The 71,779-nt window shown below is 41.7% G+C and overlaps 2 protein-coding genes across 7 annotated transcripts; one reads left to right on the forward strand and one right to left on the reverse strand.

Annotated features, from left to right (window-relative positions):
- Nucleotides 1–779: 779 nt before the first annotated feature.
- On the reverse strand, nt 780–4,850 carry LOC309362727 (UDP-glucuronosyltransferase 1A6-like). Of its 3 annotated transcripts, none has more exons than XM_081898448.1 (2): nt 2,816–4,845; nt 780–1,080 (listed from the first exon to the last, which is right to left on the reverse strand). In XM_081898448.1, exons 1-2 carry the CDS (start codon nt 3,677–3,679, stop codon nt 916–918), a joined length of 1,029 nt encoding a protein of 342 aa, XP_081754574.1. In that variant the 5' UTR covers nt 3,680–4,845; the 3' UTR covers nt 780–915. The 3 variants fall into 3 exon arrangements, with proteins under 3 accessions (XP_081754574.1, XP_081754576.1, XP_081754575.1); XM_081898450.1 differs by having other exon boundaries at nt 974–1,104; nt 2,816–4,848; XM_081898449.1 differs by having other exon boundaries at nt 976–1,098; nt 2,816–4,850.
- An 8,641-nt stretch (nt 4,851–13,491) lies between these two features.
- USP40 (ubiquitin specific peptidase 40) lies at nt 13,492–52,568 on the forward strand. 4 transcript variants are annotated; one of them, XM_081905296.1, is made up of 31 exons: nt 13,492–13,707; nt 14,781–14,848; nt 17,437–17,550; nt 18,785–18,949; nt 19,632–19,778; nt 20,621–20,764; nt 21,708–21,836; nt 22,477–22,578; nt 23,140–23,247; nt 24,725–25,031; nt 25,480–25,561; nt 26,155–26,326; nt 26,606–26,690; nt 28,680–28,750; nt 29,759–30,078; nt 32,835–32,961; nt 34,112–34,169; nt 35,560–35,613; nt 37,528–37,616; nt 39,293–39,379; nt 41,123–41,159; nt 42,011–42,075; nt 43,977–44,051; nt 44,428–44,554; nt 44,955–45,049; nt 46,721–46,839; nt 47,355–47,420; nt 47,622–47,832; nt 50,206–50,301; nt 51,058–51,149; nt 52,383–52,568. In XM_081905296.1, the coding sequence occupies exons 1-31, from the start codon at nt 13,512–13,514 to the stop codon at nt 52,489–52,491; spliced, it is 3,717 nt and encodes a 1,238-aa protein (XP_081761422.1). In that variant the 5' UTR covers nt 13,492–13,511; the 3' UTR covers nt 52,492–52,568. The 4 variants fall into 4 exon arrangements, with proteins under 4 accessions (XP_081761422.1, XP_081761424.1, XP_081761423.1 ...); XM_081905298.1 differs by having other exon boundaries at nt 52,386–52,568; XM_081905297.1 differs by having other exon boundaries at nt 22,480–22,578.
- The last annotated feature ends 19,211 nt before the right edge of the window (nt 52,569–71,779 follow it).

Genomic DNA, 71,779 nt, shown 5'->3' on the forward strand with positions numbered 1-71,779 from the left:
TGTGGGTCATTTCGACTGGGAAAACGGCATGTTAGTATGGCCATCTTTTAACTCCAAGTAGCCGCATATCTATGGCTGCTTTGCACAAAAATCAAAAACCATTATGGAATTCCAACTGTCAGGTAATTTAACCTTAAGGCTGTACATTTCACTGTACTGGGCAGAGGTGGGAGAAAAGTGAGAATGAAAATTTGCCATCAGGACCTTGGAGCCTTTGCAAAGGAGCAGCTGTCGGAGGAACTGGCCATTCAAAACAGTTTCTTGTTTTCCCCCCAAACTAAATTTCATCTAATTCTGGGGGGGGGGGGAAGTCATAGCCTTAAAAAAGAAGACCATAGAAAAGAGGGAAGTGTGGTGCTTCAGTTTTCCCAAATCAAGAATCAGAATCTGACCCAAGCTGAACTCAGAACTTCTGAATCGGGCCAGGTCAAATTGGGCTATTTCAGAAGTGCAGAATCAATCAGGGTCAAACTGAATAATAAACTCGTAATTTATTTATAAATTCATCAAAACTGGCTTAGGATATATTTCATCCGTCGGCAGTAAAATACCAACAATCCTCTATTATTTTTTAATTTATTAAATTTGTATACTACTCTCAATCAGGGCAGTTCACAGCATTTACAAATGCAATAGTCATCTTTTGATGTCAGACTATGGATTACATCAGTTTTTAACCTGAATATGAAATACAGTGGTACCTCAGGTTACATACACTTCAGGTTACATACGCTTCAGGTTACACACTCCGCTAAACTAGAAATAGTGCTTCAGGTTAAGAACTTTGCTTCAGGATAAGAACAGAAATTGGGCTCTGGCGACACGGCGGCAGCAGGAGGCCCCATTAGCTAAAGTGGTGCTTCAGGTTAAGAACAGTTTCAAGTTAAGAACGGACCTCCGGAACGAATTAAGTACTTAACCCGAGGTACCACTGTAAAGGTTGTCTTCTTCAGTTAAAAATGCTGAAGTATGTGGTTTTATTTTTTGTGCCCACAACTCCAGCCTAGGTAGAATAAGAAATCCATGTAGAATGAGAACGAAGCCCACTGAGTCATCAAGTCCAACTGCTGAACGCCTGACCTACAGTAGGAATCCAACCTATACCTTATCAAAGGAAAAAGTACCACAAAGGAATACAGGGCATACAACTGGAATCATTTTAGCATTTTTAAGTCAATCATATTTATTTATTTCACGTTTATTAGTTCAGAATGTCACTGCTGTTTAAATAGGCTGTATTTCCCCTGGGGCCAAAAACTCAGTTTGCACCACCCCAAGCATTTGTGTACACACACACACACAGGCTGGGAGCCTCAGTGGTGCCCCTCTGGAGGCTTCACCTGGGGCAAAACACCTGTCTAACCCTGCCCCCCCCCCGAGCTATGGCTTTAGGTACCTTTAGCATTACCATGCTTATCACAAGACAAAAAAAATTCCTTCCAGTAGCACCTTAAAGACCAACTAAGTTAGTTCTTGGTATGAGCTTTCGTGTGCATGCACACTTCTTCAGATACACAGAAGTGTGCATGCACACAAAAGCTCATACCAAGAACTAACTTAGTTGGTCTTTAAGGTGCTACTGGAAGGATTTTTTTTTTTGTTTTGACTATGGCAGACCAACACGGCTACCTATCTGTAACTTATCACAAGAGATCAGGATTGGCGTGCTCCACCTAAAAAACCCTCAAGCCCCATTAGCTAATTTAATTAAGATATTTATATTTGATCACTTTGACTGTAATTGGAGAAGGGAGCCAGAGGTAACTGCAAAGTGGATAGATCAAGAAGTATTAGATCCTCTGTCCGTAACAAAGGAAATGGGTCCTTTAAAATGTGTGTTTGCAATGGAATTTGTATGTCAGTATACGGTAATTTGTATCTTCTTCATGGGAACCCTGTAGATGTATCTAATGCACATTAGACCTGCAGTTTATTAGGAATTCCAGATGTTCACCGTTGTCAGAAACAGACTGGTAGCCAGTGGAGCTGCTGTAACAAGGGAGTCATATGCTCCTTACTACCAGCCCGTCAACAGTTTGTCTGCACCTTTTAGGGCCAGTTGAAGTTTCTGGCTACATTTCAAAGGCAACCCCACAGTAATCCAAACAGGATGTAACTAAGATGTGTCATTGTGGCCAGATCAGACTACAGGAATGGGCACAGATTGTGCACAAATTTTAACTGTGCAAATGCATTTCTGGCCACCACAGAAACCTGGGTATGCAGACCCAGGGCTGAATCTACTCATACATCTGGGTCCACATGCTCAAGTCCAACCGGCTGCAACACATCCAACAAAACATACTCCAACAGCACAATATGTCTATTCAGAAGTAAGTTCCATTGACCTCTCCCAGCAAATACGCAGCAATCTCCTAGCAGCTCTGATATAGTTTCTATGCAGCCAGTCACCCATGAAACTATAAACCAGACTTTTACCTAGTTCACAAAGTGTAATCAGAACATTCTTTTATAATATACCCCTAGCATCCTATGTGTGTTTACTTGGAAGTAAGTTCCACTGAATTAAATGTAACTTGCTCTTGAGTAGGTGTGCATAAGACTGCAACATTAGTTTTGGAGCCATGTCTTAAATTCTATCACTTGGTGTATTCTAAACGGTTTGATTTCATTTGCAATGTTATCTGGATGATGTTCCATTCATTATGGAAATATCGCAAATGTAACCCTCATGATTGACGTTCACAATGTGCAATTCATACCCTTTACGTGTACTATTACATGCACAAGCACTTCTTACTTAAATGCAATTTTTATCCTTAAAGAATTTGTGAATAAAAAGTAATGGACGTACCTGTGGCAGGATTTTGCCTTCTTCACAATTTATCCCACCAATGAAGACCATACCTGGCATCACAGGTCTGGGATACTCAAATACAAAGTCGTACCGTAAAAGCCAGATAGAGCTATTTCTGTAAAGTGTTGGCAAGTGAACATCTCTTTGTAGAAATTCTGAAGCAATATCTTCATACTTATTATACAGAGTTTTAAAAAGTGATGTTTCTACAGAATTGACAAACAGATTAATCACACGTTGGATGAAAGTCATTTGGTCTGTGTACCTGGTATAGCATCTTGGGATATAGGAAGTAGGGTTTGGAGATTTACAAATTGCATGCTCTAAACTGCATGGGAATCCACGAAAGAAGTACACGGAAGGGATGGAGAGATGTTCAGCGAGGATGACTCCACATGGCAAAGCTGGATCTGTGAAAAGCGCATCAAAGTGAGTCTCTTCCAGGTACTTGATGATTTCTTTGTTCCTCAGGAGGCTGTCACAGTTGTAGAAAAACATATTTATTATATACATGTTGTTCTGATATTCTTGAAGAATTGTGTAAGGAAAAGAAACCTTACGGAAAAGGTTGGAAGCAAACTTTCGAAATCCAGCATCAAGATCTGCCTTTTTGTATGGCACTGGGTAGGTTTTCTGTTTATAATGCTTTGATTCTTTTAAGAGCAAATTAATTTCTGGTGCCACCACTGTTACCTCATGTCCCCTTTCACTGAGCTTCTTGACAACAGCATTCATGCTGAGCCAGTGGCTTCCATCTTGAGGTATGACTAGCAGCTTCCCAGCTTCAGTAAAGTTAATGATAGCAATCAAAAACAGAAGCCATGCAGTCAAGTGGATAGGCCGATGAGAAAGATAAGCCATCTCTTCATCCAGAAAAAGTCTGTCAGTAAGAGGAAACCCGTGTGTATTTCTGTATTGTGTACTTGTTTAGCGCAGGAATAAAAAACTAATCTTGCTTTAGTCTATAAGCCAGATATTCTACCTGTCTGCATTAATCATTAGTCCAACATGATCTGATGAAAGTTCATGGCCATGAAAGCCCTCCTGTTTGCCCTGAGAATGAAGCACCATAAGCAATGGTGCAATGCCACAGCTCATTTATGAACTAACAAAAGGCCCTGACTAGGAAGGATCAGGAAAGAAAGTGATAGACTAATCTGAAGTGCAAAGTAGTAAAAACAGGTTTTGTAACAGCTAGGGAAAGCTGCTGATAAGAGACATGACAGTTCAGAGACCAGATCAAAATGTGATTATAAACTGTGGTTTTGTGAGAAGTCTGTAAAGGAAGGGGGGCTGGATGAGAGCCAACAACCTGAAGCTCAGTCTGGATAAGATTGAGGCGCTGTTAGTGGGTGATTCCCTAAACCAGATGGATAGGAGGCTGCCTGCTATAGATGGGGTGCCTTCCATCAGCTTCAGCTGGGAGCCCAGCTGTGCCCCTATCTGGACAGAGATAGCCTAACTCCTGTCGCCTGTACTCTAGTTAGTGTCTTCTTCATTAGATTATTACATGTTATACGTAGGGCTGCCTCTGAAGATGGTTCAGAAACTTCAGAATTTGGCAGCTAGGTTGCTCACCAGGGCAAGATAGCTTGAGCATATTACGCCAATCCTGGTCCGACTGCACTGGCTGCCAATTAGTTTCCAGGCCTAATTCAAAGTGCAGCTTTTGGCCTATAAAGCCTTAAACAACTCAGGACTCCAATTCCTCAAGGACCACGGCTCCCCATATGAACCAACCCAGACCCTGAAATCCTCATTTGAGGCCCATTTTTGTGTGCCCCCTCCATGAGATTTGTGGAATCTTTAGGCACCAGCCAAAAACGCCACTCATTAACCAGGCCTTTGGCTGCTTAACATTCTATGCCCTTTTAAGTGTGGGATGGGAGTTATTGGTTTGTTTTATGTATTTTATGCTCTCATTTTGTATTTCTATGTTCTGAATCGCCCTGTGATCTTCTGATAAAGGACGGTATACAAATTTAATAAATAATAATTAAAACATAGCTTATGATCATCAGTAGCAGAAACTGTGGTTTTGAATGCGGGTTTAAACCATGTTTTGTGCTTACTTTGGTCGGGTGAAATATCAGAGTCATAGCTGTCAACTTTCAGATTTGAAAATAAGGGATCAGCAGCCTCACCTGTCCCGGAGACAGTGTACAGGATTTCTAACAATCCGGAATAGCAGCGGAAAATGGCGCTGAAATAAGGGAATTTCCCGCAAAGAAAGGGAAGGTTGACAGCTATGATCAGAGTTGATAAGCCATAGTTTCGTCTGTTGGTCTGCCTCTGTGCTAAGAAACTGGAGTAATGCACAGAGAAAAAGCTGTTAACTATGGACATGCTCAGAGGTTAGCTTAAACTAAGTTCTGCTGCAAAATCAGCTCAGCCCAAGGGCCAAACTACACATGACAATGGGAGATTTGACACACTGGAGATGAGATGTGTGTGTGTGTGTGTGTGTGTGTGTAAAACCTAAGCTATACTTCTCAAAGTTTAGTAATCTAAACTGGATTTTGAGGGCTACTTCAGAGTAGTTGATTGGGCTTGGTGTGCTTATGTAAAAGGAAGTAGCTCCCCAGAATAAATTAGATTACCAGTATGGAGCACCTATACACATACTGCTAACTTGTCACTGAATGTGTATGTGTTATATATGAGCAGTGGAGGCAGCAGGGCACATAATCTCAGGGGCTATATCTTTTTTCATGTGTAGTAAACACGTGGAAGCAAAGCTTAAAAAGATCTATATAAAAGTTAAGCAGTCTTCAATTTGAGTTAATGAAATTTCATGGAGTCTAGTGTGTTTTGTGTGCCATGAAAGTAGAGAGATTTCTGACTCCTGCCTTTTCGCTGTTAAAATGGATCTTCTGCATGATATTAGAGGGGAACTACCTACCAATTATACTAGCTAATAGGGCTGTGCATAAATAATAAAATAAAGATATTCACCTTCGAACTCACTTTTGTTTGCTCAGATAACAGGTTGCTGAGATGACAGGTTGCCTCAGCATGATTTGACATTATGTGGTTTGCATCTGAGGTGAAATGTCACCTCATTTTCTGAAGCTGATTACTGATTACTTCCTCCTGGACTATAATTGGAAAATTAATAAATATTTATAAACTTACAACATTTCTGATGAAATTTGGAGCATAGTACCCATTCAGACAGAATGAAGCCTGTCAAATTTCATATTAATAGGTGGGTTTTTGTTGCTGTACAGGGCATCTTTAACATTTGTGTGTTACTTAAAGGGAAAAAGCAATTAATTCCTATAACATTTTTATTTCTTGACAAAATTATTAGAAATAAATAGAAGTTTTTGTGCTGGGTTAGTTGCCTTTAACATTTAAAAAACATTTTAAACTCCCCCCCCCCCCCCGTGGTCAATGTTATGTGACTGCTACATCAACATGCAGTGTTTTAGTGTACACAATAAAAATTAAAAATAACCCTCCTCACTTCTAAGCCTGAAAGCCCCATCTACCTACTCTTCATGATAAAGGTGTTTTGGTCTTCATTTCTTAGCCAAGATGGCTGGCTCATCACTTTGGCTTTATTTCAAAAGCAGGTTATTTTTGAGCTATTTCTAGTACGCTAGCAGGTGTCTTTCTCTCTTACGATCCCACTTTCTGCCCTTATCTGCCTGACAGGTCCAGAGGTACTGAACACAAGATTAATGCATTCAAGCTTACCTCTGGAACATCATAGTGCATCAATTACTACAGGACAGTATTTTGTTTTTCCCATTACCATCATCTACTCCCTCTTTTCTGCATTTACTGTCCATGCACACAAGTAGTACAAGTGATACTTCCCAGTATAATTGCATTCCTAGTCATTGCTTTCCAATGTCTTCTTTCCAAGTAAATATGCACAGGATTGGGCTACCATGTTTTAAATACTGTCAAGCAGATAAAGAACAATACAACTTTTAGAAAACATCTGAAGGCAGCCCTGTGTTGGGAAGTTTTTAATGTTGGATGTTTTATTTTGTTTTATATATTCTGTAAGCCTCCCAGAGTGGGGAAACCACTCTTGGGCAGGATATTGTTGTTGCTGTTGTTGTTGTCTTTCTAATCCTGTCTGTCTTCTCTTGGCCAGCAATGATGAAGAGGACATGTCTTAAAAATAAAGCAACTTAAAACAAACAGTGCATTAGGTAAGACTAAATTCTTGAAGTGACTATTTTGCAAATGAAGCCAGCAGTTTCTGTATCTGATTAATTAATATCAATCGTTCGTAGAAATGGGAGCACATGGCTGGTCCAGAACATTTTGCTGCCTGGACTGAAGGGCAAAACGGCACTCTCTTCTTTTAAAAATTTTTTATTCATTTTTCAAGCAGATAATAAAAAACAAACACAACACAAAACAAAAACATACACAACATTAAACATATACCGACTTCCCCATACCTCCCTTTCGCTGCATCCTTATTCCACAATTCCACAATTCTTTAGCAACCCTATTAGTTCCCTTTCATTAAATTTCCTTAAAATGGCACTCTCTTCATTCATGCTGCAGAATAGGCACAAAAGTTATAGTTCTTTTAAGGTGAGCATATTTCAAAGGAGCGGATTAAGATAAAAGGTACAAGAGTCCTGTCCTCTATTTACCTCTAACTGTACTAATATCTGACTAGCAATTAAACATTGGTTAGATATCACACTGTTGCCTTGCATCAGGACTTTAGTAGATATCTCCCTGAAATTGGTTCAAATGTTAAAACAACAGACTTTGAACTGATTACCTCCCTATGGATAGGAAGAAATGCATTTGAAATTCAAGCTGATTGTGTTGATTCATGCTAGGTTAATCTGTTAACTCAATTTTATAGTGGCTGTTCTCAAGCTATATTAACTAGAACTTGTTCTTTCATCATCCTGTTCTTTATTGTTTTAAACAGCTTTTGTAAAATGTGCTAAAGTACCGGTACCTTCACCTCTAAACTGGATAAACAAGCTAGCTCCAGAGCTATCTTTTATATCCAACACCCCCCAAGTGGAGATTGTTAATCAGTAAGAAATTGTACCAGAGTTCTGAGAAAAATAAAAAAGGTTGCTGAATATTTTATATTCTGTATAGAAAAAGAGATGTCCAAGTCTCAATGCTATCTAGAAACAATGTGTTCTGATCTGAAAGTCCTGGATGACTTCACTGCCATGCAATAAGTACAGCCAAGAGCACCAAGTAGGGTGCTCCCCATCATATTTTCAATGAAGGGGCTAGGCCCTTTCAAATTTATGCGGTGACAGAACAAGGCAGCATGCATGGGTACAGCCAGGGTTTTTTGGGGGGGCCATAACTTGCCAGATCTCAGTTCCAGCACTTCTCAGCTGAGCGCCATTGCCATTATAATTACTTTACAGTAATTACTTTTTACATTTTTTTATATTAAAGATTTCTGGGTTTACAAAGGTATGCCTAATGTCTCTTTTTTCAAGTTACATTTAGAACAAGGGTGAGTTCATGGTGAGTTCTGTCACCTCTTTTTCTAGAAAAATTGTTATGTACTGAAGTTCTCACCCTGGGCCAGCAGGGGGGTACTGTAGATTGTTTTCACTCAGGTCCACATATGCAAATAAAGGATTGAAAGTGACGTTCAGTGATTGGCTAGTTACAGAAAGTGGTTACTGTTGCGTTGTAGTGGAGCTCTATATAAGCAGGCTGGCTGAACCCTTCAGTTCAGTTCTGGCCTGTGAATAAACAAGAGCTGTTTGAAGAATCACTGTGTCGTCTGATATGTTCACCCACAACTTAACAAAAATAGCACTGGATACAGCTATATGATCTAGTGTGTCTGAACAGCTTCACACGGAGTCTTTCACTTGTGCTCTAGCTTTAAATCAAGCATCACTCAAGCAGAATGTAAAATGCTGGTTCTACCCCGTGTCTTTTTGCACATGAAAAATGTGTTTTTAATTTGAAAGGGAAGAAACAGTATCCTACTATGACAACCTTGTAATGTAATCCACTACTAATACTGCAGGTAGGAAGTGGTCTGGGGTTAAGAGGGAGAGGTTTTCATCTACCCTGTAATGTGTTTCAGGGTTATTTTGTACCTTCAAACACACAGCTACACTTTCCCACAACAGAGTTGTCCTCCATTTACCCACTCATGGGAAACATGTGTGTGAGGGGTGGAGTAAGGTAACATGCAGTCTTGTACTGGCCAATTCAAGGTAGCCTCTTCATGGATATTGAAGTGTCAGCCCCATACCCATCTCCAACCTGCAGTATTTACATTACAAGGTAGTCTCTCTTTCAAAATAAAAGTACATTTTTTCATGTGCAAAAAGACATTAATTAGAAACAGCATTTTAAATACTGCTTCTTAGTCGAAACGCTACCCCAAACTCTTTCTATAATGTTGTGAGTTTGTGGGTTCTAGACTCCCCATAGAAGTTAATCAATGCTTGGAGTGTTAAAAACTGGCTGCTAGACACTGGATTTAGCAGTGTTCAAAGACAGCCCAAACCAGCTTCCCATGTGCAGAAAATCTCCTGAGGTGATGGGCCATTAGATAGAAGACAAAGAAAGGTGAGGAGCCCTTAGGAAAGACAAAAAGAAGGGACTCTGGGCCAGAAGACAAATGGGAACTAACTCAGAGTTAGTTTGAAAGACAAAGAGCAGAGTTTGAAGCAGAATTGAGTTTAGGATTGGAGTTTGCAGGGTGTGTGACGTAGGGGGAAAATGCCACAAGCTGGAGAGAGGGTCAGAGTCCTGTTTTTGGAGCATGTTTGATTTCTGTTTGAACCCAGGGCTGCAGCTATAGGAGAATCAAGATCCTCTTGGAGTTTTCATGCTGTGAACCTCTCCATCATAGGCTCAGGTTGCATATACAGTGGTACCTTGGGTTACATACGCTTCAGGTTACATACTCCGCTAACCCAGAAACAGTGCTTCAGGTTAAGAACTTTGCTTCAGGATGAGAACAGAAATCGTGCTCCGGTGGCGCGGCACCAGCAGGAGGCCCCATTAGCTAAAGTGGTGCTTCAGGTTAAGAACAGTTTCAGGTTAAGAACGGACCTCCGGAACGAATTAAGTACTTAATCCGATGTACCACTGCATGTGTAAATAAACCATGAATCATGAAGACAACATATTTTCTGCTGCTTCATTCCCCCCCAAAGAAACCTGGACTCTGGGTAAACATGCCTGGAATCTTGCACCACTTGGAAATTTGGGTTCTGTATAACAATATGATATGGCATCTCTTTATTATTTACACAAGCAACCTCAACATTCTCAAGAATAGTGTGTGTGTGTGTGTGTGTGTGTGTGTTTGTACACACACACACACATTTATTTTTCTGAATCTGGACTCTGACACTCAATCCATGGACAAATGTACTTATTTTACATACCTAGATATTTGTTTTGTTTTTCTGTTCTGTTTTTGATACTCTCTTCCAGCTGTTTCTCTAATTTTTAGATCCACTATTTTTTGCAAACCAATAACGTGCAAGTCTTGATAACCAATGCAGTAACCAAAATTGTTCAGCAATAAAAGTAAAATATATCAGAGACAGCTAGTATCAATATAACATCCTTTGTCAGGTAAACATCATACATCCATTACAAAATTGTTCTCTCCCCCGCCCCCCACTTTATTTGCACACAAACACACACCATGTTTAGCTATACCTGGAATAGCTGGAGAAAAGAAAAATAACGAGCGAAATTTTTTGGGGGGGGGGAGGAAGGAAGCATCCTTACCCCACCAGAAACCTGAACTAGCTTCGTGCCACTTACTAATTTTTTTGCTTCTAGAAATTTATACACCGCTTGATTGTAAAAATAAAACCCTCAAAGCGGCTTGCAAAAAAGCAAAGCAAGGAAGTCGAGAAAAATTCACAGCCATTCTTTGAAACACACAAAAGTTAAAATACTGAAACAGATAGAATGACGTGAACCGGCTAAGAACTTTGGAGAACTACAACTCCCACAAGCCATTGCGGCCGGCCGGCTCGGCGGCGCTCGGGCTAGAAGCCGGGTGGAGACTACAGTTCCCAGCAACCTCTGCTGCAGGGTAGAGGAAGCCCAGCGGCCTTGGGGCGGCTTTCGGGCTTCTTCCTCAAGGCGCCGTCGGCTCCGCGGGCGAGAGGGAAGCGGCCGGGCCGGGCTGGGCTGGCGCTGCTGCTGCTGAGGTGCGCGGCTGCTTTGTGCAGGGGGGAGCCGTGCCTCCGCCGCCGCCCCGTGAAACGGCCCTTCGGAGGCTGGCGTTGCAGGCCTCGCCACGGGCCTAGTCCTCAGTGAGGTACTTGCGCCGGGGGCCTGGGCCCCCCTTCTTCGGGCGGTGTGCTGCTTACTTGTCGCTTTTCACGTGACCGAGCATTCGCACGGAGAGGAAACGCGTCAGGGAGAAGAGTCCCGCCGGATCCTTCGCACCCTCCTCCTCCCGGCCCCTTTGACTAGCTTGCTCCCACAGGCAGCCGGGAATCGGGGCCCTGGCGTCGCCTCTTGCGTCGACCGGGGAGAGGAGGCCGCCTCGGTTTCGGACCGAGGACCGTTTCCCCGTGTGAACGCGCAGGGCAGGAGCGCGAGGGGGGTCGGAGGCAGGTTTCTTCTCCGGTGTTTTTGGGCCTGATACTTGCACGGGGGCCCAAACTGACTTGTTGCCCGTGTGAGTAACCCACCCGCTTTCCCCTCCAGGCCGCATAGGGCAGCTGGGCTGGGCTCTAGGCGGGTCCCGATGTGGGGCGTGGAGTGTTTTCACAGGCAGGTGCTGCCCTGGCTTCTCCTTTCCTTCTACAGTGGTGCCTCGCAAGACGAAATTAATTCGTTCCGCAAGTTTTTTCTCCTTGCAAGTTTTTCGTCTTGTGAAGCACGGTTTCCCATAGGAATGCATTGCAAATCAATTAATGCGTTCCTATGGAGACCACTTGCCAGGCTGGCGGTGCGGAGAAGGGCTTTTCTCCCCACCGCAAGCCTTCAGCACAGGTACGGGAACAGAGGGGAAGGCGCGCAGCGGGGCTTGCGGTGGGAGGAGGGTTTTTCCTCCCCACCGCCAACATTCAGAACAGAAAACCTGCCTCCCGCCGCCAGGCTTCGGAGCAGCCTTCCAAAGCCTGGCAGGGGGAGGAGGGCTCTCCGCCCCATTGCCAGCCTTTGGAGGAGCCTTCCGAAGCCTGGCGGGGGGAGAAGGGCTCTCCGCCCCACCGCCAGCCTTCGGAGGAGGTCCGAGGACAGTGGGGAAGATGCACTGCGCTTCCCCGCTGTCCCGGAGATTTCCCTATGGGCTTTCGTCTTGCGAAGGAAGCCCATAGGGAAATTCGTTTTGCGAAGCGCCTCCAAAACGGAAAACCCTTTTGTCTAGCGGGTTTTCCGTCTTGCGAGGCGTTCATCTTGCGGGGCACCACTGTACCTAGTTGCCCTTGGGCTATGCTGCCTCCCCCCTGCCTCTCTTTCCTGATGGAAATCTCCAAAACATGTCTTCCCCCACTTGGAGCTGCTTGAGTTGCTTCACTGTGTGGGTATAAAGGACTTTCCAGGTACAGTGGACGCTCGGGTTGCGAACGTGATCCAGGCGGGAGGCACGTTCGCAACCCACAGTGTTCGCAACCCGCAGCGCTGCGTCTGTGCACACACGGGTCGCAATTCAGTGCATATGCGCAAAGCACGATTTAGCACATCTGCACATGTGTGCGTGCCGAAACCCGGAAGGAACCCGTTTTGGTACTTCTGGGTTCGGCATGGTGTGCAACCCGAAAACGCGCAACCTGAAGCGTCTGTAACCCGAGGTATGACTGTACTTGATAACTCTGTCCTAAGTGGCATATGTAATGGCCTGACAGTATATATGCTGGAGGAACCACAGCCAGTTCCCATAGTGGCTCCTCTCTCCTCCCTACAGCTGCCACCAAGGGGGCAAATCTAAATAGCCACCATGTCCTGAGGGGGAATGAAAAAGATGCAGTAACAGCTTTTTCTAAACAAGTTAATCCCACCCTGCCATTTCTCTTATAACCTTTTTAAAGCAATGCTTATCATTGTAATCACTTTTTGAGGTCTGCCTGAAAAGTATATGAAATAAGTAAATAAAATAAATGGATTTGGATAAATCTGCACTTTAAGTAAAAATAGGCTGGTTAGTGGAGCAGTAAACTTCCTCTTGCCATATGTCAAGATATTGCAGATCATCAGTTTACCAGGTATTTCCATATATGCCTTGATAAGTTACTGCTTAGTAAAAATACCAATACATTTATTTCCATACGGGGTGGGGCTCTATACAGGGCCCATCATATGTAACAAGAGATATGTTGTGTAAACTGGACTAACCACTTTCCTTGACCAGTCATTCTGTCCACTGTTTCTTGATTTTCATTCCATACTTATATCTTTGAAATCTATGAATAGTTGCAATTTATTCCCCCCCCCCCCAATGTTGGGAATGGAGTCATGTCAGAACGAAAGGCGTCTGAAGACTTCCAGCCATGTAAATGGCAATAATTTCCTTCAGTCATTAGCAAACCTCAACAAAGACATTCATTCAGTGTTATCGTTGGCTATTTCAAAGGACAAATATTATCTAAGCATCTTTCTCATGGTTTTAATTGCACTTTAAAATATGGATATTTTTTCAGATAACACCAGTGTAACATAATTGATGAAAATAGAAAGTTCTGTAGTAAAAGATTATTTTATCTTCTTCTTTAAAGGTCTGTGTTATAATTTCACAATGTTTGGAAACTTATTTGATGAAGACTTCTCCTTTTTGTCAAACAATCAATGTGGGAAGCAAAAATCAAAACACAAAGACGCTGAGCTGCTTGTTCCTAGAGAAAGCACCAATTTAAGTGGAATAAAAAATCAGGGTGGAACCTGTTACCTTAATTCACTTCTTCAGACTCTACTATTCACACCAGAATTTAGAGGTACTGTACAGTATTTTTACATTTTAAAATAATTTTTCCTGAATGCCGTATTTTGTGTTATTTCACACAAAGTACCTTACTTTTCTTACTATATAACCTAGGAATGAATGAATAAAAAACTTCCTAAATGTATTTCTAAATGTTGTATTGGATTATAGACCAGAGTATCTAAGGACTGAGTAAAATTCACAATGAAAGATACAAAGGTTGAAAGTAACAAAACAGGCTTGTGTGGCATAATGAAAGTTAACAAATGTACACTCTGAAAAAGTATACAGTAGTACCTTGGGTTACATACACTTCAGGTTACAGACTCCGCTAACCCAGAAATAGAACTTTGCTTCAGGATAAGAACAGAAATCGGTCAGCAGCAGGAGGCCCCATTAGCTAAAGTGGTGCTTCAGGTTAAGAACAGTTTCAGGTTAACAATGGACCTCCGGAATGAATTACATAAGTACTTAACCCGAGGTACCACTGTATTTGGGTAAGACTGTTGATATTTTTCCAGCATCAAATATTAGGCTAGATGGCTAATTGTTGATCCAGAGCTGTAGCATAGGCTTATTTTATTCAGAATTGATTTGAGGTTTTGCCTGTTATTGTAAGTTGGTCATCACCACAGTGCCTGATCCTGAATCCGAATAATATTTCTGTTTCATGTCTGTGTGCCTCAGACTTAGCTTTTCCTTATTAGATCATCTCATCTCTCTGGATGAATGGGCAGGGCTCGCTTGCTTCCCACTGTATTAAAATGGTCCTTTTTGTCTGCTTTCTTTGAACAGACATTAAATTCTGCAAGCTCACTATTTTTTTGAAAAGCCAAATTGTGCAAGGACCAACACTGACAACTTCCTCAGAATAAATAAACCTTTTGTCCCATGGGGAATGGACAAAAGCAAAATGATCATGCTAGCTGGTGCCTATGGAAATTGTGATACAAACCCATTTGGAGGGCAAAGGAGCAAAATAAAGACTGATTTAGAAAGTTAACATTTCTATTTGCACACTTCTTTATAATTGTGGTGTTGGTAGGAGATTTGTTCTCATACTGGTATTTTTCATTTTTGTTGTAGAAGCACTGTTTTCTATAGGCCCTGAAGAACTTGGTTCTTTGGAAGACAACAGTAAGCCTGAATCAAAGGTATTCAAATCTATACTTCAATCAGCTCAAAGGTTTATGATGTTCACTAGGTTAGCTTGGGCCACTCATTCGCAGCCTAAACTACATCACAGGATCATCATGAGGATGAAATGGGGAGAAGTCTGTATGCCACCTTGATCTCTTTGGAGGAAAGGTGGGGTATAAATGCAATAAATAAATAAAATATTTATGAAGATGACGAATAATGTATTTATAATGCAAAGCTGGGGATGCACACATTACTTCATGTGCTCATATAATCTACAAAGCAGGGATTTTCCTGCATAGGTTCTGGTGCAGTGCTTTCAGAATACACACAGGTCCCGTTGTGCAAACACTCATTACACAAACCTTTAGTTATTTGCACATGAAGAATTTCTACCCTAACATCACTACATGAACATCTACTTTAGATATCTGAGCATGTTAAACAGTGAGCAGTTGTTCAGTGTCTAAAAAGATTCTCTGACCAAGTGCATTCTCTGTAGTTGGAGTGACTAATCAATATAAATAATATCAAATCTGTCTTAGCTCTGTGCACTTAAAAGCTGTGAGGCATTATTACCATGCACAGGGGAAAGCCTGGACTGTCCCTTGATATATTCTTAAGAAAAGTAATTAGGTGAAATTGGGTTTAAGCAAAATTATTTTTATATAGTTGTTTCACACGGAAGAGAGAGCAAGTTTTTTTTCTCATGCTCTGGAGGGTAGGACTTGAACCAATGGCTTCAAGTTACAAGAAAGGAAATTACATTAGGAAGAACTTTCTGGTGGTAAGAGCTGATCAACAGTGGAACAGAGTCCCTCATGAGGACTCTCCTTCCTTTTAAAGCAGAGGTTGGATGGCTGTCTGTCATGGGTTCTTTGGTTGAGATTCCTGCATTGCAGGGGGTGGACTAGATGACTCTTGAGGGCCCTTCCAACTCTACAATTCTGTAGTAATGACTTGTAATTGGATACCTCATTTATATTTGTTTAGTTATGTTTGTTACAGGTTATAACAAGTTCTTTACTGATTAGCCAAACCTTTTCTTCATTGAAATGAAAACATTTAAAAAGCACTTTGGGACTAAATGTTTTCATATGGCTATTGAATAGAGATGGGGAATCTGTGGCGCTCCATATATTAGGCTTCAACTCCCATCATACCTGATCACTGTCCAGACTGATGGAAGTTGTAATCCTAACATCTGGAGGACTACAGGTTTCTCACCCTACTACAGTGGTGCCTCGCAAGACGAAATTAATTCGTTCTGCGAGTTTTTTCGTCTAGCGAATTTTTCGTCTTGCGAAGCACGAAATCCCATAGGAATGCATTGAAAATCAATTAATGCGTTCCTATGGTCAAAAAAAGTCCAAACAAAGCCAAATTTGGTACAACAAGAGTTTATTAACTGCTCTTTAAAGTCACACATACTGTAAAGAGCATTTCAAAAATTGAAGGAACAATAAATTAAGTTTCTAAACATGACAGAAAAACATTTAAAAATCAACAAAGTGTACAGTACATTTTCTAAGACTCTGGGGGACCACTCAAAGAAGGTTCCTCTTCCACTCTTTGCTTCTTGCTGAAGAACCTGTCCATGGTCTGCTGCTTCATCCGCCTTTTCAGCACCTCCCTGAAAGGCAACACGACCGTCGTATCAAAAGTGTTCGCAAGGTCATGTGCCCCATGCTTGTCAGGGTGGTGCCGCTGTGCAAAAGCCTGCACATCCTTCCACTTCATGCAAATGTCCCTATATATAATATTCAACTAAACAGATGTAGTAGTTTGCTAAATGCATGATCCAGCCAAAGCTAAGCAGACTTCAGCCTAATTGATATAAATGGAAGAACTGAACTGTACTTAATTCTTTCCCACTGAAATCAGTGTAAGTTAGAAATCTGGTTGAATCATGCCCTAATATTTTTTGAGGAAGCACAGTTAGTTATACCGTAGCCTGCAGAGGTTCATCTTGAAGCAACTTGGAGGAGGGCATTCTTTGTTGTGGCTTCCAGGCTGTGGAGTGAGCTCCCCACTGAAATAGTGCAGGTATCTACTGTGGTGAACTTCTAATGGGCTGCTTAAAATATATCCATTTACTCAATTTTTGCCTCATCTTTGATTACAGCTGGAAGATTTCTAGCTACTGTAAATGTGATGTTTTGTTTTTATTAGATTTTTTGATTGTACATTGAATTGTTTGGATTGAATTGTAAATGTGATTGTTTTGTTTTTATTAGATTTTTTGATTGTACATTGAATTGTTTGGATTGAATTGTGTTTTTGTATACTGACTTGGTATTTAATGAAAGGCAGTACAGTGGTACCTTGGGTTACAAACACTTCGGGTTACAGACTCCGCTAACCCAGAAGTTGTACCTCAGGTTAAGAACTTTGCTTCAGGATGAGAACAAAAATCGCGCACTGGCGGCAGCGGGAGGCCCCATTAGCCAAAATGGTACCTCAGGTTAAGAACGGACCTCCAGAATGAATTAAGTTCGTAACCAGAGGTACCACTGTATGTAATTTTTTTAATTTAATAAATATGTTCCTTGAAGCTTAATGGAAAGTCAGCTTCTTAAAGTTTATGATCATTTCTGTTTAGGTTCGAATAATCCCATTACAGCTCCAACGGTTGTTTGCCCAACTTCTGCTCCTAGATCAACATGCTGCATCTACAACAGACCTCACTGACAGCTTTGGATGGAATAGTAATGAGGTACAATATAGTATTCATTGATAGCATCACTCGCCCTGAAGGTGGTTTCCCCCGTGTTTCCTTTTCCTTCCAGAAAAAAAGGAAATAAAAACGGTATATTTTGTCAAACTACTTTTGTCCAGAGCTTCACTGAAGGTAAATATCAGTTTCCTTCATAAAGGAAGGGAATATGAATATTTATATGGTATCACTACATTTGCCAAATAATTTATTAACAATGTTGACAATTTTTAAAACCTTTAACATTTGTATGAAATCCCTCCGAAGTATTTTACTAGCCTGGCTGCCTATATTGTCAGCCATATATTAGCCTAGGATAGGGATGGTCCACAGCTCTGCTTCTCGACCCACACCCCTATAATCCACCCCATTCATCATAGTCTCCTGACCCTCAGGAGAGGCTCGGGGTGGCAAGATACTGGGAAGGATCCAACCCTTTGAGGTGGTTCCTCCCTCCTTCCTGGTTAATATTTCATAGGTCTTCAAACTTTAATTTCATTGGTAGTTTATTAATTTTAATTGGTAGGCATACAAGTTAAGGGCATAATTATTTTTGAAGATTCTTTTGTTTCAGGTATGTTTTTGTAATAGGAAATGAAAGGCTTAAAATTGTATAATTTCCCAACAATTAGTGGTAGTTCATGACATGTTTGCGCTCTTAAAATGCTTTCATATGTTGGTTTCAATATAGCTTCATCTCGCCTTTGGAACACATGAAAGATGCTCAGACAGTTAAAATGGGAATTGTGCTTTAGGCCACAGTTCCATTGCAGACCATACTCTAGCACAAGAATGGCTAATGTGATGTTCTCCAAATGTTACTAGATTTCACCTCTCATCAGCCCCAACCAGCAAGGCTAATGGCCAAAAGCCAGTGGGAATTGTAGTCCAGCAACACCTGCAAGTCACCACATTGGCTGTCCCTCCTCTAGTAGATATGAGGACATCCCATAATGGGAGTTCATGTTATATAGCTATCAGTTGGAAAGACCACAAAGATTCCAATTTAGTGGGTGTCCCTGACACCAGAAGAACAAACTAAAATGACAGATAAGCAACCACAAAAAAGACACTGCTGGGTTAACATGACATCTGTTGAGCACTGCTGTGGCAAGAGCTTTAGGGACGTTGTAAATTAGGTTAATTTGCATAATTGGATCTTAATTGAAATGAAGAGGAAAACTCTTTTCAAGCAATGTCAGTTCTTTTTTAAAAAAAATCTCTTATCTTGCAGGAAATGAGACAACATGATGTGCAGGAGTTAAATCGGATTCTATTCAGTGCTTTAGAAACCTCCCTTGTTGGGACCTCTGGTCATAATCTAATAAACCAGCTATACCATGGGACTGTTGTTAATCACATTGTCTGTAAAGAGTGCAAGAATGTCAGTGAGAGACAGGTAATTCCATGGGCAAGTTTCAGAACAGTATTCTGTGCGCTCTCTTGTGTTTCCAGTGACAAATGTTTAACCGGGAGTCCTCTGCAGCTTCACATTTAGCAATGCAGTCCTGTTAGAAATGTGCAGATCAAATTTTAGTCAAGTTAAAATTTCTCAATACAGCTATCTGTTGTTCAGAACTCCATGTGATTATTAGAATTAGTAATGTTTTTAAAATAAACATTATGGTACAAATGTAATCTTAGAAACTAGTCCAGTTCTCAACCTTTGCCCAAAATTTCAAAGATCTTTGGGATTGCAATGCAAATCGCAATTGTATATTTTTAACTTTTGCTATGCATAATTGACACAGCTTTTGAGCCAAAATAACCTTACAATAAGCCAAGGTATGAACCAGTCTTTCACCTCACACAGCCCTAGCAAGCTGAAAAACAGGAAAATTTCCATTTAACAGTAGTTTCCCATTTTATCGACACCAGGAAACTGGTTGCCATATTCAGAACAGGCCAGGATAGTAAATCAAGGTTTGAAGTTAGCTTGACTTGTTCTGAACCTGTTAACCATTGTTTCCTGGCATTGGTGGACTCGGGTTGTAGTTTTCTTAAGAGCTATACAAATAAGTCCATAATGTCTTTAAAATACATTTTTAAAGGAGGGCTTTCCTCTCTGCTCGGCTATGTAGGAGGATTTCTTGGACCTAACCGTTGCTGTCAAAGATGTATCTGGCTTGGAGGAAGCCTTGTGGAATATGTACGTGGAAGAAGAACATTTTGAGAAAGATAACTTGTATCGATGTGGAGCATGCAATAAATTAGTTGAAGCCACAAAGGTAGTATTTTACAAGTATTGTTTACTCAGATGTTGAGTATATAACATCCTAAAATTATCTTCTGCGCAAAATTCATTTAAATGTAAAATCCATTCATTGTGTCATGTGCTTGGATGCTTGCACTCTAGATGATGGAAACTTATTCTTGTTGTATTTGGGAGAAATGGCAGTGAAATGTTTTGTAATCAAGTGCAGAGCTATGGCAATTCTTCCAAGATGCTCAAGTCACCCCTCTTCAAAATGGTGCCCTGGATATGTTTTGGAGGGCTTCAGGTTGGGGAAGGCTGACATAGATCGTGGGAAGGGCAAGTGTTCTATTGCATTTCTGAAAGTCCTACTTCCCTTGAAATTTAAAGGAGCTTCATGAAATAAATATATTGCAGAACTATGATCCTCCTGCAAATGTAGGGACTTGGTGCAGACCTGCTTTCAGTTCTTATTGTCGAATATGGATTACTAGAGTGTGAAAATATGAGATGATTTTAACTTTTCCAGAATGTTTAAAATATATACTCTTGTTAAGTACTTTTAATGATTATGAATAAAATCTGTATGTTTTAATTTATATATATTTGCTTGTATAATTTCACCTTGCAAAATTAGGCTAAGCTGTCTTCTCTTTGGATCCCCCCTCCCCCCGTGTATTTTGTCTTATTCATGGACTATCATTATATTTGTAAAATTTACATTCCACCTTTCCACCCAATTCTACTAGTAGCAATAAGATACAAATAAAATAAAATGCATTAAAATGGGAATAAAATAAAATAAAAAATAGAAAAACATAGCTTTGGTCACCAAAATATGATCACTTTCCTAAAAACATTTTACTTATTTTACAGTCTGCTAAACTACGCAAGTTGCCTCCGTTCCTCACAATCTCCCTCTTGAGATTTAACTTCAATTTCGAGAAGTGTGAACGATACAAGGAAATAAGCAGCTATGCATTTCCAATCCGGATAAACCTCAAGCCTTTTTGTGAGCAGGTTGAACTATTTTTATGTGTCTAAATTTCCATCACTTTGAATCATTAATGTTTTATGCTGGGTGATTTGGGGATAATTGCAGAAGCTGTGCTCTTGTTTACTGTTACAATCTTCACTTAATTCTATGTCCAGTTTCTTACTGTAAAGGTTAGAAGAGGTACATATCTTACTATAGTATCCCTTAGGGCTGCTTGGTCAAACATTTATTTATTGCACTTACACCCCACTCTTTTCTTTAAGGAGCTCAGGGTGTCATACATGGTTCTCCGCATTTAATCCCTACCACAACCGTCTGAGGTAAAGGTAAAGGGACCCCTGACCATTAGGTCCACTTGCGGACGACTCTGGGGTTGCGGTGCTCATCTCGCTTTATTGGCCGAGGGAGCCAGCGTCATGTGGCCAGCATGACTAAGCCGCTTCTGGCGAACCAGAGCAGCGCACGGAAACACCGTTTACCTTCCCACCAGAGTGGTACCTATTTATCTACTTGCACTTCGTGCTTATGAACTGCTAGGTGGGCAGGAGCAGGGACCGAGGAACAGGAGCTCACCCTGTCGCGGGGATTCAAACCGCCGACCTTTTGATCGGCAAGCCCTAGGCTCTGTGGTTTAACTCACAGTGCCACCCGCATCCCTGTCTGAGATATGTTAGGCAAAAAGACAGTGACTGTGCACAACCGTGCAGGAGTCTAACCTGGAGTAAGTAGGTTGTCCGCACCATGGAGGAATGGATGAGAAGAGTTCCTGATGGTGACTATTTATATTATAAATGTTCAAGTGCCCCAAAACACTCAGCTGTATCTCTCACATTGGAATATCCATGTAATGGCCTGTACTTTGATATTTCCAGTTCAATGCATTCTGTTTTTCTTGCTCTGTCTTTGATTGTTTTTATCTCAGTTGTGGAAATAGCTTTTGATTATTGTTGTCTTTTTTTTTTAAAGACTGAAGTGGATGATTTCAAATACATGTATGAACTCTTTTCTGTTATAATACACAAAGGTGGCTGTTATGGAGGACATTATCATGTTTACATCAGAGATATTGATGAACTAGGAAACTGGCAGGTGCTAGTAAGTTGATTTCTATATGTGTATACTTTGCAAATAAAGAATTAAGGCATTTTTATATGAACACACACTGGAGTAAAGCATAAATCATCATTCCTCCAAGGAGCTGATGACCACATATATGGGAGTTATCCCATTGTATCTTCATGCCTAAGACTGTTAAATGCAGTTCCTGTCGCAGTGTATAGATGAGTTTCCCCTTTGTTATTTTCTCAGTTACTCTATATAAAGAGACGAGATCATATAAGTTTAGATTTGATTATTTACTTCCCTCCTAAAGCATCTTATGTGATTATTTAGATAAGTATAAATGATTTCTAGTATTTAAAGGTTCTGAGTTCTCTGTATCAGATTTTACATGATTTCAGGACCGAAACGTCATCTCTGAGGCCAGGAATCTCATATATGTTGCATTGTAGAGCACAATTTTACATGAAGGTTCAATAGTGAGAATTGGTATTGATATACATTAATAATACATTTAATAAAAAGCATGAAATAATGACAGTTGAGTACTACATGATAATCAGTGGAAGGCAGATAGACTTTTTAAAAATGCTAGGCTTCCTTTGGCATAACAGAATGCACAGCTCTGTCTTTCTAGTTCTTTTTCTTTTTTGAAGTTATTTTTGATCTCTTGGAGGAGGAAAACAACATGAATGATGAAGATAAGGATTTGAAAGATATTGAAAATGCAAAAGAGAAGGAAAATCCATTACGAATTTTAAGAAACATCTTATTGGAGGTAGGGTACGCCAGAATACCTTTCATGCTCCTTAATTCTATTTAAGCTGATATGTATTTAAACTGTACATTCCAACACTGCTGTTTTAAGTTCAGCTCTGAGACTGAACATTTCAGATTTTTCTTTTTAAATATTGAAGTTCAAGATCTGCTGGAACTTTATGTGTGTTAAAATAATTTTCTTTTTGTGTGTAAAAAAAATAAATTCTGTGTTACACAAGTTAGCAAAACTGAGAAGCAAACACAAGATTTGTCTTTGAAACAATTTCCCACTTATGTCCTTCAGCCGCTGACTCTTATACATGAACCAAGACAGTCATGGAGTCAGTAGTTGGTACATAAAGAGGAACTTTTTTAAAAGCCACTTTGGTGCTCACAGTTCAGAGGGTGTGTTAAAGGATCTGTTTGTGTTTGGGAGTGATTAGGTGAGCTGTATTATAATGGGAGAAGGGACCATGTTTGGGACCCGATTTGGCTCCTCTGCTAGCACTTGCCTGTCCCATTTTGAGTAATAATTAATTTTAGTGTCTGCAGATCAGTCAATAGTTATCTAATCTTGTAGGAAGAGTCTAAGGAAATTGCTGTGGATCGGTTGGCACAGAAACTTTTGGAGAAAAAAAGTGTGTCCTGGAACAAGAAATACCGTAAACAGCATGGACCAATACGGAAGGTATTTGAAGATAATTCTGTTTTATCTCTGTTGGCTTTAATCCTTTTGCACTTTACAATATGTCTTACACAGTTCAACATAGAAAGTGATACTACCTGAGTTAGTGGTGATTTTCCTGTGGCATGAGTGGCCATCCTGTTGTTTTACACTTCCCAGCAGGTCTTGCTCCTACGGAGAAGTTGCCAGGACTGAAGGTCCCTGTCTTCCACCTTTTCTCAGGCTCCTCCTCTCCCAGATGTTTCCCAAGCAGACTCAAATTGTGTCTGCACACCTCTGGTTTCTGTTCTGCTCTCCTCATTATTCTCTGTGTTATTGAAGATCAGGGAAGAGGGGAGTTTGTTGCAGCGGGAAAGTCCCTGGATTCTTCAGCAGCCTCTTGACCCCGCAGCCTCGGTGTCTGAACTGCTCCCTGTCGCCGGCTCTTCCTGCTCACTGAACCCTGTTGCCCCTTCGGCACCCAGCCCCTCCTCCCAATCCTCTCCCTCTGACCTCTTCTCTATGTCCCACTACCAATCCTCTGGCTCTGAGCTTTTGTACTTTGGGCTTTCCCTTGGTTCCCCAGCTGGTGCTTCCCACCACCCCTCTTCGTCTAGCCATTCCCTGACAAATAGGTATGCCAGAAGCATTGATTTAGCTAAAATATATGATTTTTATATAGGGTGGTGTGATTTTTACAGTGTGCAAACCAGGAGCATATGCTGCAACACTGAACAAAGATTGTTAGCTCTTAACTTTGTTACCTTTGTTCCTGTGAAGCTGTGATCTATTTTTATATTTTGTTTTTTCTTTAATGTTTGGTTGACCATATTGAGTATTTGATTGACTGATTCTATCAAAGCCTTTCCTCAGATTATGGAAAAGAGACTAAGTGCAAACTAATATCACAATGAAGTATACAGAAAATCTCCAAGTTTCCAATGGATCTTACATATGCTTCCCTACGTATAAAGAGAAAAAATATATTAAAGACATTATCTTCCATTAGCAATGATAGGTAAATAAAAGTTGGGGAAGGCCAATATATGTTGAACAGCCCTTTTCTTTGCTCCTCATAAATCTTAGGAATTGTTGGGAGATGGAAATTTTGCCTTTGGTTTTGACTAACCAAAAGTTAGCATTAACATCCAAACATGAACAAACTAGTTAGGCATAACTATGATTTTTTTTTATTTTTTAAAGCCAGCTTCAAATTTGGCTTATGATACTGACTTGTTTTAGTTACTTTAAGCTGAAGCTAATTTTAGATATTGTTAAGGGTGTAACACCAAATACAGTAGCAGAAAACAGAAGAGTGAACTTCTGAAGATACAATGTGAGAGAATAGGTGGGAGCAGCTCAGGCAGCCAAATTCAGAAAAATACAGTTCATATCAGAAGGAAGTTAATTGATAGTAAGTATAATTAATTGATAGTTGTAACATTTTAAACTGGATTTTAATAGCACCTTTTTGTCACCCCCTTTCTCTTTTACCCTTTAGTTTTTGCAGAGTCATTATCCAACATTTCTTCTAAGTTCTGATGAAAGCAAAGTTAAGCTGAATGATCATCATAAACTCCATTTTGGATCAACATCCCAAAGCATCCCTCAGAACCATGAGGTAAAGATGTCATCAGAAAAAGCAACAACAGGTTTACGGGAATATTCATCTGAATCCCATTGGTTTGATTTGAATGACTCCAAAGTCCAGCCAATCAGAGAGCAAGAGATTGAGAAACAGTTTCAGGGGAATGAGAGTGCCTACATGTTGTTCTATCGACAATCCCAAATGACAAGACCATCTGAAGGTACAAAAAGTATAGTGTGTACTTTGGGTCTTCATATTGCTTTTGGTTATTTCCTCTTTATTAAACAGTCATGAAGTACCAGTTTGTAGAAGGCTTAAAAAGACAAAATTTTAGAGACAAATGTTGAAATAACGTAGATCAGAATGTTCCACTGACTTCAGTAGCAAAACTTGTTATTAAGTGTTGTGAGGAATGTAGTCTTACCAAAACAGTTGTTGTGTTCTGAGCAGTTAGCTTTAGGGATTTCCATGATCCTTCAGCATCTTTTTTGAGGAATGGAAGTTTTTGAGTGACTTTCTCTTAGTTTGTAGTTGAATAAACTGTAAGCCAGAGGAAGAGTACCCTAGTGATGTAAAAAGGATATGCATGGAAATCTGAATTTCAGCACTTCCTAGCCCTTTTAATATGTGTTTTCAGTTATTCAATTAATCAGTTTATTTTGACACAGCTCGAGGAAATCCAAGATACCGGGTCCCCATCCATCTCTTGAATGAAATGGATGCCGCTAATATCAAACTGCAGAAGAAGAGGTAAGTCAGCTCTGATGGCAAATGTGTGGTGTGTAGTTCGTGCAGGCCTTCTGATCAGGATTGCAAAGATCATACAATCATCTTGCCGTCTTAGAAGGCTTTTTGTTCCAGTGCAGGCTTCTGTGAACAGAACGGGAAGGGAAGGGAGGTGATAGTTGCAAAAACAAGCCACCCACAGCTTCTGCAAGCCTCCCCATCCCTTGTCACTTTCCGTGTTGTTCCCCCAATGTTCTTGAGCAATTGGATATGTGTGCAGGGGTGCAGAAGGAATGGGGAATCAACCAAATTACCTTTCTCCATTGTAATTGCAGAAGTCTTCACGGGATCAGAGAGCCTTCTCTGATCAGAGAATCAATTACACTTTTGAAAATATTAAATTCCTTATAAAATTCCTGCACAGTGCAACATGCATAATTAGTAAAAAAATAAATGAGACTTTTAGAATGATATTTTATGAAGTAAGATACAAATCAAAGAACTTGTCTTTACTGTGGGAAGTTTCTGAAGGTATAATTTGTAAGAAAATTAAGATTTTTGTCCAATTGTGCTCAGATTTTTCACTGAACATACTTTTCTGTTAATGCTTCTTAAAGGGCAGAATATGACTTGGCAAACAACAATATTGATTTACATCTCCATATATTTTCTCACTATAAATTTTACAATGGAGCTCTGCACCAAGTAGTTTCTCAGAAGGAAAGTGTTCTAGATCTTACGATTGATAAGAGAAAAACACTGGGAGATCTTCAGCAATTGGTATTTCAGGTATTTGCTGTTATTCTATTTCCCCAAACTTTCACCGAGTTTAAGTTTCTTTAGTAATAATAGGCTTGTAGAACAAGCAAGATTGTTTGCCTACATACTTTGATATGTACTTTAGTAACTTGTAGAGTAGATTACTATAAGATGACCCTTATGTATTATAAATTATTTAGTACTATGGCATCCTTCAGGAGAGCCACAGCTACTTGTGTGAATCGTTTATAAAGATGATTAACATAGCCATATCTGCACTTCTGAAATTTACTCCCTTTCTGTGAATAGTTGTTGGAATTTTGGGAAGGAGACCTAGTTCTCAGCCTTGCAAAACTTCTTCCAGCTGGACTGCATATATACGAAACACTTGAAGGTAAGATATCTTTAAAATTACATAATTGTAATTGTAAAAACAAACCCCCACTCCAAATACTTGTAAGGAGATTTATTGGATTATGCTGGAGTGACCAATTAATCCTTTCTTCAAAGATACGTATGCATCAAAAAGCATCTTGATTGTTATGGTAGACATCTTCACTAATATCAGTTACCATAGAATTAAAATTTTATGTATGCCACATTTCTAATCTGCACGATTACCTTCCTCTTTTAAACATGTCATTGAGACACAGCATTGAGTCAATGAGGCATAGCAATAGTGGGGAACCTTTTTCAGCCCAGGTGGCAGTAGTGGGTATTTATGCAAGAAGCCAAAAGTGGGTAGTGCAATGGACACGACTTACCTTTGATATAGTAGATTACATCCAAAAGTCAGAAAGTTTCTACACACACACAATCTCTGTTCCACATGCATTCCAGCTACGGAAAAACAGCTTGAGGAAGGCATGGAGCAGCAGGGCTGATGAGTGGTTTGGCCTGCCCTGGGGAGAGAGGGGGTGACCTATGAAGATTCCCAAGGGCTGGAAAGAAAACTGAAGGGCAATAGCAACTGGTCCATCAGGGCAAATGGGGCACTACCCAACCAAACTCAGCCTGCCCTTAGTCAGCCCCCACTTGCCTTCCTCCCATAGCTGCCAACGTTTCCGTTTTTTAAAGGGAAATTCCCTTATTCCGAATAGGATTCCTTGCAAGAAAAGGGGAAAGTTGACAGCTGTGCTTCCTCCTTACTTACAACCAGCCCAAAGGATGGCACTGGCTCCTCCTTAGTCTCAGTGCTGCCTTCATAGAATTCAGCAGGGTATAAGAGGGGGACAAAGCCAGAAGTGGTTGGCTCTGGCTTAGCCTACTGTCTGCCTCCTTGCCTTCCACCCTACCCTGTTGCACCATGCTCCACGAAAGGCTGCAAAGGCCCCTGGGCTGGAGGCATAGGCATGTTGCCATGTTTACATAAATATTCCTGTTCCTGACCATGCCACTTAGACTGCTAGTGAGCTATCACGTGGTTGGATGTTTTTCTTTAAAATTATTTTTGTATTCCAAACGTATCGTAATGGGAGGGAGGGTGAGCTAAACTTACTCTCTCTGACTATTTTTCTATGTGCAATTATTAATCTGGAGGAGCATGCAGTCTTGCGATTCCCTCACTTGGAATCACGCCGGACTCCCACGGCTTGCAGAGATCTGCGCGATGCCTGGAGAGCGAGAGGAGTCGGTGCGCACCGACCCCTCTCGCTCTCCAGGCTTCAGCGAAAGCCTGCATTCGCCCCATAGGACGCGCACACATTTCCTCTTGTGTCCTATGGGGCGAAAAATACGGTAAGTGTTGCCACAAAGCTCTCTTACCCCATTGCTGCAATTGTTGGGCTGGACGAGGATCAACTACATAGTTGCAGCTGGAAAGGCATGCAAGCAATAGGTTTTTTTAATATATGTGATCCTGTTGCAACCTTCCAACAGTTTGACTTCATCCCCAAAGGCACGGTTCTCCATACTGTCTCCTGAGACAGACGTATGTCAACAACAACATAAACATACATGAAACACATCAAGGAGATACATTTTCAAAGATTCTTGTGTGGTGCTGATGAAAAATACCGTAGATATGTCCTTTGTCTTGTTTACTAATTTTGGATGGTCCTACTGTTTCTTTCCTATGTGGCAGAAGTATTAGACTGGCAAAAAATCCAAATTCTTTCAGAATAAATAACTCAGAACAAGCCTAACTAAAGAATACAGATTAATTAACTTGATGCTGTAAATTGGCTTTTGGGCTGCATAGTTTGGGGGGGTTTCCTCCGTTTCAGAAGGAGAAAGCATTTAGCTAATAAAGTTACACTTTACAGTGAAACGAAGTCAAATGTTGTTGGAGATTCTTTAGACATAATTGGCTTATATAATTTTAAAGGGCCTTTTTACTTTTCAGTGTGTCTTTTTGGAGTTAAAAAACTATTTTGTTTGTTAGGGGATGATTCTACGTTGAGTGGCATTGGACTTTCTGATGGAGCCAATATATTCGTGTGGAATGGAAAAGAGGTACAAAACTATCTACCTTGTGAATGGGACAAACACACTTTGTTGTTTTTAAAGTTTATTTTCACTTTAAAGCTTATTATTTGTTGAATTGCATGCCATATCTTAAATAATGGCTAGAGTCTGTTTATGCCTAGAAGAAACATTGGTTTCATTTCCTTGTGGCAGGATCTTGTTGTTCTGCTATCATTCTTGTGCCATTTGCTTTTCTTGTTAGGAGTTTGCTTACCTGTGCCAACTGTGTGCATATTATTTCAATTTTCACAAAGCTCAAAAATTAAATGATAGCCACAATAGTTTCCTACACAAGGGCGCAAGCACACACAACTGGATATCCCTATCAACCGTGTTGTCCCCCCCCCCCCCCCGGCAATTTTACTATTGTATAACTAACACTTTTTCTCAACTAGTGGCCAAATGCATTTTTTATGAGCGTTCTGTTTTTTTTTATTTGTGGTTGAAATGGACTTTGTTGTTGGGTGTTCATGCTATGCATTTTAAACATTTGTGGTGTGATAATGTATTATGTTTTTACCTGCAAGTTACCTAGAGGCATTTCACCCCCTTCTGAATAGTTGCATATGAATGGATACTAACATCTATTTGGATGCTTTAGTTAAGATTCCTGCTTTGCAGGGGGGTTGAACTAAATGACTCTTGGGGTCCTTTCCAACTCTACAATTTTATGATTCTAAGATCTGACTTGAATGATTTACTGCTTTGTATGTTCTATGAACATTTAGTGATTTAATAAGAATACAGTAAAATTACCTGCCTTTGAAATCAATTAAATATTTCAACACAGAGGCTTGCCAACTCCCTGATTGAAGCCTTCACATTTTATTACACCTTAACAAATTTTTGAGTGTTAATTAAGGATATTGCTCAAAGTATACTGCTTGTGGCATACAAAGAAGATCATGGTTTTACAGAAACCTGCACTTGAAGCATTAACTAAATGTTCTCTCAGCTCATTATCTGTGCTCAAATAATTCTGCTTTGTTTCTATAGGTTGATGGAGTGGAAGTTCTGACTGGCATTGACCATGAACCTGTTCTTATAAACGTTCTTCGTTTAGCTGGACATAACGAAGGACGAGTGGGACAGCAATTTATGGAATCCCAGCATGTATTTCCATGTAGTTCAAACCTGAGAGCTATTTGTGATGCTTTAATGTCCCCCGAAGGGATTGTCTTAAAGAACCATTCAGGGTCTGAGAAAGACTCTGAAAACTGGAAAGTCATTCCTGAAGAAGATATGAAACAGACGCTCAGAAATATTGGGCTCAAGAATGGAAGCTCAATCCTAGTTTTAGACAGCCATGACCAAAGGTAAATCTTGTGAATTGAATTGAGATTAAGTATTTATTCTCCTTTTATGTTTCATTGTGTAATTCAGTGGTGGAAAGCTATATGACAAGCCAGTTATGTGTTTGGTGATTTAAAAAAACCTCTAGGACCGTGCAGTATTGAGGGCAGTTTATGAGGAAAGAATGGGAAATGGCCATCTCAGGGCCCACTCATACAGGTGTCTCTTGACTGTGATCCAAGTGAGACTCATCAGAGGTCCTAATTTTCCTGTGAGGCAGTTTTCCTTAAGCCACACCCACCTGCCCTATATTTTACCTAATATGTAACATTAAGTGTGGGACAGGTGTTGATGTGACGGCAAAGAAACTTCCTATAGTTTCTTGGCAAACTGGGTTTGTTATTGATGCGTTTTAAATTTGGCACCAAATGCAAGCCGTACTGGGACTGGTTCCACTTGGGAGCTCCTGATCAAAATTCCCAAGTGCAGCCAATCCCTGCCAGAAGCAAGGTTTGTAGGGATTTGTTGGTGGTACCTGCAATCCCCATTTTGATAGGGGTGTTCCTTTGCAGCCTGACTGGAGTTTAAGCCAGACTGCAAAGGAAGAAAGGAAAAAATTAGAGCGCACATAAAATGCCGTCCCAATTCTTTCCTTTGAAGATTGGCCACCTGAAGCCATGGTGGCACCAGGTGATTGACAGGTAGGCACCCCACCCACCTGTCAAAATGGCCCACAAGGGGTGGAGGAGCCTTACTTAATCCCGTTTAGCCCTGAAGAGGCTGTTAGGGTTGGGGGCTGTGCCTTGCATTGTACCCTGCATTGCACAAGGAGGCTTCAGCAGTGGGAGAGGACAATTTTCCTTTCTTGTTCTCTAGAAATGTCTTGCTCCATCCTGCTAAGGCTTTCAGGTTCAAGCTGACAGTGACAGGTTGTCTCAGAAGAGTGAGAAATGAAATATTTCAACCCTTTCTCCTCCCGCTCCCAGTTTTTTCTCACCTCCCCCTCACCCCGTGTGCCCTGAACAGTTCTGCAAGGCACCTAATCCAGGTTACCGGGGACCATGAACAGGAATTCTGTAATGCTTTTTTTTTTGCACATGCTACCACTTTATAAACATCTTTGATATAATTCAAGTGGGATTCTGTTGTCCTACTTCTACAACCACCTCTTTCCACTATCTCAAGGACTCACAGCTGGTAACAATGTTTTTGCAACCAGAAGCATAAATATATTGAGCAAGGTCCATCAGTCTGTAGCTGCAGCCTGGTGTAAAGCTCAGTGGAGCCCCTTTTCTTTCCTTCCTCTCTTACACGATTTAGGGCAAAGAACATGTAGGCAAGAGATTTGTTCTCTATTTAAGAGTTTTTGCTAAAAGTCATGCCAGCTGAGAAGTTTTGTATGAAAAAGATTTATCACAGTAAATAATTCTGAATGTGACTGGGATGTGTATTTCAGAATCTGCTTTCCTTTTCAACATTTCCTTCTAAGCCTTTTGTGCTGGAGCTCTTTTTCAAGATGCCTAAATTACACCGCCGCCTTCTTTTCTGTCTCTTTCCATAGATCCACTTCTGTGAGAGAACCTAAATTTAATTAGCTTCATTCCCACATTTATTACCTAAACCCACCAATATAGTTTGTGTGTCTTTTTGTATAGTTTCATTTCTGTTGATGTGGGAATGCATATTTCCAGTGTACTTTGTTAGAGATTCCGTGTTGGCCCCATTCACAGTAGTACCCATATACATGATGTCAGCAGGCTTTGACTGGATCTAGGTCCTGGGTTATGTGCAGCCAAACTGGAATTTTAAGGCACCTGAAGGATTTCTGTGGGAATAGGATTCATAGGGCATACTTTAAGAAATATATGGGTGGATGTTCCAGTATAGGAAATTAACATATAGACAACGTTGAAGTGTTTTATCAGCTGTGGTCTGAGCTGGCCATAAAAATGCCAGCATTGCATCCTGAGGTATAGCAGTCCGTCAGATTATCCAAAACTAGTGTTGTTGTTAGTTACGCAGTTGGCTCAATCAGCAGCAATATGGCTAAAAATCCCCACCAGCAGATTTAAACCACAGCTATCATGGATGGGTTCCAAAGCTTCTGCAGGTTCACCCAAGGACACTATGCCATATCAAAAACTGCTTTTGAAAGTCTCACTGATTTCAAAAGATGATTGCTCTGCACCATACTTTTCAAGCAGTCAGACGCCCCCAAACCCTTTGAACCCAGAATTCTAAGGGATCTGTAGCCCATGGGTTGAAAGGTTTGAATGGATTTTCACTAAGTATATGTATGTGCAACTGCATTCATCTTGATATGCAGCTGGTTATATTTTTTCTTTGGGCTAAACTCTAGGTTGAAATCTGCTTGGAGCAGACATTCAGGCACTAAGATTACTTAACTTAGAAGTGTGCCATACATATTCATTGCAGTGTTTGAGTAATTAATAAATAACCAAAAGAGGAGAAGGATAAAGAACAAGAAATCTAGTAGGCACATGATACTGACTAAAATCAGATTTACCACCTGGTGTTGTGACTTCTGACACTTGCATGTCTAGTACTGCCCACCACAGTGTCTCCTTGATGACAACGGGGGATTGGGGTTGTGCTGTGACTGATATTTGCAATATTAGTTTATTACATAAGAACGAGACCCTACCTTGCTGGGTCATTTAGTTGCTTAGATTAGTACCATTGTTTAGAATTCATTTCCCTGCATTTTGTCTTACATGTGGGTGCACAATTATGCATTCTAAGCATGTGTTGTTTGCAGCATGGTGAATGTGGCAGGCGGCAATTTGACTGCTTTTACGCATGATATCAGCTGGTTACAAGTAAAAAATTTCTGTAGATTGGAGGCTGAAGAGATACAAGTTAAAATTACTGCAACTATTGAAACAGTAAGTAAAGCAACTGTGATTGCACGGCTCTGAGAGATTTCATCTCCACTGATTCATTTCCTCCCATTCAATTCAGCTCATCTACTTTGTTTTGCTTTCCAAATTGTCCAAGTCCAGAAAGCTGTTTACCTTGTTACTTTTGCCTGCTTGTGTTTTAGATGCTTATAGGAAAGTAGGAAGATGTGCATATATTTGTAACACCCCTAGTGTCAGCTGTGAATGTGAGGACTGATTCACACATTGCTTTTTAAACTAGGCCACGTTTAAAGTGCTAAACACATATGGTAGATATACATTTAAATAGCTTTGCTTGTCTTCAATAAATGGGTTGTACTCAGTACAGTGTTAAGCAGATAGTACATCAGCACAAGAATTTCTCCTTGCACGGTGGAGCAATCACCCCCTCTCCTCCCTGTGCACCCCCTCAATCTGCTGTGGGGCTTCCTCCACCCTCTGGAGCAGTTGAGGGCATGATGGAGGGGCACACGCAAGGGAAGGAGGGGAAAACCGCATTGTGCTAGCACTTTGTGCTGTATAGTTGCATACAACCTGAAGTATTTATGTATTTACTGTTTGTACTTGGGCCACATATGTTTGGTATTTGCAGCTGACTCCTTGCATAATTCCAATACATGTGTTACTGGACATCTTGCCCTTTACCTGCATGCATCTTAAGAACACAAGTTGGGAAATGTGATGTAGGAAGTAGTCTATTACAATAAAAAGACTGAAATGCAATTAAAATAAACAAGTTCCATATTACACACTTTTTGTGTCAAGGAAGTTAACAATGTTTTAGTAATAGCTCATTAGGTTATGGAGAAACATAATTGATGCAAGTTGGGGAGATTCTTTTAAAATGCAAATAGCTGCATTTTATGGCTCAATAATACATTTAAGTCTATATTCATAGTCAACATACCTTATTGACTTTTCTGTATAAGGTTTTTCCTGTTCAGCTTATTCATCTGAAAATATACAAGGTTTTATAGGAGGAAAAGAAATGCAATAAAATGAAATTTTTGGCTGCTAATAAAAATATTTCAGCCATCAGCTGTTAAGGGGGTTAAGTACTAAAACATAAACATTTATGAAATCTGCATTCCTTTGCTGAATCACATTTGCATTTAATTAATGGTTTTTATTTTAGGTGATGGCAGACATCAGGATTAAAGCAATAGAAGAAATGCAGTTGGACAAGGAGCTAGGTAAAATAGTTTTACAAAATTTAATTTTGTTCAGTTGGTTATTTCAGAGTTGGTGTTGAAGATATCAAGTGGTATCAGATCCAACAAAAGCTGCTACTGGAGGAATTTTCCTCCATTTCTTCCTTACCTCTGTGGCAGCTTTTAAGAGGATATAGGCGGCTGCAGGAGGAAGGATGAGTAGGTGAAAACAGCCTCCATTCACCCTGAACTGCACTTCCTCCAGCAGGAGCAACATTGGGAGCAGAATTATATGCATGGGACATGCTAATCCAACCCATATATTCTTTTGTTTAAATCGTAGATAAAACAATAGGCATGTGGGTTTCTATCAGTTCTAACAGAAACTGCTAACAAAATGTATTTCTGTACATACAAAAGCTATCAAGGGAAGATGTTTGGTATGGACAGAAGAAATAGTACTGTAATTGCATATTTATTATACAGGCATGAGAGCACCTGTGTGATTAAGGTAGAAGGATCAAACACTTTCTACTACAGTAAGTCCACAACATACACGGGTTACATTCTGAGGATCACATCTAAAACCAAAATCACAGAGAGACAAAACTCATTAGATTCAGTGGCAGGTGGGATTGCCAAAGTCATCTTTCCCAGAACCCTGACCCCTTTCCATTTATATTTTTGCCGCAAACATAAAGCTGAATGCGCATGAGTTAAATGCACATAAGCTGTGTTTCAAAGACTGAACATTATAATCATTCTAAAAATAAGACAATTTGCTCCAACCACACAGTTCATTTTCTGGAAATGTTTACACATGTCCTTGAACATCACATGTATCTATTTTTGTAAATGTTTCTAATCTCAAATTAATTTAATCTCATTGTGTGAAATTTGTTTCTCTATTTTGATACGCATATAAATGAGCAGAAACTCTGGCTTGGAAGGGATAGCTCAGTCAGTAGAGCATGAGATTCTTAATCTGTAGGTTGTGGGTTTGAGCCCCACATTGGGCAAAAAGATTCCTACATTGCAAGTGGTTGGACTAGATAACCCTTGTGGTCCTTTCCAACTCTACAATTCTGTGATACTAAGACCCTGATGTTGGGAAAGGTTGAGGGCACAAGGAGAAGGGGACGACCGAGGACGAGATGGTTGGACAGTGTTCTCAAAGCTACCAGCATGAGTTTGACCAAACAGCAGGAGGCAGTGGAAGACAGGAGTGCCTGGTGTGCTCTGGTCCATGGGGTCATGAAGAGTCGGACATGACTAAACGACTAAACAACAACATTCTGCATTCCAACCTGGAGGAGCAATTGGCCATTCAATTAAATTGTCTTTCTATTAATGAGGTGAAGAAAAATTCAGGCAAATGAAACTTCATAGATTTGTATTGATTCCATCTTTATTCTCTTTTTTCATGCTGCAGTTAACAATAGCTGTCTCAGGCCCATTAGCAGAAATGGAAAACTTCTTTGTCCAGGTAAGCTCACATATCAGTCCTCCAAATACAGCTTAATGCAGCTGTATGTTTGTGGTTGTGCTATCATTTTTTTTTAAACAAGAAGTAGGGTTTATGATCAGGCAACCATTTGTTTTGTCCTTGTTATTAGCAGCTTTTTTTAATTAGACATCAGATTCAGCTATACAGCAGCAAATAAAAAGTTTAAAGCAGGGGTCAGCAGACTTTTTCAGCTGGGGGCCAGTCCACTGTCCCTCAGACCTTGTGGGGGGCTGGACTATATTTTTTTTGGGGGGGGGATGAATGAATTCCTCACAATTCCTCACGAATGCCCCACAAATAACACAGAGATGCATTTTAAATAAAAGGACACATTCTACTCATGTAAAAACACGCTGATTCCCAGTCTGTCCGTGGGCCGGATTTAGAAGGCTATTGGGCCGGATCTGGCCCCCAAGCCTTAGTTTGCCTACCCATGGTTTAATGTGTATTTTGGGTGCAATATACAGTGTGACACTAGATGATGATGGTGAGTCTTATGGAAAATTAAATGTATTTTTAAAAATGCTGTAAAAAAAAGCATTTTCAGAACAGTTTATATGTGTGTAGATTCCCCCTTATGGTTGCATTGCATATTATATCATAGAAATGTAAAGTTGGAAGGGACTCCAGGGGCCATCTAGGCCAACTCCTTGCACTTCCCTTCACTTTGCCAAGCTACATAGACATTAGTTTATTCTTGTTGGTAAATAGGAGAAAGGGTGTTTTGATTTTTAAATGCAAGGGAATAAAGACTACCCACCCCACCTGGCACTGGGTAAGAAAGAGGGGATTAGTGTTGTTTTTTACTGAAGCCAGGAGGCTAAGCATGAAAACAGAAGCCGGGGGGGGCGGGCAAGAACTGCAGAATGTTTTAGCTGGAGGGTCAGCATAAAAGGAATCTTTGAACTGTTGTGAATTGCTTTCACAGAAAGAGTAAATGAATTAAATCTGGAGAAACGGATCAAAGGATTTGCCAACAACAATAAAACAATTGGAACTTTGGATTTGCATGTTACCAGGGGATGAAGTTCTTTGAAAGAATAATTATTTTAAACTAACGTCTATGTAGGTTGGCAAAGTGAAGAGTAGTTATATTGGATTTATCAAAAATACATTATAATTAAATAATAGTACAAGCACTAACTGAAATATGAACAGCCAGTAGAAAAGAATAAAGGAAAAAATAATTAATGATAAAATGTTAAACTATTTTAAGTAAAGGACTGAGAAGCAGAGGTTCCTGGGTGTATCAGTGCCAACTTCCATGGTGTTATTAGGTATCATCTATAGCAGGCATGTCCAACAGGTAGATCGTGATCTACTGGTAGATCACTGGACGTCTGCGGTAGGTCACTGGCAGATCATTGGCTCCTCCCAAAGAAGCTGAACAATTGTGACTCCCCTAAAAACAGCTCAACATTTTACCTCCTCCCTGAAAAAACTCAGGAACTTTGACTGCCAGTTTTTAACTGTGAGTAGATCGCAGTCTCTTGGGAGTTGCCCCCTGCCCCCGATCTATAGATAAGTTTCAAGGTGAGTTCCCTTCTTTTGGCTGAGATGGATTTAAAGGGAGGTTTAGACCACAGTTTGGTCCATTGGGTAGGGTCGTGCTAAACTCAGTGCCCTGCACTGCTGCCTCCGGTGAAGTTTTCTACCTCCATTGATAGCAGAAGCTGGTTGTAGACAGCATCCATGGGCTCACATCGTCCCTCCCTCAAGCTTTGGAGAGCCTCAGGGGAACTACTTCCACATTTGTGGCCAGAAACAGAAGTCTAAACCCAGTCTTTCTAATTTGTATGAGGTGCAGTGCGTTTTGGAGTTTCCTGATTAATTTTTACATGACTACTTTAAATACAAAGCATGATTCTTTATTCCTGTTTTGGGCTACTTAAGTGCCTGAGGATTATACTGTTAAAGAAGCAGAGCTGAAAATGGGAAGCCTTCTAGGACTGTGCTCTGGGAAAGCTCCAACAGCCACTGAGGTAAGACAAACTGTAAAAGAAGGTTTTACAAGGGCTTTGGGGAACATTTGTCACTATTTTTATTCTTGTCATTTTGTTGTTGGCACTGTTAGTGGCAGAATGAGGTGAGTGTACCTTTGGGTGAAGCCCACGCCTTGCTGAAGTTTAATCCAATGGTTTGTTCCCATGGATTCCTCCACTAAAATAAACTGAGTGGATGCAATTTTCTTTCATTTCCCCCTCCCAGATTCAGTTTCTGCACTGCCTTCCATGTTGTTGTAGAGGGTCTCTAGCTCTCTGGAGCGGTTTTGCAGAGGGCTGCAGTGAGTAGGGAGAAAATCACCTATCTTCCTCTTACATAAGCAGAAGCTTCTGTTGGATGAAAAGCAGTCATGCAAGCAGAATGGTAGTGTTAAATTCCACCCACAGTGTGTTTAAGGCATGTCACTGCATTGTTCACAGCTAGTGTACTGAATATTAGTAGTTCCCTTTGAAATTCCACATAACAGTGTCTTGCTTATAAATTGTTTCCTTAAATCCCAGTGCTGGGTCAGTCTTTTATTAGCAATCAACAGAACCTTTGGTTTGTTTGGGTTCAGAAAAACTGTGATCTTATAAGGGGTAACAGTAATGTATTGAACCATTGCTCCCTAGTTATTGAACATAGAACTAAATGAAACTTATACTGTCAGGATTCAAAATAGTAGCCTGAATGACTAGCATCAACTCCCAATAGTGTCTGGAGGGGGGAAAGTAACTCTTAACCTTCTGCTTTAGATCCTTTAACTGAAGATACCAGAGAATGAACCTTAAATCTTTTGTATATGTGCTCTGCCATTAACGTATGCCCCTCCCAAACTAAAAATACAGTTGAAAAAAAGGAATTTACAGAGCAATCCTATTGAGTTGGGGAGAGGGAGGATCAGTGGTGGATGAGCAGTCATACACTAAGCTTTGGTGGGCTCAGGCTGGCAGGGTGGAAGGTAAGGGGAAGGCATATTTTCTTTTTGGTCCAGTGGGAGTGAAAAATAAATGTACTTTCTTCCAGCAGTGTGTTTGGCGTATGTGAGAGCTTTGGATCTAGTGGATTTGATCTAACCCTTGGGAATGCCTACATTGTGCCCTCTGTGCTATTGGAGCATTAATGGCAGGGAAATACAGGTGGTGGTTGTCCCCCCCAATACTGTCTGAGAGGGGGCTTACAAGGGCAGATCATCCAGTCTGCAGGTGGATCTCCTCCTCCACCACCACCACCTGTGGAGAGAGAGATCCACTAAATTCTGTAGCCCCTGGGACGCCATCCCAAAGAACATAGGATTGTGCACTTACACTTGTTTTCAGCCACATACTTTCATTTTAAATTCAAAACACATTATGGATGCTTACATTCAGATATTCATTATTTCAGACATAGAAATATTTCCCCTCCCCCCAATCACCTGTGATAAGCAACATTCTTCCCCAGAGGATTAAACAGGGGAGCTTTTGTTAATTGAAAGACTGTTTTGTTACTGTTTTAGGCCATTGATATGTCACTAAATGGCAAACTTTACAAATTGATTTGATGACTTATTTTCATGGCTGCCATATTCCGTACTGGATTATGTGTCCATAAAATGCCTTAATCTTAAAATGTGAAGTATGCTAAGCTTAACTGTATATGGAGCAAGAAACCTGTTTAATCATCTTTCTTCTAGCTTTTTCTGTATTATATTGTGGGCCATGAGCTTCAGTCTAGTCCAGAGATGGAGATAGTGGTGGAGGAGACTACAACTGTAAGAGAGGTAAGTACAGGAGCTATAAATTCTGTGTAAACACATTGCTGTAGAGATATTTCAAAATTCTGGCTTGGCCGCTCTAGTACTACCACTATAGCACTGTAGTGCTGTTGTAGACAGTGGTTCAAAATTGAATGTTCCTCTGGAGAAACAAAAAAAACCTTAAAATGCAAAAATAAATTGACTTTTTAGGTTTACATAATTTGATCAGTCTAATCAGAGATCAGCAAACAAGTTTAAGTAATTTAATAATAAATAAATAAAATGAGGCTATGAACAAATGACATATCTATTTTGTTCTGTGTGGTGTAATAGGGAATGAAAAACAAAATCTTAAACATGGCCTTTTAAAGGTTGAAGTGGTAGTTTTTAATTTAAATTGTACGTTTGCTGTTAGACTTATGCAGACAATGAAGAATACACCTTCCCACAATACTGACCTAATTCCTGGTTTTAACATTTTATGTGTGTGTGTGTTTGTATGGTTCTGTGTTCTGTTTCCTAGTTCTTCTGGATCTCTCAGTGGCGTTTGATACCATCAACCCTGACATCCTTCTGGACTGTCTAAAGGGGCTGGGAGCTGGGGGCACTGTCATACAGTGGTTCCGCTCCTTCCTCCTGGGCCGTGTCCAGAAAGTGGTGTTGGGGGATAAGTGTTCGGACCTCTGGGCTCTCACTTGTGGGATGCCTCAGGGTTCCGTCCTCTCCCCCATGCTTTTTAATATCTATATGAAGCTGCTGGGAGAGATCATCAGGGGGTTTGGGCTGGGTGTTCATCAGTATGCAGATGACACCCAGCTCTACCTCTCTTATAAATGAGAACCAGTGAAGGTGGTGAATGTCCTGTGTGAGTGTCTGGAGGCAGTTGGAGGATGGATGGCAGCTAACAGATTGAGGTTGAATCCTGACAAGACATGTACTGTTTTTGGGGGATGGGGCAGGCAGGTGTGGAGGACTCCCTGGTCCTAAATGGGGTAACTGTGCCCCTGATGGGCCAGGTATGCATCCTGGGAGTCATTTTGGACTCACAGCTGTCCATGGTGGCACAGGTCAATTCTTTGTCCAGAGCAGATGTCTACCCTCTCCATCTAGTACACAGGCTGAGACCCTACCTGCCCACAGACTGTCTTTCTTGGACTACTGCAATGCGCTCTACGTGGGGCTACCTTTGAAGGTGACCCAGAAACTACAATTAATGCAGAATGCGGCAACTAGACTGGTAACTGGGAGTGGCTGCTGAGACCATTTAACACCGGTCCTGAAAGACCTACATTGGCTCCCAGTACGTTTCCGAGCACAATTCAAAGTGTTGGTGCTGGCCTTTAAACACCCTAAACAGCCTCAGCCCAGTATACCTGAAGGAGCGCCTCCACCCCCATTGTTCTGCCCAGATACTGAGGTCTAGCTCTGAGGGCCTTCTGGCAGTTCCCTCACTGTGAGAAGGGAGGTTACAGGGAACCAGGCAGAGGGCCTTCTCGGTAGTGGCACCCGCCCTGCGGAACACTCTCCCATCAAATGTCAAGGAAATAGACAACTCTCTGACTTTTAGAAGACATCTGAAGGCAGCCCTGTTTAGGGAAGTTTTTAATGTTTGACGTTTTATCAGGGAGCTGCCCAGAGTGGCTGGGGAAATACTTAGTTTAGAAATATTTTTATAAATAAAATAAATTGTCATGATGTACCACAGTGAGTGCTGTTCATCAGTATTTAAATTTTACTAACTTTGGTTATGGTGTATTTTTCTTTCAGTGTTTAAATTTAATGCTGAAGAAGTCTGGCTTAGCTGGTTAGTATAAATTTATTATAAATGTTATTATCTTTATTTTAGTTCTTTATTGTTATTAAATATTACTGCTGTGAAAATTTTGAAGCCAACAACAAGAATTGTGCCATAAAGCTGTCTTTACAGTGGCAAAATATCGTTCGTGATTTTAGTGCGCTTTGGCAGGAATCTAAAAGTCACTTAGCCTAGGGAAAAATCCCCCACATCTAATTATTTGCTAAGTTGGTATAATTGAAATACAATATTCTCAAAATGGCATCTCTCTTGCTACACCACCTCAGACCTCTATATTGAGTAATAACCCCACGTTAGTCATACTCTGAGTAGATCAATTACATTCAATAGACTTAAGTAACTTAAGTGTTGATTATCAACAGCTGCTCTCTGAAGTGTGGCTTATGAGGCAATGCAAGCCCAGCTGGTGGGGTTCCACATAGCAGCAGCAGGGCCACCCCTACACCTGCAGCCCTGCTCTGTACAGCAACCAGGAATGAAAGAGGGGGCAGGATTCTCCAAGCTGGAATAGTGATGAGGTCTCCAGATGCCAGAAGCTCAGACCTTCCCTGCCTCTGGAACACTGTTTTTATTCAGTGGGCGGAAAGGGAAGCTCTGCACATGACTCTGGAGCTACTCTGGTGGTGGCAGCCTGCAAGATGCCAGCCGAACAGAGTCAAAGGACATCTGCTCAATCTCAGTGCCCCCCAGCCCAGCACAAGGAGGATTTGGATTGCTGTGCTCATTGTATGTGGCCCGCTGTATTTAATAAAATGATAAATATGCAGGAACAATATTCGTGATGTGACTCTTGTTATTTTTTATGTTTCACTTTGATGATTTCCTGGTTTCTTTTGCAGGGGACAACTGGCACTTGAGAAAGATTGACTGGTGCTATGAAGCTGTGGATGCGTTAAGTGAGGAAGTAAAAAAGCTAATTTTTTACATTCATTTTTTACATTCATTTACACAAGTATTCCTTTTGATATTACTTCTATAGGACTTTGTAAATACTGTATAAAGGTTATAACTCCTGTGAACATACTTGTTAGTCCAAAATACATGTGCAACTGTAGCGCCATTATTTAACCCATTACTACTTCAATACTTTTAGTGCCCTTTACAAATTGGAAATCGGTTATTTAAAAATGGCATTGAGATTCTGCTATAGGCAGACAGGGTATACTGCTTACATTCCCCTCCCTTCTTTTTATTTATTTTTTCTTGTGTGAGCTTTGGTTAAGTGCACTCCTTTCTTTTGTACACAGGCGGGTAATACTGTTACTGGGACAACCAAAAGGTCGCCAAAAATGTGGCAAACTTTCAGGCTTTCTAGAGCTCTTTGTCAGGCAAAATATTATATAGAGCAGGATGCAGTGCAAGAAGGAAAATTGAAATGAAAAGAAAAGTAGGAAATATAAGTTATATCTTGTAACCATGAAATCAGCATGTAGACTTGGTTCCAAGATGGAAATTGCAGGTTAAGTTAGTAGTATTAACCATTAAGTCATACTACCATTGGAAGGGTGGCGCTGTGGGTAAAACCTCAGTGCCTAGGACTTGCCGATCGCATGGTCGGCAGTTCGAATCCCCGCGGCGGGGTGAGCTCCCGTCTTTCGGTCCCAGCTCCTGCCCACCTAGCAGTTCGAAAGCACCCCTAAGTGCAAGTAGATAAATAGGTACCGCTTCATAGCGGGAAGGTAAACGGTGTTTCCGTGTGCTGTGCTGGTGCTGGCTCGCCAGAGCAGCTTCGTCACACTGGCCACGTGACCCGGAAGTGTCTCCGGACAGCGCTGGCCCCCGGCCTCTTAAGTGAGATGGGCACACAACCCTAGAGTCGGACACGACTGGCCCGTACGGGCAGGGGTACCTTTAATACTACCATATATGACTTCAATTGACTATTTTACCTAATACAGCAGGCTTCCTCAATCTTGGCCCTCCAGATGTTTTTTGGCCTACAACTCCCATGATTCCTAGCTAGCAGGGCCAGTGGTCAGGGATGATGGGAATTGTAGCCTCACAACATCTGGAGAGGCGAGGTTGAGGAAGCCTGTAATATAGCATCCATCCTGTAATATAGCATCCATCGCGGAACTGAGTACATGTTGACCTCACAGCAACAGGATCTAGTCAGTGGGTGGGGAACAGAACCTGGCAGTGACCTGGGTTCTCAGCTTTCTCACCTCCATCAGGCCCACCTGTTAATCACCTAACACCACTCTGAGTCAGGTGACCCAGTCTACCTTCGCAAGGCAGCTTGAGTTGAAGCCACTCTGTAAAGAGAAATCCTAGCCAATCCAAGCAGGACTTGAAGTCCCTGATAATCACCTGGTTGGCACTGACTTTGAAACCTCACTTTTGAGAAGAATCAGCTGCACTCAGGATCTTGGATTGGAATTTCCTGAGTGGAACTAATCCCAGAGGGGTTTGCATTTGGTGCTCTTTTTTTCTTACAGGTGTATTGTTCTAACCAAAGACTTGTAGCAATAGTATTAATAAAATATACAGAACTTACACCTGTAATATAAGCCAACATCTATTTTGGAAGAGAGAGAAGATACCAGACACCCCAACAAGCACTATAAATGCGCGCCCCACTTGCCAAGGAACAATCAGGAACACATTTTAGGGTTCCCAGTTGCTCCTTTGCAGCCATGTTGGTACCCACTCCACACCTGAGTCATCAGGGGTGGGGGGTAGTCTTGGGGCAGAGGATTTCCCATTGCTGAAACAAACTTTGGAGGGTTTTCCCCCTTATGGATAAAACATTGCTATCTTTTGCGTTTTCTGTATTCTCTTACATGTTTACTTTTGTTTCCTCAGGCTGCCACACTAAAAGAACTAAATATCTGCAGTGGGGATATACTGAATGTTGCTGAGGGGAAGCTTCCGCCAAAGGTGAAATAACATTTTTTGTATTAAAGTGTAGTATTTAGGAAGCTGGCCTTTCAGTTTCAGCATACCAGTGACAACAGCATGCTGAAGTAATGTAATCAGTTTTCCCAGAGAAAACCTGGTAGCTAAATCTGAAAAAATATGCTTATTTTCAATAAAGGCTGGGGGAGAGACGACTTTGTGCCATCCTAACGCTCCATCCCTCAACCTGGGGCAGGGCATTGGGATTTATCTGCAAATCATAGACTACTGAGCACTCTGCATTGTTTTTGTTTAATCCTTTATTCAGAAGTATTACAATTAGTATCTGTTCTAAAGCCAACACTTTTTGTTTCTTTGTAGCAGTAAATTATAGAACGTTTTTCATTAATTCCCAAAGGGGTTCCTGAAAGTGTCTGTCTGGTGGTACAAAGCCTTCTCTCAGTCAAGGCACAAAAGGAACAGGCAAGACCAAGGAAACTCTGTCTGCAAAAAAATGGAAGCTCTGGAACTGTCCACATCTGGAGGTAAGTTATAAGTCTCCAAGCAATACACAGAAACAAAGAGAAACTAAAACTAAATATATTTTCAGCCCTGGAAGTAGCTATTTAGCCATCCCTATATCACCATGTCAGCAAGAGTTTGCATTTGAATTATTATTAATAATAAATAATTAATAATAAATTTTTGAAGTTCAATGTAAATAATCATTTCTTGGACCAGACACTTGCTTAAAAAGAAACAGGGCAAGCCCTTGTAAGGCACTGAGATAGGGCTATTTATTTCTCTTTTAATTAGGTTAGGGAGAGCACAGAGCTTGGAGCTCCATTTTAGTTTAGTTATTGTTAACACAATTCATGTTTTACTAATTTTGTAACTGAAGAACTCTAAATTTCATTAAACTCTGACTCTTGATGTTCTTTAAAGATACACCAACATTTCTACAAAGTGAAGTTGACCTATGTTATGTGGGTGATATAGAAATCTCAGGAGACGCTTTCCTGGAAGACCTAAAGATGCAGGTTAGATATTACATTTTGTTAAGCGAAGACAAATCTACTCATTAAGTAAGATCTATTAATATATATTTTTTATTTCCTTTCCTCTGTCTCCAGTATGTTCTGATATGGCATTTGCTTAGATGCCATTTTCAGTGGTAAGTACAACCAGGGACTTTTGAGACACTTCCTAATATCCACTCCTAGCAGTTTGTCATCTGTTTCATGTGTCCTTAGCTGCAAGACTCATGTTACACTTTCATCAGAATTACAATTTCTGTATGTGAATGCAGAACGTGCAGTATCGCAAGAACCACTCTGCATTTTGACACAAGTTCCTTTATTAATGGTTTTTGTGTATGTGTCCTTTGTGTGTAGGGTGTAAGAGGTTGGTGGTAATATTTGTGAAATTGTCAGTTTTAATTAACGGGAAACTTTTAGGTGAGGTGAAACATGAGCATAAACAGTTGCTTCATAATGAATCAGGCCATTGCTCCATCTAGTCCAGAACTGCCTTCTGCAACTGACAGCAGCTTTCTAAGATCTCAGACAGTGCTTTTTCTCAGTTTTGCTATCTGAAACCCTTTTTAATAGGTTTAATCCTGGACACCTTCCCAAGGTCTTTTGCGTGCTCTACCACTAAGTTCCTGAACAGTAATCGAATTCTTAAAGGGGGAAAAACCCAAGACATACAACTTGCATTGAGCTTTCACTGCATTGACATGGAAAATTGGCTGTAGCCCAGTTAAGACATAGTTTAATACAAACTATGTTTTAATATGAATGAGTTTTTCTCCAATCGAATCATAAATGTTTAAAAGTTCTGATCTTGGCTTATCACTATAAATTGTTTGGAAGAACAGAAACCATAAGCCCCATTTGGACAACAGATTCTGGCTTGTGGCATGGCAGGAGGGGGGTAGCCAAACCCCAGTTTGTGATTAGTTTCGTCCAAACAAACAAAGCCATGTTCGGATGAAACAAGCCATGAGCCAGTTTTAGGCAACACAACAAGTCAAGACTCCGGTTTCTTTTTCTGCAGTGTAGCAGGAGCAGGGGAGAAATGCTGTAGAAACTATTGAGCAGCCTGCAATGGCCTGCTACTCATTTACATTAAACTACAGTATCATGTAATGTGACGGGTGAACCAGGCCTGTGTTACATCCCAGAGACAGCAGTTGTTTGGTGAGACTAGTGTGGATTAGTAAAGGAGCCTCTATGAGCCTCTACACACTGAGGTGATTGGGGGAGGGTTTTGGACTAGTACACCTTCCTCTGCCTTTCTTTGTAACTAGAAAGTAACATGAAAGCCAGTTGTGTACCGAAGTTTCTGTGCTCAAATAAGCATTGTTCCACCTGATTCTGGTGTTAAGCTTTATGCATAAAAATAGAGTGGGTATAAGTCTGAGATCTGCTCCCAGTAGCACTGCATATAGAAGTTGCAGTGTGGGGAATTATCTTTTGAAGATTTTATGCGATGTAGATTTTAACAGAAAATAAAAAAATCCCTAGGACCCTCTGCAACATTGCATTTTAATAATATTGGGGGAAATAGTAAAGTTATTAAAAGAAATGTGTTGTGGTGGTTAAAAATTATGCTTACATTTGTAGTCCTGCAAGTTAGAAAATTACTAGTTTTCTGAGCTTAAACTAACATTTATTCTAAAATTGCTAGCAAAGTACTTTTCTTTTCAGGTGATGACTTTGCAATTCTCTGAAGAGCTTAGTATTCCACTACCTGAGTTTCTCCGAGTTTGGACAATGGAAAATAAGTGCCCTTGCAGGCTTTTACGAAACAATAAGCAGCAACTCCAGTAGGTTTCTACGTATAACATTCAGTTAAATAAATGTTAATGCAGTATATTTTTACCATTATTTTTAAGTAACACTGCAGTCCTGTAACACTGCAAAGAGTAAATCACTTTGAATTTGGTGGGATTATAATTTACATACTTTGAGGCTGAAATCCAGTTTCCTAAAAGAAAGTTTTCAGTGGGTTTTACTTTTCAGTAGGCATGTGTGTGGTTGTCCTGGAAGCATTCATTCAGTTGTTCTTTACTGTCGTAAGCAATTAAAACAAACAAAGCATCATTGATTGTGGCCTAGATCTCTTTTTGATTCATTCTTTTCAGGAAGGTAATCTGTTCTGTCTGTATAAATTAGGCAGAGGATTTCTAACTACCTTGTGTCTTTCTGGCAACAGTTAAATTGGCAGTCTATGATATTTCAAAATCCAACTTCTAAATGTGGAACTTGTATTTTTTAGAAATTATTTATATCCTGCCTTTCCTATTCTGAATTTAAAATACTTACTATGTTTCTTTTTCAGTAAATTCAAACTAGGAAACAGAGTGGAAATTTGTATAGAGCCTTTACACAAGGAAGAAAATCTTGGGTAAGATATTCAGCCACAATTCATCAAAACAGGTTTTAGAAAACCTTGTAAAATATTTCTTTCAAATCCCAATTATTCTGAATTTTCCTTCTATAGTACCTTTTTTTTTAAAAGAGTAGGGAATCTATGGAGTCTCTGTGACATTAATGTAGACATATATTCTGAGAATGTTAATTGCATTGTGTATGTTTCTTATTACAGACCAAAGGATTTGCTTCTGCGAGTGCAGATGGGCATACCAGGGGAAAGAGATTATTACCATCCTGTGGATTTGGTATGGGATATCTCCAAAGAGTGTACAGCATGTGCATTGAGACAAAGAATTGCTTCATACTATTCATTACCAGCGGAGCAAATTGAAATTGCTAAATATTCTCCTGAGAAGTTTGAATGGATACCAATATGTAGTTGGGTAAGCTAAGAGATGCCACAGACATGGAACAATATTGTCAACAATTCTTTGAATTGACATTTCACGTTATCTAAATAAAAGATGCCTGTGTAACAATGACATTTAACACAGGAAGGGTTGAAAGAGAGAGAAACGGGATAAGTTCTTTTAATATTGTTCTTACCAGTTCTTTGTGCTGACTGACACTACTGTACTTACTTAAATGTAATGTGCCATTGAATTCAATGTGCACCCTAAATTTCGCAACGTAATTTGTCAAAAACGGGTGCACATTATATTCTTTCTTCCATCTGATCCCTCTTCCCTTCTCTGGCCGGGAAGGGAAAAGAAGGAAGGAAGGAGGGAAAGGAAGAAGGAGAGCAGCTGCGATCTGGGCTGGAGAGGGAGAGAAGAAGGAAGAGAGCAGAGTAGTGCAGTGGGTAAGGACTGCCGCTGGGCTCAGGAAGTGGATCACCAGGAAACAGGGCAAGCAAAGCACTCTAGGCACACACACACTGGCAGACGCAGCCAGCTCCTCTTTGAATTGTTGTGTCATCCTCATCATGGTAATTAGTAGTAGTATAGGGGTTGTTTTCTTTTTTTAAAGAAAGCAATAATGCACCAAAAAAGAGAGAGAAAAGATTCACAATGTAGGGGTAAAAAGTTAAGATTAGGTGATGGAACAGTCAAGGAAAATTAACATACTGTATTTATTCGAATGTAATGTGCCATTGAATCCCTAATTTTCGTACCGTAATTTGGCAAAAAAGGGGCGCTTTACATTCAAGTAAATATGATAATTCACCGCCTTTTCTCTTTCCATGGTTTACAGCTTTGGCACCACTTCTTAAAAAAAAACAACCAAAAAAACCCTGGCTTTCTTCTTGAGGTAGTCTCATCCTGCCAGTGATAAATGGGTAGCACTGTGGTCTAAACTACTGAGCCTCTTGGGCTTGCCGATCAGAAGGTTGGTGGTTCGAATCCCCGTGATGGGGTGAGCTCCCATTGCTCAGTCCCAGCTCCTGCCAACTTAGCAGTTTGAAAGCATGTCAAAGTGCAAGTACAGTGGTACCTTGGGTTAAGAACTTAATTCTTTCTGGAGGTCTGTTCTTAACCTGAAACACTTCTTAACCTGAGGTACCACTTTACCTAATAGCGGCCGCCACGCAATTTCTTTCCTCATCCTGAAGCAAAGTTCTTAACCCAAGGTACTATTTCTGGGTTAGCAGAGTCTGTAACCTGCCTGAAGCGTATGTAACCCAAGGTACCACTGTAGATAAATAGGTACCGCTGCGGCGGGAAGGTAACCGGTGTTTTCATGCGCTCTGGTTTCCGTCAAGGTGTTCCGTTGCACCAGAACTGGTTTAGTCATGCTGGCCACATGACCTGGAAAGCTGTCTGTGGACAAACGCCGGCTCCCTCGGCCTGAAAAGTGAGATGAGCACCACACCCCATAGTCCCCTTTGACTGGACTTAATTGTCCAGGGGTCATTTACCTTATACTGTATATTTTATTACATTTATGTTCTGCCCCTTTTCCAAGTAGCTTGAGGCAGACAACGTGTTTTATTCTCAAAACAAAACTGTGTGGCAGGATCAAGACAGTGACAAGCCCAGTGTCACCCAGTGAGCTTCAAGGCTAAATGGTATCTCCCTGAGTCTGGCTTTTAATGTGATGCTGGCATCATCATCCTCATGCAGCCAATCATATTTGTGTATGTCATAAGATTACAAGCCAAATGGGAAAACCCTGAAAACACCCACTAAAATGGGAAGTGGCACATTTTACATGGGAGCAAAATGTATCTCCTCTCCCCCATTTGTATGTGTTAAAAAAATACCTCTCTCTCTCTCTCTCTCTCTCTCTCTCTCTCTCTCTCTCTCTCTCTCTCTCTCTCTTTCTTTCTCTCTCTCTCTCTCTCTCTCTCTCTCTCTCTCTCTCACACACACACACACACACACACACACGAACCTGTTCTGGAGGGTTGGGCACCCCTCTGAAGCAGATTTTGGGGTGCCCAGTGGGCTGGAGGTGTGGAATAGAGAAACAAAATCCCATTGCACAAGCATTTTTGTTTTGCAAATGCTCAAGATGGAGAACGTAATCTATTTCTAGTGCTCCTAAGCAGGGAAGCATTTACACTTAGCAATAAATATTTATATTTATCCTCAGAAGTTTATTGAGGACTTTTTTTTTAGCAAATCCATATATCTTCACCCCTAATCAGTTTTTGTTTTTAAAATTTTAAATTACCTTTCAGTTGTAAAAACATGTTTTATTTTTTACCTGGAAATATAGGGAATATAAAATATTCTCACTCTCTGCACCAAAATCACAAGTAACCTCTGTTAGTTTATGATGCTTTTTTCATGTTAGTTCTCATTTGCATTCAGACACAGCAAGTTTCAAAGCGAAAAAAGAAGAAGAAAGGTGACAGTTTACAATTAAGCCCCTACAATCTGAAGGATGGAGATATTATTGGTGTGAAGGTAAATAAACTGATTTATCAACAAAATTCCTCTGCTTAATTCCAAGTGATTTCTCCACCACTGCATCCCCAGATAACAGAGCCCACAAGTTTTAGCAGGTTTTCATGAACCACTGAAAGAGGCTTTTCAGGGAGCACAAGTTGCTGCAGGCAAAGTTGGAAAAGAGAAATCTCCACAATGTTGAATCTCCATACAACCCAGATTTAATAAGCTGTGAATTACAAAATCTAGGTGAATGTGTGCAGAAGTGTACAATGCTTTTGAGGCCCTAAATTATGTGCTTTTAAATTGTGTTTTGGTGTATCTTGCAGCCGTAGATAATGAGGCCAGTTCATTTATGGTAGCCTATCTTTTGTTTTACTTAGGATTTGAGATTTTTCTTTTGGGAGATCTGGTTTTCCATCACTCCCCATTTCTGTCAGGGGCATTCCTACTCTGCTTATAACTTCCAGATGTGTTAAGAGGTTTTGATCTGATAAAGCAGGATAGAAGTTTTATAAATAAGCATTGTGGGGTGGTTTTGTCCTCCTTTCCAACTGAGGAAAGTGCTTTCGCAAGAATTTTTTTGCATGAAGGTCATGTATTTCTACAAACAAAAGAAAAAAGAATAGTGAAGAACTTTAATTCTTAATAACATTACTTAATGCAGTTTAATGTCATTAGTAAAAAATACCACTTGTAAAAATGTATCTGCCTTTATAAGGAGAATACTTTTAGGAATTGTTTTCACAATTATTTCATTAATTTGCACAACAGAATCTCCTACTTGATGACAGTAAAGACTTCAGTACCATGAAAGATGATATTGGAAAACAAATGCAGAAGCAACTTGCTATGGAAAAAACAAGGTATATCTTAGTTTTTTATAGACTTTATACCATGCCTTTCTCTCAGCAAGAAGCCCATATAAATTGTCTAAACATAGAAAGCAGTAAAATGAATCCAGTTGTGTCCTCAAATGTGGTGATTGGATTATTTTTTGTAGAATTTGAATTTGAATAGGCAATTGGAAAAGAGGCCTGTTAAAACGAAGAAGCCCTTGTTATGTAGAAAGGTTTCACATTTCTGTTGACTGCACATACATCTGTTCTAGAACAATGTAACTCTGGTTGTTGTCTCACTCTCTCCAAAACATGTGTTATTCAAGACAACAGCATGGTCTAGAAAAGATGTTAGGGTTACAAATGATTATTGTAAAGCATCTACTTGCTTGCATTGTTGGGCAATGACCAGTTTGGCATCAGGGAATATGCAGGGCTAGAAAACAACTCAGTGCTATTTCCATATGATGTTCAATGAGTCAAATGAAAGATTTAATTACAACAAAGTATTATCTCAAAAGTTAGTAGGATGAATTATGATTTAGATTTTAATGCCATAAATTCAAGGGCTATTCAGTTGCACTTGTTTGTACGTTTGGTCTGCTGCAAGGTAATGAAAATGATTTTGAAAGAATGTGAATAATTGAAAAATGAAATTTTAAACCACCATATTATAGGATATGATCTAGTTAAAGTTAATCATTAACTAACACTACATGAATGTGCTGGTCTATTTTTGTTTGAACTCTAGGTTTGAAGGAATGCTTCTATGGCATCAACCGAGGAGCAGAACAGGCTGTTTTTATCCAACCCATTGATCTGTAGTGACCTTGCCTTTTTGGAAATGAACTCATTTATCCACTATGATATGCTGGGATTCTGCCCAATTTTCTAATACAGGATTCATGTTTATGTGTTTTACAGCACATTTAGGATACTAATTATATACACTTCAGGGTTTGCATATTACAGGTGTCCAATAAAGAAAAATCCTGCAGAAAGAATTTATTTGCAATGGATTTCTATGATTCACCTCCCAGAGCAGTTCATCAAGATACTATTCCACATTTCTCCTCAGTAGAAATGCCCATCAAAATAGCCTGCAATTGCTGGGAGAGCTCAAGCTGTGGCCTGCCAGCCAGATCCTTTTACTCACCCCTGCTTTAAGGAGCTTTGTGTTCCAGACTCAAGTCTGCCTTGCATATATTTCTAATACTTGATTGACCAACTTTAATAGTGTATCTCCTTTTTGTTTTCCAGTAGCCAGAAGCCTGACTGTCTGCAGAATGATCATTACTCTGAAAAAAAGATGGCTAAGAATCGTAAACCTGAAGCGGCACTCTCCATCAGCGTAGGGGTTTTCAGCTGACTCCCTGGGTCTAAACAAACCTTGTATCTTGCTGAATAGAGTGGAGTTGCCTCAGTTTGGCTAGCCAGGGAACAGTCTTCCTTGAGACAAGCGCTCTATCCTATTGTGGAAAAGTGCTTTAATTCTATTATAGTTCAAGCACTTACTATCAGGGTGGGTATCTGCACTTTAATAATGAGAACATATACAAATATCTTAATCTTTCAGTGGTTGGTTATAATAACCATGTGCTTTAATCTGATCATATGCAGTATTATCACTGCAGTGATTGCTTTTCCCCTCGTGGATTTATGTACGTGAAAATATTTATGAAAATGTAGCCTGAAACGTTAACATGCGCAGTGAATTGAGAAGGAAACTTTTGTCACCCAAGGGAGTGACTCTTCAGACAAAATGTGAGAACTATTAGTTGAATTTAATGCACCCCCCTTTTCACACCATTGATTATGGCTGGAAAATCTGTGAGCTGCAAAGCAGCCTATGGCAAAACAATTATGTGCTTAGAGAAATGCTAAATTTAAAATTTCAAAACACACTTTTCTGTGCTGTAATTTGGCCATTAAGTATTAACTCCAAACTTGATTAGCTCCCAAGTAATTAGATCCAAGTTTATTTTGGGGGGATGCCAAAATTTACAGGGTTAGTCTAAAAAACAATATAACACGCAAAAAGAAATAGCTGTAGCCTATGGCTTGGATCCAAAGTTCCTACTGTTCAAGTGGAAGACACATGTGTGTGTGTGTGCGCGCGCATGCATGCGCTTGCATGCATGTGTGCACATATGTGTATTGCATATTCCCCTGCCCCTTTGTTCTTGTTTACCATATATTTTGGCCTGGTTCAAAATACACCAGCCCAAACGTCTCTCTATGCACATTGGGTGAAGTGAGATTATGCCTTTTTAACCCAACTCAGAAGGAATTCCTGTCCCACCTGATAACCACATGTGGGAGAAATGTTTGCCTGTGGCTTAAATGCATACAGTGTAACATGGCATAATCTGGGACATTCTTCTTCTTTCATACACCTTCCTGAAACATTGCCCACATTTATCGACAGCTGCTATCCTAAAGGGTGGAATCGGTGTGTTGGGTGGACTGTGAGGACAATATACTCTTGCTCTTCTCCCCGTATGAGAGAGAGAATGGAGGAAAATATGGTCTAAACCAGGCCTTTGTGGAAATAGATTTTTCTGCCAACATTCGGTGCAATCCTATATAAACAATGCGGAGTTCAGAAATGTGGTGTACTACTGAAGTAAACAGAGATTTAAATAAATGGGGAAAGGGTACAAGTAAATATCAGGGTGTTTGCTGACCTTTTTTGTATATCGTTTCCTAAGAGGCAGCCTGTATTTCTCATGTCAATGTATGTCTTTTGTTCATATAATTTCTGAAATGCCTGTTGGGAATCATATATCGTAAATGAACAGAATCCACCAGGATATAGGTGCATAGCACATTTAACATTATAGAAACATTTCTCCAAGAGTCCCCCAGAATCATTTTTTAAATGATTAAGGAAAAAGCAAAGTGTTCCAAAAATGTTTTTGTCAATAGTCCTCCATAACTTATTTCCACAAAGTATTTGTCCCGATGTACACTGTACATTTTCACCCCAGTATGAACTCTAGCAAATAATGGTCTAACCTTAAAAATTGGTATTTGAATACATATTTTGGAGAACAGGCCTGGGAAAGAAAAGCCACTGAGAGTGTAAATTGAAATAATGAATGATATTGGGTGGGGCGGGTGGGGGGGAGATAGAGGTAACTGGGATTGGTCAGGAAGAGGCAGCTGTTTGTGTAAGCAGACTTGGTTGTCATGGTTTCAGTTTACTAACTGATAGAACTATTAGCAAGTTATCCCTGTTCATTGGGTTTTCACATTTTGAAGACCATTTTGCTGTTTGCATTCTTAACTGAAGTATAGATTTAAATTTATCACCTATCCAGACACTGTACTGACATAGGATTCTCCAGAACCAAGTATCTTAACTGACATATTAAAAGATCTAGTGTGTCGCAAGGCGGAAACACAGGTCATAGCATCCTGTATCAGAGGGTATAAATAAGTTTAATAAAGCTTGTACAATCACACCTGGGGGTGGGGAGGATCCTCCTTAATCCTTCATGTAGTGATCACTTGGGATTTGAGCAAATGCTGAATGTTCAGCATCTGTCTACCTACTATGGAACCCCGATCTCATAACAAAGAGGCACCGAAGATGTAGAAAAAGGCTGCTAGTTGAGGAATCCGGGAATACTGCCTCATAAAGCAATCCCCTGGGAGATTTATTTTAAAAATTATGAAGTTATTTAATGAACATGAGACTCAGACACGTTTATATACAAAAAGGAACTATGTGCCTTTAATAAACTGTAATGCAGTAATGGCTGCAGGAAGCCAATACCAAGTTGCTTGTGATGTTGGCTTGATTATTTTGTTATAAAATTATGGGACGTTCCACAATCGAACATTTTGTGAAAAGTGATACCTTTATAATGGAATGTCCAGGATTCCGCAGTTCTGGTTGTATTACAATGCAAGTAATTTTTTATAGTTAATTTTTAATAAGTCTGATTTTTCTTGTACTTGCAAAAGAAATAAAGAGTTTAAATGTTTTGTTTGTACTGTATTTATAATAAGGTATTTTATTTTTTATATTTTTTAACTGTTATGTGAAATCAAACACTACAAACAATAAACACAAATAAATATCAAAAACAAACATAGACAAACGCCCCTGACATACCTTTACCACAACTAATATTTCACCCACATGACTTCCCTCTACCACAACTTTACATCCTTAAGCCGGTATTTTTATTTTATTTTTATCATCATTCCCCAGCCTGCCACTCTGGGTAGCTTCCAGTACATATGAAAACATACTAAACATACTAAAACATCAGACATAGTTATTTATCTCCTGGACATCTGATAGGAGGGCGTTCCACAGGGAGGGTGCCACTGCAGAGAAGGCCCTCTGTTTGATTCCCTGTAACTTCACTTCTCGCAGTGAGGAAACTGAATCCCAATTGGAAGGGATCTAAATGGTTCACATCCTCTAGGCGTGCCTGGAGTTGATAAGTAATCATGTAATCGCCTTGCCCGGGAATGGAAGATTTGAGACTGGTCGATAGTTGGCCATAGTGGCCAGGTCCAAAGAGGTTTTTTTAAGAAACAGTTTGATAACTGCTTCTTTAAGCAGGTCAGAAAAAACTACCTCACAGATGGAAGGATTCACCACCCTACAGAGCCCATTGCCCAACCCTGCCCAAGCCACTTTTTATGAGCCAGGTGCTTTGTTTCAATAATAGATTAATAACTGCCTTTTTAGGTAAAGGTAAAGGGAGCCCTGACCATTAGGTCCAGTCGTGACCGACTCGGGGGTTGCGGCGCTCATCTCGCTTTATTGGCCGAGGGAGCCAGTGTACAGCTTCTTCTGGCGAACCAGAGCAGCGCAGGGAAACTCCGTTCACCTTCACACCAGAGTGGTACTTATTTATCTACTTGCACTTTGACGTGCTTTCGAACTGCTAGGTTGGCAGGAAACTGCCTTTTTAGGTTGAAACAATTTATTTGATAGTGAAGTATGTGCAAAAGAAACCATGAAAGGTTGGCAAAACCCAATTTTGAAGAAAATGTTAAAGTGCAAATGCACAATGTTAATATGTTGTGGTGAACAGATGCCAGCATCTCCTTGGAAGAGCCAGTGGCTCGTGAAGAGTGGCTTCACACTCTGTTCTAAAACAGAGGTGCCAACCCAACATTGCATGATAAACTGCTTTGTTTTAAAAGCAGCTTGATATGGCACCTGGGTATGCTCAAAGATAATGAAAGCATGTTCAAAGAAAAGGAAAACATTCCAGTTAAGTTAGTGAAGACCCTCATATAACCAAGAGCAGCCATGTTAAGTCAACGTTATTGCATCTATCTTGGGCTTCTGTCGTCTCCAGAATGTTTAGAATAACTGGTTCCTGCATTGCAGAGAGCTGGACTAGATGACCCCCTTGAGCACTTCCAACTTTACAATTCTATGATGTACAGGTTTTGTACTGAGCCTAAAAAACTGAGTGCATGCACATTGATAACAGATTAGTACAGTCATACCTTGATTTTTGAACAGTGCATTCTGGAAGTCCGTTCCGACTTTTGAAACGTTCAGAAACCAAGCTGCAGGCGCACCAGAAACAATAGCTGAAGCTGCATTGAACATTCAGCTACCATTTTTTCCCCGAAAGCTGGAAAACTTCCAGGTTTCGATCGTTTGGGAGCCGAAACGTACAAGTACCAAGGCGTTTGACAACCAAGCTTTTTCTGCATCAACCAATAACATGGCCATATTTTTACTTGGTTTCATTTCCACATACTCCAAAAGGTCAATTATTATTCTTGTATATGTCTTTTATATTCTTTTATATGCCTATCCGGTAAGAAGCCCGCCTGGTCTCTGCTGATTATTTTGTTTAAAGTCTTTTTAAATCTATTAGCCATCACTCCAGCATAGATTTTATAGTCTGTATTCAACAGGGACATTGGTCTATAATTTTTCATGTCCGTCAACTCCACTCCGTTTCGGGATTAGAGTGATCAGTGCTTCTTTCCATGATTGTGGTATATCTTTCCCTCCCAGTATATTATTCATTATTCTTTGTAATATAGGGAGGATTACTTCTTCCAGGTTCTTATAGTACATTAATGTGATTCCGTCAAGAGCTGGCGATTTGCCACTTTTCTTTTTTTTTTTATTACTTGTGCTATTTCATCTATTTCTATAATGGAGTTTAGGGCCTCAACTTCTTTTTCAATTCTTGGTAATTTATTTTGTTGTAAATACTCTTCCATTTTATTAATATCTAATTGTTCTTGTTTGTACAAATCTTTATAAAAGTTTAAGAATTTTTTTTTATTTTTTTATTTTTACTGGGTCGGTTATTTCTTCCCCTTGGTCCAAAATTTTATTTTATTTTATTTATTTATTTGCTTTTCCTTTATCATCCATGCTAACAACTTACCAGGCTTATTGGCGGACTCAAAATACCTTTGTTTTGCCCATTTAATTTTATTTTGTACTTCCTTACTTAATATACTAGAGATATGGGATTGCAATATCTTTATTTTTTGTACTATTTCATGACTTTTTAATTAACTCTTTTTCATTAATTCTTATCTGTTTTTATTAGCTCTTGGATATTATTGTCTTTTATCTTCTTCAGCCTAGCCATTTGTTGTATTCCAAGACCCCTCTTGTACACTTTACTTGCGTCCCAAACTACATTTATACCTGTATTTTGTTTCCCATTTATCTCGAAAAATTTCGCTAACTTGATAAATGGTGTTTCCATGCGCTGCTGTGGTAAGCCAGAAGCAGCTTAGTCATGCTGGCCACATCACCCGGAAGCTGTACGCCGGCTCCCTCCGCCAATAAAGCGAGATGAGCGCCGCAACCCCACAGTTGGCCACGACTGGACCTAATAGTCAGGGGTCCCTTCACCCTTTACCTTTTAACCGATATATATTTCTTAACAGATATGGTTAAAAATGTTCAGCAGAGTTCACAATTATTCTTCACTAGACTATTTTATGTCTTTTTTACTTGCAAATGGTGTCCTGCACAATACTTCCACCAGGTATTGGGATGCTGTTGCTGTTTTAAAAAAACAATTCTTATGGAGGCATCATGGTGGCTGCAACGGCACAAAACAGCTCCTGAAGCCAGCCGGAGTAAACGGCTCCCAGGACTGCTGCCACCAGCACTGCCGGCGGAAAGGAATCGGGGGTGCCTGGTGCGTCTATCAGAGGAGCCAAAACACCCTCCCATGACCTTGATTTAGCCAGTAAGGCATCCGGCCACCCAGCCAACAGCCCAGAGGTTCTCTCCCAGTCCCACCAGGAGATGCTGGGGACTAACCTGATGCCTTCTGCATGCTAAGCAGTTGTTCTACCACTGAGCTATGGCCCTAGCTCACAATATTGCTGTCAGGATAAAATGGAGAAGGTGGAGGCTGAAGTGTGTATGCTCTGTGGAGGAAAGGTGGGATAGAAGTGTAAGAAGAAATAAAGTATGTAAACTAGTCCATAAGTGAATAAACTACAGTATATTTTTATCTTACTCTCCTAATAATTTGTATATAGATTATAAAAGTGGTATATAAATTTTGTTAAATAAAAAAAAGAGGAAATGTTCAGACTTTCAAACAGTGTATTATGCCTGAGCCTTCATTGCTGAAACTCCCAACAGCATTTTCGTGCTCACAAACACCTGATGAAGGAACCATTGTGACATAACCCCTTCAAGCAGATATAAGGGGCAACAGGCTGTCAACAGTGGCAGTAGTTGGGAGCTCCCAGCTATTAAAAAGCCACAGGAAGTCTTTTCGTACTGCCTGAGGAAATAACGTTCAGAATTGCTGGATCGATCTAACAGTACTGGAGCTAACATCTGCTTGGATTTGGCACCATTGATAGGGAACTGCCTGCTGCGTCCTCCGCTCTGAAGTCACCCTGGTCTTTGGGCCTCCAGCACCTTCTTCAGCATGTCCAACCCATCTAAGAGGCGTATGATAATGGTGTTCCACTGGATTAGGAAGACGACCCTGACAGAGAAGCCGTGCTCTAGCACCTCGGCCAGACCTTCTGCCTCTGCACCGGCTTGCAACACTCCTCACATTTCGCCCTACTTCACAAGGAGCAAGACACAACCCGCTCCGCTCAGGAGGTCCAGCAGGCGCAAGGTGCCGCGACTGCCGAATCTCACCAACTCCAAGTATTTAAGATCGGTCATTGGCAGCGTTGGCCGGAAGAGAGCCCGCAGGCGTGGCAAGCCAAAGAAGGCTCCAGCGGGAACAAGAAAAGGGGAAGCGGCCTACTGGAGTCGCCATTGACATACACTCTCAGCCAGAGTCAGTTTGCCAAGCAGAAAAGCTCCTGGCCGGCCCTGAACACGGCAACGACAACATCCACGGCCAGGCCAAGAACCAGCCAGCAGCCCATCTTGGAGGAAGGGAGATCGCCCTCCAGGGAGCGGGGCCAGGTCGCAGCGGCGCCTGCGCAGTGAGGGGGCAAGCGGGCTTCCCCGACGAGCTCAAGGGAGCTTACAGAGAAAAACAAGCTCAAAACATTGGAGGAAAACAATTTTTAAAATAATAAGAATTGAATATGGATAGACTTTATAGGCTGCGAACCGCCCCGAGGCCTCCAGAGGAAGAGCTGTATATAATAAATAGTAATAACATACTTAAATAATTACAATAAAAACGACACTAGCAAAAATATATATATTCCGTGTTTTGTTTTATATTTTTATCTGCCGGCCTTTTCCTTGACAGGAACTCAAAGTCAGCGACTCAGCGCCTCCGGGGGAACCGCCCCAGAGCGGCCTTCTGTTGCTAGGGCCACGGAGTCGGGTAGCAACGGCGAGGAGAGGCCGGAGGATCGGTCATTGGCAGCGTTGGCCGGAAGAGAGCCCACAGGAGTGGCAAGCCAAAGAATACTCCGAGACTTCCGGTTTAACCGCGGATATCATAGAAGCGCGGAAAAACCTCTCTGAGGCTTTCTGAGCGGCGCAGGGGATCTGGGGGTGGCGCAAGGGCACTGCGCACCTCCAAACCTCAAGGGGATCATCCTTGGGGGACAGGGGCAATCAGCGGCACCACAGCTGCTCCCCTGTTTTCTTGGGTTTTTTTTAAAGGCCCGAGAGTGGGACGGAGTGGCAGGTGCGAAAGGTGAAGCGCCACCACCCCCGCGCTGTGCTGTCTCTAGAAATGTATAGAAATGAGGAAGAAACTGTAAGAGAAGATGTATATTAAGAAAATCGCAACTGGGAAAGAAGGGAGTCGAGGCATGATTTTACGCAATGTAAATAAGATGATATTAAGAATGATTGTAAAGACTGTTCTATTTTGTTTGTGGGAAAATTCAATAAAAAGTATTATAAAAACAAAACAAAACAAAAGAAGACTCCAAGGGGAACAGGAAAAGGGGTGAGGGCTAGGCTAGAGGCATGAAGGCTCCAAAGTTATTTGCGGGGTGGGATTGCTTTGGAAGATGCCTTCTCACAATCTCTACCCTTGAACCACGTAAGGACATAAGAGGTGCCTGCTGGATGAGGCCACATTGGCCTGTCTAGTCCAGCATCCTGTTCTCACAATGCCCAACCAGAGGCCTGTGGAAAAAAGAGCATTCTGTATTCCTATAATTTCCATCAACTACTATTCACAAACATTACTGCCACTGACTGTGGAGGTAGAGCATAGCCATCATGCCTAGTGGCCATTGATAGCCTTCTCCTGCATAAAACCATCCAAGTTGGTGGCCGTCACAGCTTTCTGTGGGATTGAGCTTCCAGAGGGGTAGCTGAGCATGCCTGCTGCAGCAAAAACAGGAATTAAAAGCACATTTCTCCCAAAGAATCCTGGGAACTACAGTTTGTAAAGGGTGCTACAAATTGTAGCTAGGCGGTAGAAGGGTAATCTACAGTTCGCAGGATTCTTACAGGGGAGAAGCGATAATGCTTTTAATGTATGGTGTGTACACAGCTTCAAATTTGCTACGACTGCTCTGTAATACTAGAGCCAACAGGGCCGGAATCTGGGGCAAATGTCCATGGGCCCCACTTGGCACAATGACCAGAACCCCCCCCCCTAAGTTAACTACGCTGGCGTACCACATTTTAAATTTAATTCTGAAAAATTAGCTACGCCAGCTCTTTAATACTAGAGCAAAGATTATAATGCATATTGTTGTTGTTGTTGTACTTTTATAAATATTATAAAACCCATTCCTGCAAGCCATGTAGTCTGGAATAAACTCAGTCACCTCTCCCATCATGAATTGTAGTCAGAGGAGTTCCTAAATGCAAATGGAGTTCATTAATAATAACTAATAACGACTTGGAAAAGAACCTCCTGAAGCTTCGGAAAAACCAGAAAGGTTAGTTGGAATGCTGCAGGGACGGCCTCTAAAGGTGTGTGTGTGTACTGAACTTAATTACCCAGCCGGTGCCCTTTCGCAAAGTCTTTTTTTGTTCTTTTGAACAACGGCCATGGGAAAGTTGCGAGTTTAAGAAGAAAGACGGGTGAGAGGAGAGGTTGCTTGACCCTGCGCCCTCCTGGCATTTTTCTGATTCAAAACCTCCCACGAACACCGCAGGCTGCTTTTCTACTAGGGTGGGGAGGGGTGTTTCAACTTCTCCCCTGCCTTGAAGAAAGGCCCAGGTCAGATGTGTGCCCAGACCTGGCCACGCTTCGCAAGAGAGGTGTGTTGGTTCAAGGTGGCCACGCTGCCTGCAACTTCCACTCCTTCCTGACATGTCTTCCCCAAACCCCTTCTTCCAGAGGCCGTGCTGAAGATTTCCATCACGTGGAACACAAACTCGTGGAACTACCTCGAGGCTCAGGCAGTGGTGGAAACCCTCCTCAAGCGTGAGACGCCAGAGAGCCTCTTGCAATACGAAGGGAGTGGAGTCTCTCCTACCAGACACGGCACTTCCAGAGGCTGGGCCGGTTACTGCAGGCCTCCATGTTCCTCGATTTCATGTGGCAAAACATGAAGCTGCCTGACGCCGCCAAGTGGGACGAGGAGATGGACACGTGATGAGCTTTGGGTGCCAGCGGCATGCGGGGCAGAAGAGCTGGACACTCCTGCCAAGTTGGCACTGCTCTCACCTGTGGAATATGTTGAATTGGTTTGTTAAAAAAAACTCCCACAAATGCACGTTTTTCATTTTGTAAAGGCATAAATCTCCCGAGAGTGTCTTCCTACATAAATCCCTTCCCCATCCCTGTTAAAAATGAAATAAAATTATTTAGCATTTTTTTAAAAAAAACAATTTTTATTAATTTTTCAGTTTATACATCTCAAAATAAACATTTTACATAATATGATGTAACAATTGACTTCCATCCTTCCCCTTTCATGGTTCATTCTACTTATCTACATTCCTGCATATTTTACTATAGCAAATCTAATCATTTCTCCATTTGACATCCTTCAGATATTTACCATACTGTTGAATTTATCTAAACACTACCAGCATTTTCAATTGTACACAATTGTTTTCTAAATATTCAGTAAAATTTTTCCACTCCTCTTTGAATAAAGATTCTTCTTGCCCTCTTAAAAGGTAAAGGTAAAGGTACCCCTGCCCGTACGGGCCAGTCTTGCCAGACTCTGGGGTTGTGCGCCCATCTCACTCAAGAGGCCAGGGGCCAGCGCTGTCCGGAGACACTTCCGGGTCACGTGGCCAGCGTGACATCGCTGCTCTGGCGAGCCAGAGCCACACACGGAAACGCCGTTTACCTTCCCGCTGGTAAGCGGTCCCTATTTATCTACTTGCACCCGGAGGTGCTTTCGAACTGCTAGGTTGGCAGGCGCTGGGACCGAGCAGCGGGAGCGCACCCCGCCGCAGGGATTCGAACCGCCAACCTTCTGATCAGCAAGTCCTAGGCGCTGAGGCTTTAACCCACAGCGCCACCTGCGTCACTTTTTATTGCCCTCTTGCCCTCTTATTCTATGTTAAACCTGCTGCTTCTGCAAATTCTATCATCTTAAGTTGCCAGTCTTCCTTACTAGGGATCTCGCTCGTTTTCCATCTTTGGGCTAGTGTGGAGGTGGGGGTGGGTGTATATGCATGCACTTTGTTTGATTAAAAAAACCTCTCACCACTGCCTTACTGGCATCCTAAACCATATTTAGATCTGTTCCTTTATTAAGGTTCAGGTTGAAAAATTCTTGTAGGGAACATATTCCCTTATTAACAATTTCTATATGATGTAGTATCACATCATTTAGCCTGCCTTGGTCATAAGAATACCATTGTGATCTGATAACGTCCTTGGTTATATCTCAACCTTTTTTACTCTAGTTGTCAGGTCTTTCAAAGCCCATAACAAGTCTTTTCTACTTGAAGAATTGTTGCGTTTGAGATAAAAAAGTGGATTCCCGGACCAGTGGGTGTCTGAGACACCAAAGATCAGTTAGATCCATGTTGGCCACCATGTTGAAGAAAGCATTAGGTAGTTTCCCTTCTTTAGAGTCTGATTTTTTTATAGATCAGTCGAAATCTAGGAACACCACACCATTCAAGTCACCTATCATTATTAATTTGCCATCAAATATGAAACAGTTTCTCTTCTATAGTTTTTAAGAATTCAGCTTTCTGCATGTTAGGAGCATATACTCTATTTTTCGCTCTATAAGACGCACCAGACCATAAGACGCACCTAGTTTTTGGAGGAGGAAAACAAGAAAAAAAATATTCTGAATCCCAGAAGCCAGAACAGCAAGAGGGATCGCTGCGCAGCGAAAGCAGCAATCCCTCTTGCTGTTCTGGCTTCTGGGATAGCTGCGCAGCCTGCATTTGCTCCATAAGACGCACACACATTTCCCCTTACTTTTTAGGAGGGAAAAAGTGAGTCTTATAGAGCAAAAAAATACGATAATAGCCATGGTGGGTTCTGGTTGGAATTGGGATTCCTTCCTTTGGTTGGAATCCATCTGTCTTGGGAAACTGGAAGAGTGCACTTTTGGGCATGAAGTCAAACTGTTTGAGATTTACAGCGTCGGCTGCGTCTCTAGAGACTGATATCACCCATCTCCCGTCTGCGCTATCTGAATTTAAGACAAATCCCAATTCTGAACACTCTTTTCCAGTTAAAAAGCTAGTCTTCTACATGGAAAAGTATGGTATGTCTCTCTCCACACACACACCCATTCCCTTGACCCTCACAACTGTAGGCCATACCAAGAAACAAAGCAAGTGGCCTCTAATTGCTCATCTAATTCCAGCACTCCAGCTCATTAACCCCTCATTTGCGGAATCTTCAGCAGGCAGCGCATCTCCATTAAACCAGCGCTTTTCAAACTGTGTGTCACAACACATTCGTGTGTCAGCAGCGGTGTGTAGGTATGCTGTACAAATGCTCCCGCGTGCCTCTTGGGGCTAGAAATTGAGGATTCTCAGGCAATCTAAACTTCACTGAATTGCAGGTCCTGGTGCATGCACAATAGGGTCAAAACACGTGTGATCCATTTAACCTGTTGGCTAATTCTCAGGGGGCAGCAGTGCTATTGTTATTTTTTAATGCTCCCTTGCATGCCAGGGCCCCCTCACCCCCAATAGAGGGGAACAACCAGGAGGGACAAGGAGTGTAAGTGAAGAGGGGGCCAGATAGGCCACAACTTTATTGATTACAGAAGTGAAGGTTTTGCCTTAGGTCGTTGGGCATAACATTTGAATTCCAGTCCGACTGCTGGGTGTGTATTCTTGGGTAAACCCACTGGGGGGGGAGTGTCCTATGACCCACATCCAATACAGGTATCCCCTCCCCCCAAAGTGTCCCTGTTTTAGGTGTGCTCTGGCTCTAGGCCCCGCCTGGGCATCCAAAGAAGCAACTGCTCACAGATCCCTTGAATGGGATACCCTTAACCAAGTAGGGGCAGGCGGAGGCTACAACCTGCCCTCCAAGGCTGACCCAATGCCCAACCGCCTTACCAGTTTGCCAGTTGTTGCCAGTTGTTGCCCCGACAACGTCCACGGCCAGGCCAAGAACCAGCCAGCAGCCCATCTTGGAGGAAGGGAGAGGCCTGCGCAGGAGCCCGCCTGCCATCGGCCCACTTGCACGGGGGCTGCAGTCCACTGCGGGATTGCGACGGGGTGGGGAGCGGGGCCAGGTCACAGCGGCGCCTGCGCAGTGAGGGGGCAAGCGAGCTTCCCTGATGAGCTGGAGGGAACTTTAAGGGTTCTTGTGGGGCCAGGCCAGCTCCAGGATCTGACGGTCCTCTCAGGCAGTGGAGCCATCAGGGCAGGAATCTGGGGCAAATGTCCATGGGTCCCACTTGGCACAATGACCAGGACCCCCCCCCCCAAGTTAACTAGGCTGGCGTACCACATTTTAAATTTCATTCTGAAAACTCAGTATGCTAAAGAATGTTATTTCATTTTTAGAGGGGATGAGGAAGGGATGTATGTAGGAAGACACTCTTGGGAAATTTCCCAATGCTCCAGATATTTTGGATGTGTTAAACTAGGACCTGCAAAAGCAGAGTTCAAATCCCAACTCAGCCATGAAGTCCACTGGGTGACCTTGGGCCAGTTCCTCTCTTTCTCTCAGCCCAACACACAGTAACACATGAAACCGGTCCATTCAGTTCAGTATTGTCTACACCACCGGTCTTCAGCTGGTGGGTTGGCACCCACTAACATGCTGCAGCCCCATCCAAGGTGGGTTGCAACAAGAGAGCTACCACCCTGCCAAAATATGGGGAAAGATTAAGAAATGGGTTCCCAAATGCATGTATGATTCAAAGTATGTCCTGGGTCTTCAAAGGCTGAAGATACCTGGTTTACGCTGATTGGCAGCAGCCCTCCAAGATTTCAGGCAGGATCTCTCCCAGTCCCACCAGGAGATGCTGGGGACTGAACCTGATGCCTTCTGCATGCTAAGCAGTTGTTCTACCACTGAGCTATGGCCCTAGCTCACAATATTGCTGTCAGGATAAAATGGAGAAGGTGGAGGCTGAAGTGTGTATGCTCTGTGGAGGAAAGGTGGGATAGAAGTGTAAGAAGGAATAAAATTGTATGTAAACTAGCCTAGAAGTGATTAAATAAACTACAGTATATTTTTATCTTACTCTCCTAATAATTTGTATATAAATTATAAAAGTGGTATATAAATTTTGTTAAATAAAAAAGAGGAAATGTTCAGACTTTCAAACAGTGTGTTATGCCTGAGCCTTCATTGCTGAAACTCCCAACACCATTTTCGGGCTCACAAGCACCTGATGAAGGAACCATTGTGTCATAACCACTTCAAGCAGATATAAGGGGCAACAGGCTGTCAACAGTGGCAGTAGTTGGGAGCTCCCAGCTATTAAAAAGCCACAGGAAGTCTTTTCTTTTATCTTCTTCAGCCTAGCCATTTGTTGTGTTCCAAGACCCCTCATGTCCCAAACTACATCTATATCTGTATTTTGTTTCCCATTTATCTCGAAAAATTTCACAAACTTGATAAATGGTAAATGGTGTTTCCATGCGCTGCTCTGGTTCGCCAGAAGCAGCTTAGTCATGCTGGCCACATGACCCGGAAGATGAGCGCCACAAGCCCAGAGTTGGCTACAACTGGACCTAATAGTCAGGGGTCTCTATACCTTTTACCTTTTAACTGATACATATTTCTTAACAGATATGGTTAAAAATGTTCAGCAGAGTTCACAATTAATTCTTCACTAGTCTATTTTATGTCTTTTTTACTTGCAAATGGTGTCCTGCACAATACTTTCCACCAGGTATTGTGATGCTGTTGCTGTTTAAAAAGAACAATTCTTATGGAGGCATCATGGTGGCTGCAACGGCACAAAACAGCTCCTGAAGCCAGCCAGAGTAAATGGCTCCCAGGACTGCTGCTGCCAGCACCGCCGGCGGAAAGGAATCGGGGGTGCCTGGTGCGTCTATCAGAGGAGCCAAAACACCCTCCCATGACCTTGATTTAGCCAGTAAGGCATCCGGCCACCCAGCCAACAGCCCAGAGGTTCTCTCCCAGTCCCACCAGGAGATGCTGGGGACTGAACCTGATGCCTTCTGCATGCTAAGCAGTTGTTCTACCACTGAGCTATGGCCCTAGCTCACAAGATTGCTGTCAGGATAAAATGGAGAAGGTGGAGGCTGAAGTGTGTATGCTCTGTGGAGGAAAGGTGGGATAGAAGTGTAAGAAGAAATAAAGTCAGAAGAAATGTTCAGAGGTTGAAAAATTCTTGTAGGGAACATATTCCCTTATTAACAATTTCTATATGATGTAGTATCGCATCATTTAGCCTGCAATGGTCATAAGAATACCATTGTGATCTGATAACGTCCTTGCTTGGATCTCAACCTTTTTTACTCTAGTTGTCAGGTCTTTCAAAGCCCATAACAAGTCTTTTCTACTTGAAGAATTGTTGCGTTTGAGATAAAAAAGTGGATTCCCGGACCAGTGGGTGTCTGAGACACCAAAGATCAGTTAGATCCATGTTGGCCACCATGTTGAAGAAAGCATTAGGTAGTTTCCCTTCTTTAGAGTCTGATTTTTTTATAGATCAGTCGAAATCTAGGGACACCACACCATTAAAGTCACCTATCATTATTAATTTGCCATCAAATATGAAACAGTTTCTCTTCTATAGTTTTTAAGAATTCAGCTTTCTGCATGTTAGGAGCATATACCCTATTTTTCGCTCTATAAGACGCACCAGACCATAAGACACACCTAGTTTTTGGAGGAGGAAAACAAGAAAAAATATATTCTGAATCCCAGAAGCCAGAACAGCAAGATGGATCGCTGCGCAGCGAAAGCAGCAATCCCTCTTGCTGTTCTGGCTTCTGGGATAGCTGCGCAGCCTGCATTCGCCCCATAAGACGCACACACATTTCCCCTTACTTTTTAGGAGGGAAAAAGTGAGTCTTATAGAGCAAAAAATGTGGTAATAGCCATGGTGGGTTCTGGTTGGAATTGGGATTCCTTCCTTTGGCTGGAATCCATCTGTCTTGGGAAACTGGAAGAGTGCACTTTTGGGCATGAAGTCAAACTGTTTGAGATTTACAGCGTTGGCTGTGTCTCTAGAGACTGATATCACCCATCTCCCTTCTGCGCTATCTGAGTATAAGACAAGCCCCAATTCTGAACACTGTTTTCCAGTTTAAAAAGCTAGTCTTCTACATGGAAAAGTATGGTATGTCTCTCTCCACACACACACCCATTCCCTACAACTGTAGGCCATACCAAGAAACAAAGCAAGTGGCCTCTAATTGCTCATCTAATTCCAGCACTCCAGCTCATTAACCCCTCATTTGCTGAATCTTCAGCAGACAGCGCATCTCCATTAAACCAGCGCTTTTCAAACTGTGTGTCACAAGACATTTGTGTGTCAGCAGCGGTGTGTAGGTATGCTGTACAAATGCTCCCCGCGCTCCTCTTGGGGCTAGAAATTGAGGATTCTCAGGCAATCTAAACTTCACTGAATTGCAGGTCCTGGTGCATGCACAATAGGGTCAAAACACTTGTGATCCATTTAACCTGTTGGCTAATTCTCAGGGGGCAGCAGTGCTATTGTTCTTTTTTAATGCTCCCTTGCATGCCAGGGCCCCCTCACCCCTAATAGAGGGGAACAACCAGGCGGGACAAGGAGTGTAAGTGAAGAGGGGGCCAGATAGGCCACAACTTTATTGATTACAGAAGTGAAGGTTTTGCTTTAGGTCATCGGGCATAACATTTGAATTCCAGTCCGACTGCTGGGTGTGTATTCTTGGGTAAACCCAACGGGGGGGGGGAGTGTCCTATGACCCACATCAAATAGAGGTATCCCCTCCCCCCAAAGTGTCCCTGTTTTAGGTGTGCTATGGCTCCAGGCCCCGCCTGGGCATCCAAAGAAGCAACTGCTCAACTTACCAGTTTGCCAGTTGTTGCCCCGACAACGTCCACGGCCAGGCCAAGAACCAGCCAGCAGCCCATCTTGGAGGAAGGGAGAGGCCTGCGAAGGAGCCCGCCTCCCATCGGCCCACTTGCACGGGGGCTGCAGCCCACTGCGGGATTGCGACGGGGTGGGGAGCGGGGCCAGGTCACAGCGGCGCCTGTGCAGTGAGGGGGCAAGCGAGCTTCCCTGATGAGCTGGAGGGAACTTTAAGGGTTCTTGTGGGGCCAGGCCAGGTCCAGGATCTGACGGTCCTCTCAGGCAGTGGAGCCATCAGGGCAGGAATCTGGGGCAAATGTCCATGGGCCCCACTTGGCACAATGACCAGGACCCCCCCCCCCCAGTTAACTAGGCTGGCGTACCACATTTTAAATTTCATTCTGAAAACTCAGTATGCTAAAGAATGTTATTTCATTTTTAGAGGGGATGAGGAAGGGATGTATGTAGGAAGACACTCTTGGGAAATTTCCCAATGCTCCAGATATTTTGGATGTGTTAGACTAGGACCTGCAAAAGCAGGGTTCAAATCCCAACTCAGCCATGAGGTCCACTGGGTGACCTTGGGCCAGTTCCTCTCTTTCTCTCAGCCCAACACACAGTAACACATGAAACCAGTCCATTCAGTTCAGTATTGTCTACACCACCGGTCTTCAGCTGGTGGGTTGGCACCCACTAACATGCTGCAGCCCCATCCAAGGTGGGTTGCAACAAGAGAGCTACCACCCTGCCAATATATGGGGAAAGATTAAGAAATGGGTCCCCAAATGCATGTATGATTCAAAGTAGGTCCTGGGTCTTCAAAGGCTGAAGATACCTGGTTTACGCTGATTGGCAGCAGCCCTCCAAGATTTCAGGCAGGATCTCTCCCAGTCCCACCAGGAGATGCTGGGGACTGAACCTGATGCCTTCTGCATGCTAAGCAGTTCTACCACTGAGCTATGGCCCTAGCTCACAATATTGCTGTCAGGATAAAATGGAGAAGGTGGAGGCTGAAGTGTGTATGCTCTGTGGAGGAAAGGTGGGATAGAAGTGTACGAAGGCATAAAGGATAAACTAGCCTAGAAGTGAATAAACTACAGTATATTTTTATCTTACTCTCCTAATAATTTGTATATAAATTATAAAAGTGGTATATAAATTTTGTTAAATAAAAAAAGAGGAAATGTTCAGACTTTCAAACAGTGTGTTATGCCTGAGCCTTCATTGCTGAAACTCCCAACAGCATTTTCGGGCTCACAAACACCTGATGAAGGAACCATTGTGACATAACCCCTTCAAGCAGATATAAGGGGCAACAGGCTGTCAACTGTGGCAGTAGTTGGGAGCTCCCAGCTATTAAAAAGCCACAGGAAGTCTTTTCGTACTGCCTGAGGAATTAATCCCTTCTTTAACGTTCAGAATTGCTGGATCGATCTAACAGGACTGGAGCTAACATCTGCTTGGATTTGGCACCATTGATAGGGAACTGCCTGCTGCGTCCTCTGCTTTGAAGTCACCCTGGTCTTTGGGCCTCCAGCAGCTTCTTCAGCATGTCCAACCCTTCTAAGAGGCGTATGATAATGGTGTTCCACTGGACTAGGAAGACGACCCTGACAGAGAAGCCGTGCTCTAGCACCTCGGCCAGACCTTCTGCCTCTGCACCGGCTTGCAACACTCCTCACATTTCGCCCTACTTCACGAGGAGCAAGGCACAACCCGCTCCGCTCAGGAGGTCCAGCAGGCGCAAGGTGCCGCGACTGCCGAATCTCACCGACCCCAAGTATTTAAGATCGGTCATTGGCAGCGTTGGCCGGAAGAGAGCCCGCAGGCGTGGCAAGCCAAAGAAGGCTCCAGCGGGAACAAGAAAAGGGGAAGCGGCCTACTGGAATTGCCATTGACATACACTCTCAGCCAGTGCCAGTTTGCCAAGCAGAAAAACTCCTGGCCGGCCCTGAACACGGCAAGGACAACATCCACGGCCAGGCCAAGAACCAGCCAGCAGCCCAACTTGGAGGAAGGGAGATCGCCCTCCGGGGAGCGGGGCCAGGTGACAGCGGCGCCTGCGCAGTGAGGGGGCAAGCGGGCTTCCCTGACGAGCTCGAGGGAGCTTACAGAGAAAAACAAGCTCAAAACATTGGAGGAAAACAATTTTTAAAATAATAAGAATTGAATATGGATAGACGTTATAGGCTGCGAACCGCCCCGAGGCCTCCAGAGGAAGAGCTGTATATAATAAATAGGAATAACATACTTAAATAATTACAATAAAAATGACACTAGCAAATATATATATATTCCCTGTTTTGTTTTATATTTTTATCTGCCGGCCTTTTCCTTGACAGGAACTCAAAGTCAGCGCCTCAGCGCCTCCGGGGGAACCGGTCCGGCGGCACACAGCTACCTCCGCCTTCCGGCCGGGCTCCCGGGGCCTCCCGATGTCACCTTCCCGCGTCGCCCAATGCGGGCGCCGGATGCGGAGGGGCGGGGCGAGCAGGCCCCGCCCCAGAGCGGCCTTCTGTTGCTAGGGCCACGGAGTCGGGTAGCAACGGCGAGGAGAGGCCGGAGGATCGGTCATTGGCAGCGTTGGCCGGAAGAGAGCCCACAGGAGTGGCAAGCCAAAGAATACTCCGAGACTTCCGGTTTAACCGCGGATATCATAGAAGCGCGGAAAAACCTCTCTGAGGCTTTCTGAGCGGCGCAGGGGATCTGGGGGTGGCGCAAGGGCACTGCGCACCTCCAAACCTCAAGGGGATCATCCTTGGGGGACAGGGGCAATCAGCGGCACCACAGCTGCTCCCCTGTTTTCTTGGTTTTTTTTTAAAGGCCCGAGAGTGGGACGGAGTGGCAGGTGCGAAAGGTGA

This window comes from Podarcis melisellensis (assembly GCF_964234715.1).
Source record: "Podarcis melisellensis genome assembly, chromosome: 1".
Classification (NCBI taxonomy): domain Eukaryota; kingdom Metazoa; phylum Chordata; class Lepidosauria; order Squamata; family Lacertidae; genus Podarcis; species Podarcis melisellensis.

Bases quoted from the DNA above. Each gene is read 5' to 3' on its own strand.
- USP40 (XM_081905296.1), top strand. From the start codon at position 13,512: ATGTTTGGAAACTTATTTGATGAAGACTTCTCCTTTTTGTCAAACAAT. The intron at 13,708-14,780 runs GTACTGTACAGT...TTTTTGTTGTAG, and splicing joins ATTCACACCAGAATTTAGAG to AAGCACTGTTTTCTATAGGC. The intron at 47,833-50,205 runs GTAAGCTAAGAG...ATTTGCATTCAG, and splicing joins GGATACCAATATGTAGTTGG to ACACAGCAAGTTTCAAAGCG.
- LOC309362727 (XM_081898448.1), bottom strand. From the start codon at position 3,679: ATGGCTTATCTTTCTCATCGGCCTATCCACTTGACTGCATGGCTTCTG. The intron at 1,081-2,815 runs GTACGTCCATTA...TTCCTACTGTAG, and splicing joins AAGGCAAAATCCTGCCACAG to GTCAGGCGTTCAGCAGTTGG.